The sequence below is a fragment of the Dasypus novemcinctus genome, chromosome 6 (assembly GCF_030445035.2).
Source record: "Dasypus novemcinctus isolate mDasNov1 chromosome 6, mDasNov1.1.hap2, whole genome shotgun sequence".
Classification (NCBI taxonomy): domain Eukaryota; kingdom Metazoa; phylum Chordata; class Mammalia; order Cingulata; family Dasypodidae; genus Dasypus; species Dasypus novemcinctus.
The window spans coordinates 54329521-54401609 of NC_080678.1; the positions used below are offsets into that span (position 1 = coordinate 54329521).

The window sequence follows — 72089 nt, forward strand, 5'->3', positions numbered from 1 at the left end:
AGCAATAACAAGCCCCTGCTGATTAGTGGGGCTAATGTGGGAACAGAGCTTAATATAACGGGAAAGAGACTCCGTGCTTTTGTGAGCACAGAGGGCCTCCTGGCAAGCAGTATTCGCATTTTCAAAAGCTAATTGTTTTAAAAAATCAGAGTCAGTAGCCTCTCTGAACAGGCGTTCAGCTGTGGTGCATAGGCACCCCACAAAGTCTGAGAATGACTCCTCAGGACCCTGACGAATGGAACTGATAGAGGTGAAGGATTGGCCTTTAGAAGGGAGATGCTTCCATGCCTTAAGAGCAGCTGTATGAATTTGATCAAAGAGAACAGCAGGGAATTCAATTTGTTCTTTGTTTTTTTCATAAGAACTGACGCCAAGAAGCACATCTTTAGTATCGTTAAGGCCGGTACGGCTATTAAGGTCGGCGGCCTCTTTGCAAAAGACTTCCTATTCGGCGCGCCAGAGGAGTGCATCGCCAGCTGAGAGGGCAGTGTGTGTGAGAGTAAACCAATCATTTGGTGTGAGCCAACCATCAGCAAGACTCTCCAGCACCGAGATTGTGTAAGGCGTGGTAGGGCCATAGGTGGCGGCAGCGGTTTTGAGCTCTTTCAGGGCTTTTAAATTGAAAGGGGTATGGCACCGCTCAGAGTTACAGAAAGGCACAGTTACAGAAAGGCACTCTCTCCGAGTGCCTCTCCGAGGCACTAGGGAAAGCATCATCATCCTCCAAGGGTGGTAAATCAATGCCTGCTGGAGATTTAGTAACAGGGAAAATGGAGGTGGTGGCACGTCTGGCTAAGGCAGAATGGATGTGGTTGAGTGCAGTACGAGAATGGTAAGGGGGGATATGAGTAATGGCCCGCGCGGGTGTAGCAGACAAAGGAGGGGGGTGCATGGCAAGCTGGTGGATAAGGGAGTTACGCTGCTCCAAAAGGCTGTTCTTTTCTAGTAACTGGGCAGTTAGGGTGGAAACCTCAGCGCGCAATTGAGCTTTCGCATCAGGAGGTTCAGAAACAGGAAAGGAAGCAGGAGGTGGTGGCTGAAACGTAGGAAGGAGTAAAGGGGGGGTGGGGAGGAGGATGCGGAGCCTGAGATGCAGGGAGAAAATTTCCGGGGGGAAAGGAGGGCGGAAGGGCGGGATAGAGAGGCGGAGGAACAGGCGTTTGAGATATGGGGAGGTTACCTTTAGGGGATGTGATACTAGGTTGTGGATGTGTGTCTGAGTCATTTTCATCAAGAGCCTGAGATACGGGGAGGTTACCTTTAGGGGATGTGATACTAGGTTGTGGATGTGTGTCTGAGTCATTTTCATGGTCAGAAGGGGAACTTTCACCCTCATTATGTATAGTGATGGAGACTGAACTCAGACGACTGGGAGGTCACACAACCTGAGGAACAGGAGGTGAGGGCTGAGGAGCCTTATTGCCTTACATAGGAGGGGGTGAGGGGGTAGGCAAAGAAAGAACTTTTTCGCCCTGTTTAACTACTTCAGCCGCTTGGGGGCAGAGATGGCACACAGCCAAAAGATCATTTATCACAGTTCAATAATTAAAAGCAGTAACAGGGACCCTACTGGGGCCGAAGGTTTTGTAAAAGTCCTGTAGGGTGTCACCTATGCGGCGCCACCATTTTTCATCGACAGTACCTTCTTGGGGAAACCAGGGACAAATTTCTCCAAGGAAAGCAAAAAATTTAGAAAGTTCTTTAACATGAACCTTTACTCCTCTCATCTTAAGTGCGGCCTGTAGGCCGGATAGGAAAAGGGAACGATCACTAGGGGAGCCCTGCCCCATCGTAGCCGATCACTTACCTAGACATCTTGCAGGGAATAGGCAGTCCCCTGAAGGTCTCCTCCACCCAAGCTGAAAGCTCAGGTCTTCCACCCAGGCCGATGGCCTGGGTTTTCTGCCCAAGCTGAAGGCTCAGGTCTTCTGCCTAAGAATTCTCAGGTCTTCCTTATTTACAAAAACCACCTGCGCAGGTTTTCCTTTGTGTTGGCTTGCTTCTTCCCTGGGTCCTGTCCACAACATAGGGTGCCACTTGCTCCGGTCTGGCGGGGGTGAGTCCAGGGACCTGTGGGAAGAAGCAGGGTGGGACAGGAGTCAAGAGAAGAATGGAGACAAGACAGGATTCTGATCAAGTCTTGTTTATTGGGGGTAAAACATGGGGATATATAGAGAGGAAAGGGAACGTGTACATAGGTGATAGGCTGGTCTTGTGGGTGGCAGACATCCAAGGAGGGGATTGGCCGACAGTTTGCACTGGGTCTGCGGAGTTTCACGCCTTGCACTTGTGTATTGCTGTGGTCACATGAGTAGAGGTGGGAGGGGGAGAACAAAGAAGCAGGGAGGAGAAGAATAAGGAAATGACAGGGCAGATATGTGAACTCCGCCATGTTGTGAGATCCGCCATGTTGTGAGATCAGCCATGTTGTGAGATCCGCCATGTTGTGGGAGGCTGTAAATAGGTCTCACAGCGGGTGGCTCCCTACAAATGAGCATCATTGTAAAAACCCAGACACGTGTTAATTGCCTTGGGTGGAAGTAAAAAGATAATACAGTGCATTTTAAATTGGAAGGATAAACAGAATGATTATAAGTATCTTTTCACAAAGACTTAAAGAAACAACGTTACAGTTGAGACATTGATTCCTTAATCAGCTGGTGATTTTAATTAAACAAAAATAGCTAGTGAGTTTCTAATCCTCTTTGGAGAAAATTGGGCATCTTCAAAATCTCACAATTTCCTTGGATATAAAAAGAAAAAAGACGTGGGAAAGAACTCTACATCTTTTAAGTCTGGCTTTCATATTTCCTCATGAGATGAATAATTTCATTATACAACCTCCAAGGGGCATCCAAGCCCCAGATAAAGTCGAGATGCTCCCATTCAGGAATAGTCTTGTGGTACACCAAGCGGGTGATCTGGGTCAGTAAGACATTGACATCATTGACGTCTGCAAGCACGTTATGTCCCCCATTCCAGACTGCAGTTGGCACCAGCATGTCTTTCACATTGTAAGTAGGAGGGTAACTCTCCAATTTAAAAAAAGAAACAGGGGGGCTTGTTTTTTTTTTAATTTTTAAAATCACAAAGAATATTCTTCATTAAACATGTAGTGACTTTGATGTGAGTAGAAGAGATTAACTTTTGAAAACCACTATCAGGTTACCTTTTCAATTATCATTACCAGAACAACCAAAAAACCAAACTCACAGTGAAGGATAAAGACTGCTAGTTATTGAGATCCACCATATGCCACATGGGGCACCATGATGGGGCCGGGTCCCCTGTGAGAGGTGCAGCTCTCCCACCTACCAGATGGCAGGTAGAGGAACCAAGGGCTTGGGAAGGTGCTTTGGAGTTATAGCCTCCCATGTTCTCCCTCAGAGATGGAAGGCAGGCTGTAAAAATTCTCTAAACATCAGTTTCCTCATCTGTACATCAGAGATAATCACACCTATTGCACAGGAGGCAGGGGAAATGCACCATACATTGAGCACTCAAAAATGGTAATTTTACCTGTGTGTGTGGAAAAGGAGGCCTAGGCAATATAATGTGGCCAAGGCCCCAGAGCCAGGAGGTCACAAACCTAGGATGGTCTGACTGCTAAGTCCATTTCTGTAGTATGATGAAATAACATGTCACAGTGGAGATTCATATTTACAGCCCATGACAGGGCAAGGAGGAGAGGCCCATCCCACAATACACACCAGAGGGCTTGTGTTGTTTTAGAGTCAAATAAGGAAACACAAATGCATTCCTGTCTAACTCCCAAATAATTCCCATAGTAATGATCCCCATCAGAATCCTAGTACCCCAGGATGGCTTCCTTGATGAGTTTTCAGGGTCTATTTTATTCTGAAGACTTTGAAGACTTTACCTGGTTGTAAAGGAAATAATTCTTGGCACTGCTTCCCCAGTCAAAGGCTTGAATCTTTTGGGATTTAATAGCCTGAAAAGAAGAGATTTTGGGGAAAAAGTTAACTGATACAGAAGTTTGAGATAACCTCATATGTTGCTGGAATTAGTCACAGCCTCAGAAATTATTTTATATAGACCACATTTACTCTTTATTTCCAAACGGTAATTTAAAATTAAATAACTTTTTTTTTCACTTTCCTTTACTACATGACTCAATTTTTCATAGTACAATTGGACAGTAGCTATAAGAGGGCACAGAAAAGCAGCTACAAACATATGCTTTGAATTATACTAGACCAATACTTGCTTCCATTGGATGACCTTTAGATGATGTTTTCTGCTTAAATTTGAATCAAACTTTTTCAGAGAACAACTCTTTTACTTGGGAAAGAAAATATTTATTGGTATGAAACTATCATGTGTTCTATATACCCATCCTACTTTTCTAGTAATGCTATTTCTTTATTTGTCAATAATGTAACACTTTTTCTTTTTTGCATACCAGAGCTGGTGTAATCACCAAATTGTACTGCAGGTCAGTACAACTTGTACCTAGTTGGGGAGATTAAAGTCATAGGTTGATATCTTATTTACAATTTTAACATAAGCATATTTACAAGAGTCCAATATAAAACTATTAACAGTCACTTTTTATTTTTTAATTTCTTTCTCTCCCCTTCCCCTGCCCCACCTCCAGTTGTCTGCTCTTTGTGTCCATTCACTGTGTGTTCTTCTGTGACCTCTTCTATCCTTAGCAGCAGCACTGGGAATCTGTGTTTCTTTTTGTTGCATCATCTTGTGTCAGCTTTCTGTGTGCACAGCGCCATTCCTGGGCAGGCTGCACTTTCTTTTGCACTGGGCAGCTTTCCTTATGGGCGCACTCCTTGCACGTGGGGCTCCCCTATGCGGGAGACAACCCTGCGTGGCACAGCACTCCTTGTGTGCATCAGCACTATTCATGGGCCAGCTCCACATGGGTCAAGGAGGCCCAGGGTTTGACTCGCAGACCTCCCATGTAGTAGGCGGACACCCTACCCATTGAGCCAAGGCTGCTTCCCAAAGTCACTTATTTTTAAAATTTGGAATAAAGCAAAGGCATACTTCTTCCAGACCCCCAAGTTAAAAATATGTCTAGAATTAAAGCCATAACTGGCATTCCTAATGAATTGGAAACTATGTGTAAGTTTTGACCACATGATGGCGCCACATTAACTGGTACAAAGAGACAGCCAACCATGCTTTTGATGTATGTGAAGTTTCAGTCCTTATCAATTGCATACAATTCTACTGTTTGATATAATAAAAGGCAGTGTCATTAGATACCACAGAGGATTGCTAAAGGAGAAATTTTAGCATCTGATTTTGTCATTTCAAATGACAGATATTAAATATATGTGGCACATTTAACAATCAGAACAAAATATGGATTTACAGCACCTCTTAGGACACCTGTTCCCTCTCCAGTTATCAGTGAAAATATCTCAATGCGAGCTGCTCTGCTGCTGTATTCAGATGTGAATTTTCCAGTTGGTCAAATCTGTATTATAGCATTTATATAAAGTTGAGTTTGAATATAAAGGAAAAACTTATCTATCACTCAGGCTAAATTTCTAAGCTTGAAATTTGTACTGAGAGTCACCTTAGTACTTCAAAAACTATTCACTTGAAAAAGCACCTCAGAAGGAGGGAAATATGGAAAAGTTTGTTTATAGTAACAAAAACATGAAAATATGCTAAAGTTCTTTAATAGATATTTGGTTAATTGCATTATGTTACAACAATATGCCCAAACAGCATGCTATGCCATAATAATAAATATAAGTATAAGACAGAAACAGAAAACTGTTTCTAAAGAATGTTTATAAATAATATTAAGTGGGAAATAGAAATTGAAACACAATAGGTACTATGGTTACACTTACGTAACTACATGTGGCTGAAGATCAGGTGAAAATAATTGTAATATTAGCTTACACAGATTTAAAGTGACATTTAGAAAGTTATTTTTAACTCTCAATTGCTAATAAAAATGTAAATAGTACTTCTTTATTATATAATATGTATTGAAGTCTTAAAAATAGTCCAACAGTCTGATCACTAAGTCTCCTACTTCAAGTGTATCCTAAGAAAAACAATCTGCCTGATGTATAAAGACATATCTATAGTACAATATAATAGAATATATTCCCAGGATAGTTTGATATTGCAAAGATACTATAATAAGGAGGAGATGGTGGGGGAGCAGTGAGGAACAGAAGGGGGTGAGGGAGAAGGAAGAAGAGGAAGAGGAGGAGAAAAACATTCATGCAATGGAAAACTTGCTCTGCATTAGGAATACTTTTGAAATTTAGTTTTGACCTGGACATTCTCACCCCCAGTGTCCATTCTTTCCTTCCTGCTTTCAGTGCTAGAACCACTCAGGCATTCACTGAACACATGGCCACCCAGGTAGAAAGCACACCCCCCCCCCACAACTACGCATGGCCATCTGGCACACTTCTGAGCCACCACCTAAACATCAAGTCCCTCTCCCTTCCTTGCTCCCCACTTCCTGTGGGCTGGAACAGACATGAAGATGACCCAGCTTCACCCAGGCAGAGGAGGACAGCACCATAGGATGGCAGAGCTACAGTGTGGAGTACACTGCTCCCTGCATGACTTTGCAGCACACACCCACACCCCTCCACCACCACCCCAGACTGCTGATCTCTGTATTACAAGAAAGAAAGAAATTGTTTCAGTGGCTGTATTTTTGGGTCTCTGATACAGCAACTCAGCCTGTATCTAACAAATACAATGCTATTTCATTAAATAAGAAGGAATGTTACAGGAAGGGCATGTCCTATGGTCCTACTTTAATAATGGGAATGATTATACCAAACAATTGTAAAATTATACCTAAATACTACTAGTGCCTACCCTTGGGTTGTATACACATAGATGGTTTTTCTTCTTTGCACTCACATACTTTCTAAAATATGTGCAAACTTTATATTAAATATCCTTTTTACAATGTTTTAAGGAATATCTTACCAAGGATTTTTTTTTTTTTAAGTTAGGTTGCAAACAATGGAGTACATTGTCATCTGGGGCACTTATTAAAAATGAAAATCCCAGGGATACACTCCCAAGGAATTCTGACTTTCAGCAGATCTTGAGGAGGGCCCAAGAATCCATATTTTTACTAGCACCCTAAGTATTTCTAGTACAATAAAGATGTACTAGAACGAACCTTCACACAGGATTGAGCACCTGGGCTTCAGGCAGGGCTTGCAAGAGGGCCAGAGAGAAAACAAGAGTCTCACCTCTGGGGCTCTTTGGAATTTGTCAGCCTCAAACAAGAATATCATTTGTAAGATAATTTAACAGACAAGTAAAGATCTAGGTTTTAGAAATGAATAACTGAATGTTAATTAATCAAGCAAAAAGCAAACTTCTGACTGTACTGTGAATAAAATGGCCTTTGAGGGCACCTCTCAACTCTCATACCACAGGAACCTCCAAAATCCACACCTGACTTGGGGCTCTCAGCCGCCAGTACCCAGGCCCTGCCCACCTTCAGCAGCCACTCCCAGCAGACACTGGGGCTGCCTCCTGGAGCAGCCTGACCAAGGGTCCTGAACAGGTGGGGTGGCAGCCTCTGGCCAAGAGCCCAGAGGAGGCAGGATCAAGGAAACAGTCCTGTGAAGTCACTCTGCCAAGCAGCTATTTTACTGACAAAGAGATGACACAGAAGGCACAAGGGCCAAGGGTAGGGCTGCCTTCTGCAGGGAGTCTGGGCTTTGGAAACAGTTATGAAAGAAATTCCAAAATAAGTAGAGCTTAAAGTCACAAGATCACAACTGGGCCAGAGAGCTGTGTTGGGGAACTCAGCCTGCAACCCTGACTCCAGTCAGCTGCTACATAAAAGGGGCCAGAACAAGAGCAGGGCTCTTGATAGGCTAGGGGGTGGTCATGGATACTTTGCCAAGGACCTGAGAATCAGGCACTTGCAAAGGCCACTGAACTAGAGCATAGCCCAGCCTGCGCCATCAGTCAGCTGTGTCACCCTACATGCATCCCTAGGAGTGCACTAACCACTGAGGTGACAGAATTTCACCCTTTCTGGCAAAATGTCCTCTAGTGGAGAGAGGAGGAGAGGCTCAGAAAAGGTAGAGGGATAAAGATAAGGGAAAAAAAGAAGAAAGAAAATATCTCAACTGAAAAAAAAATGGTGGTAGGTCTAGAAAGAAAAGTGACAAAAATTGTCTTAACAAAATAACTGTGTGTTTTCATTAAAAAAAATAGCTCTTGCCTAAATTAAAATAGTTTATTTCTCATCACAGAATAAAATGAAGGATGTAAAACTTAAATGAATATTAAAGAAAGTTAAAAGTTAGTGGGAATGCTAACTAAAATTTAATAAGTTTTTCAAAAAGGTGTGTTTTGTCCTAAAATAGGATCGCTAATTTTCATAAACTCTTGGGAATTAAATGCATGTAGCAAATTGTAGAAGGTATTGTGGTAATTTTAAGTAAGAGAATGTGTTCTGTGAAGGTAAAATTTGTCTTAAAATAATATAATTATAGTCTATATGGTTATAAATAATTATAAAAAGTTGAATGAAGCATTGTTTAAATTAAGGTATTTAAATGGCTAATTCCAGAAAGTCACTATTAAACAAAAACTGAATTGATAATAATAATAAAAGGTAATTTTATAACAGGAGGGCTTGTCGGCGGCTAGCCTCCCCTGCCAACTTGCTTCTGAGAGACTGTTTTTGTTATTGCATGCTACTAAGTTTAAAGTGAAGAAAAGTTTAATACTGATGGTTATTATATGTTATAAGAAGTTTGCCTGGTAACTTATGTATGTGGGATGTATGGAATATGTTTTATTGTTAAGGAAATGGGAGAGGATTTTGTCCTGAGATAAAATGATTGATTGTTGGGAACAGTAGAGTGTGGAGCAAAACCTGAATGAATACTGAAAGTGTAGAAGGCTCATGGAAAAGAAATTTTTATGATTAAAGTTAAATAAAATTTGACAGCTCTATCTATAAAGTTTTAAAAACTTTAGTATCAAGTAGTATGTATCAAAGTTAAAAATTTTGTTCTTTCTCAAAATCTCTCAAGTCATTAGTCTGTTTTGGTAAAAGTTTCCTGAATAATCAGTATACAGAGAAGGTCTGTTTTATCAAAATAACTTCTTGTGCTTTAACCTCATCATTTCCTCAGTGTTTGAAGAAGGTCTTATCTCTTTTAAAGGAACATAATGTTCAAACCTGCTTTCTCAAAATCAAATCCTGAAAAGTAGCTTTTTATTTCAAACTAATTGCAAGAGATTTGTTCTTTTACTTTGAAAGAAAAATTAAAGTAATATTTGAGTTCATTTAATATGATATAAGTCGAATGGAAGGTGTTTAAAAGTGTTATAAAATTAACAGGTTTTTTTCTTTAACCCTCTGTTAATTAAAGTTGTATGAGTAAAAGTTTCAAATGGATATTTAAGAGTGTATAAATTTACCAATATTTCAGCATAATATTAAACAGAAGTACAGTGTGGTTAATTATGGTTTCTTTTTTTTTATTGACTTTGTAATAATATTACATTAAAAATATATATGTGAGGTCCCATTCAACCCCACCCCCCCACCCCGCCTCTCCCCCCCCCAACAACACTCGTTCCCATCATCATGACACATCCATTGGATTTGGTAAGTACATCTTTGGGCACCTCTGCACCTCATAGACAATGGTTCACATCTTGGCCCATACTCTCCTCCATTCCATCCAGTGGGCCCTGTGAGGATTTACAATGTCTGGTGATTACCTCTGAAGCACCATCCAGGGCAGCTCCATGTCCCAAAGATGCCTCCACCTCTCATCTCTTCCTGCCTTTCCCCATACCCATCGTCCACCATGTCCACTTTTCCCAATACAATGCCACCTCTTCTATGTGGACACTGGATTGGTTGTGTCCATTGCACCTCTATGTCAAGAGGAGGCTCAGATTCCACATGGATGCTGGATGCAATCCTCCCATTTTCAGTTCTAATCACTCTAGGCTCCATGGTGTGGTGGTTATCCTTCTTCAACTCCATCTTAGCTGAGTGTGGTAAGTCCAATAGATCAGATTGTAGGTGCTGGAGTCTGTTGAGGCTCAGGACCTGGCTATCACATTGTCAGTCCAGAGATTCAAATCCCCTAAATATATCTTAAACCCCAACATTAACTTCACCTCCAGCACATTAGCATGAAAGTCTTATGAAGGGAGATCCCATCTGAGTCCAGATTCATCACACATAAACTCCATTTCCAAAGAGGGGCCATCTGCCCTGGTAGTTAACCCCATCGGCCATGACCATAACTCCCATGGGTCTCTTTAGCCCTCAAAGGAACCAATATCTGGGGGTTGTATCTGCTTTATCTGTCTCTCTGACTCTGCTCAGTTGTGCATGAGGGCAATCCTTCTGCCAGCCTCCAGACTCTTTTTTAGAAACTCGTAGCCATATAAACTCATTTCTCCTTTTCATTTCCCCCTTACTTTAGGTCAAACAGCATTTTAAAGTCATGGTATTTTATGTAGACGTGGATATTCTGCTGATCCGCATTGAACCTTCCGTATAAGGTCATTTTCCAGTTGCATCATCAGTTGGTAGTTGATACTGGTCCCTCGTTGCCAGTTAGGCTCATCCCCGGGTGTCATGTCCCACGCTGGGGGGAAGGCATTGCATTTACATGCTGAGTTTGGCTTCGAGACTGGCCACATTTGAGTAACATGAAGGCTGACAGGAGGAAATTCCCAGGCACAATGTTGCTCTAGGCCTTGTTCTTATTTTAGGTTTATCAGCTCACAAGCATAGTCATTAGCATCAGGGGCTCACTGTTGAACCCTCACTCCCTCCCGGTCCCTGCCACTGTACCTGGGAGACTGTTGCTGCTCCCCTAGGGACCACGACAGAGCACCACTGGCCAGGAACCCAGTACCCCCCCTGCTGTGGTTTTTAATTGTTGCCACTATGAGTATATCCAAACATTACCATGCACCCTGGACATATGTTCTGTACAGCTCCCTGTCAGCCATATATCACCTGTCATTGGTATCCCATACCAGTATCCCTCCATTGCCATTGTTGAAACACTCTGTGATCCAGAACTCCCCGAAATTTGAAGCCCAATATAATGTCATGGTCCCTTACTAGGGAATGGCACATAGCGATGGGTTTAAAGGATAGATAAAGAACTTGGATAAAGTTAGATAAAGAACTTAGATAAAGAATGTTGACTTGAAAAAATTCCACATCCTATCTTTCCCCCCCCCCCCCTAATTATTCAGCTTTTCTTCACAGGAGTCCTAGACCACAGCAATGTATATATATAATATACAGCACTCCCACACATCCACCAGAAAACCTTTTCCCTTCCACAGTGATACTCTTACGCCCTATTCATATCATATTTACTTAAAGTGATGTACAGAGTCTGAGACATTAGCTTTCTAACAAGGTGACATCTGTGCTTACATTATGGTGCATACTTTAGGATACACAGTTCTTTACATTTTTAGTTATCCTATGTTTTACGTTATGGTTTACATTATCAGTCTGTCATCTCCTATATGTTATGGTGTAATATTACATGTTTTATATCCATCCTTGTGTACTCTCAAGAAACTCCTCTCTTACCCCCCATTTACTCTGGTTCCACACATTTAACGTCCATTTTCCCTTCCACCTTGGTGCCCACAGTGACAGCCAACCTCCGTTTCCTGAGGAGCCACTTCCAGAGATAGATGGAATAGTGTTCAGGGCCTAACTTGCTCAACTGCCCCAATGCCCTGGGAGCCACCCTTTCTCTTGAGGGATACAGTTCCCTCTATTTGATGGCATTAGTCCTCCCCAGGATGTGGGTCCACCCCCACTCTCACTACTTGGGTTTCTACCCCATGGTGTCACCCACTCTGGCAGAATGAGCATTTAGACATTCCCCAGGAGCCCGTCCTGCATCAGACCCTCCCCTCCGAGCATTCTAAACAGGTAACCCTCTTTATTATATTTTGATATGATTTTCTCGGCATTTTACTCTCCACCAACACCTGACCCTCTCCTGTGTTCGTATGCTACCCCTCCCTCCCCCCACTTTTGGGCAACGTTACCCATCCATCCCTCCCCAGCCACCCTCAAACCCGCAAAGCCCCAACCAAAGGCAACCCCTTGCCCCCCTTTTATCTCTTCTTTTTGTTCATACTTACCACCATCTCGTCTTAAATTCCACCCTTGCAGACATCGGCTCATATCCTTCCTCCACCCTTCGATTTCCTGTAAGCCTATCGTTCAGTCTCTTGCTATCTAGGGCAGCTTGTTTATTTCATATCATTGAGGTCATGTAGTATTTGTCATTCAATGTCTGGGTTGCTTCACTCAACATAAGGTTCTCAAGATTCATCCATGTTATCACATGTGTTTGTAGTGTGTTTGTTCTTACAGCCAAGTAGGATTCCATTGTGTGTATATACCACATTTTATTGATCCACTCATCTGTTGATGGGCATTTGGGTTGATTCCAACTTTTGGCAATAGTGAACAATGCTGCTATGAACATTGGTGTACATATATCGGTTTGTGTCCTTGTTTTCAGTTCTGCTGGGTATATACCCAGCAGTGGTATTGCTGGGTCATATGGCAAATCTATGGCTAGTTTTCTGAGAAACCACCATACTGTCCTCCAGAATGGTTGGATCCTTCTGCATTCCCACCAGCAGTGGATGAGTGTTCCCCTTCCTTCACATCCTCTCCAGCACTTGTATTCTTCTGTTTTTTTCATAGCTGCCAATGTTATGGGTGTAAGATGGTATCTCATTGTAGTTTTGATTTGCATTTCTCTGATAGCTAGAGATTTGGAACATTTTTTCATGTGCTTTCTTGCCATTTGTATTTCTTCTTCGGAGAAGTGTCTGTTTAAGTCTTTTTCCCATTTTTTAAATGGGTTGTTTATCTTTTTATTTTCAAGATTTATGAGTTCTTTATATATGCAAGTTATAAGTTTCTTATCAGATATATGATTGCCAAATATTTTCTCCCACTGTGTGGGCTCCCTTTTTACTGTCTTGACAAACTCCTTTGAGGTGCAGAAGGCTTTAATTTTGAGGAAGTCCCATTTATCTATTAGTTCTTTTGCTGCTCGTGCTTTTGGTGAGATATTCATAAATCCATTTCCTATTACAAGGTCCTGTAGATGTTTCCCTACACTGCTTTCTAAGGTTTTTATGGTCTTGGCTCTTATATTTAGGTCTTTGATCCATCTTGAGTTGATCTTTGTATAAGGTGTGAGATGGTAATCCTCTTTCATTCTTCTACATATGGCTATCCAGTTCTCCAGACACCATTTGTTGAATAGGCCACTCTCTCCCAGTTGAGAGGGTTTGGTGGCTTTATCAAATATTATTTGGTTGTATATGTGAGGTTCTATATCAGAGTTTTCAATTCGATTCCATTGGTCTATGTGTCTCTCCTTATGCCAATACCATGCTGTTTTCACCACCGTAGCTTTATAGTATGTTTTGAAGTCAGGTAGTGTGATTCTTCCAATTTCGTTTTTCTTTTTCAGTATGTCTTTGGCTATTCAGGGTCTCTTTCCTTTCCAAATAAATTTCATAGTTAGTTTTTCTAGTTCCTTAAAGAAGGCTGCGTTGATTTTTATTGGGATTGCATTGAATGTGTAGATCAGTTTTGGTAGGATAGACATCTTAATAATGTTCAGTCTTCCTATCCATGAACAAGGAATAGTCTTCCATTTATTTAGGTCTTCTTTGATTTCCTTGAACAATCTTGTATAGTTCTCGGTGTATAAGTTCTTTACCTCTTTAGTTAAATTTATTCCTAAGCTATTTGATTTTTTAATTTACTATTGTGAATGGTATTTGTTTCTTGATTTCCTCCTGATCTTGCTCATTATTGGTGTACAGAAATGCTACTGATTTTTGCGCATTGATCTTATAACCTGCGACTTTACTAAACTCATTTATGAGTTCTAGAATCTTCGTTGTAGATCTCTCAGGGTTTTCTATGTATAGGATCATGTCATCTGCAAATAATGAAATTTTGACTTCTTCCTTTCCAATTTGAATGCCTTTTATTTCTGGTTCTTGCCTCAGTGCTCGAGCAAGTACTTCTAAGACAATGTTAAATAGGAGCGGAGACAGTAGGCATCCTTGTCTTGTTCCTGAGTTTAGAGGGAAGGAGTCTAGGATTTCTCCATTGTAAACAATATTGGCTTTAGGTTTTTCATATATACTCTTTATCATGTTCAAAAAATTCCCTTGTATTCCAATCTTTTGGAGTGTTTTTATCAAGAAAGGGTGCTGTATTTTGTCAAATGCTTTTTCTGCATCTATAGATATAATCATGTGATTTTTTTCCTTCAATCTGTTTATATTGTGTATTACGTTGATTGATTTTCTTATGTTGAACCATCCTTGCATACCTGGGATGAATCCCACTTGGTCATGGTGTATAGTACGTTTAATGTGTTGTTGAATACGATTAGCAAGTATTTTGTTAAGTATTTTTGCGTCTAGGTTCATTAGAGAAATTGGTCTGTAATTTTCCTTTCTTGTGATGTCTTTGTTTGGCTTTGGTACTAGGGTAATGTTGGCATCATAGAAGGAGTTGGGTAATGTTCTTTCTGTTTCGATGTTTTGGAATAGTTTCAGCAGGATTGGTGTCAGTTCTTTCCGGAATGTTTTGTAGAATTCACCTGTGAAGCCATCTGGCCCTGGGCTCTTCTTATTTGGGAGATTTTTAATAACTGATTCTATCTCTCTGCTTGTGATTGGTTTGTTAAGATCATCAATTTCTTCTTTTGTCAATATGGGCTGCTTATGTGTTTCTAGGAATTTGTCCATTTCCTCTAGATCGTCATTTTTGTTGGAATATAGTTTTTCAAAATATCCTCTTATGATAGTCTTTATTTCTGTGGGGTCAGTGGTGTTATCGCCTTTCTCATTTCTTATTTTGTGTATTTGCATCTTCTCTCTTTTTTTCTTTGTTAGTGTTGCTAAAGGTTTGTCAATTTTGTTAATCTTCTCAAAAAACCAGCTCTTGGTCTTGTTTATCTGTTCAAGTGCTTTCTTATTTTCTATTTCATTTAGTTCTGCTTTTATCTTTGTTATTTCCTTCCTTCTTCTTCCTGTTGGGTTACTTTGTTGTTGTTTTTCTAATTCCTTCAAATGTGCAGTTAGTTCTTCAATTTTTGCTCTTTCTTCTTTTTTGATATATGAATTTATGCCTATAAACGTCCCTCTCAGTACTGCTTTTGCTGCATCCCATAATATTTTGGTATGTTGTGTTATCATTATCATTTGTTTCAAGGTAGTCCTTGATTTCTTTTGAGATTTCCTCTTTGACCCACTGTTTTTCTAAGAGTGTGCTGTTTAATTTCCAAATCGTGGTGTGAAATCTGGGCTTCTGTCCCTTGCATCTCTCCAGCTTGACTCCACTGTGGTCAGAGATAATGTTTTGTATGATTTCAATCTTTCTGAATTCGTTCAGCCTTTCTTTGTGGCCTAGCATATGATCTATCTTGGAGAATGATCCATGTGCGCTTGAGAAAAATGTATATCCTGCTGTGTTTGGGTGTAGCGATCTATATGTCTATTAGGTCGAGCTCCTCTATTATACTATTCAGATGTTTTGTTTCTTTGGTGATTCTCTTTTGAGATGTTCTGCCCAGAGTTGATAGTGGTGTATTAAAATCCCCCACTAAAATTGTAGATGTATCTATTCTTTCACTTAGTTTTTCCAGCGTTTGCCTGACATATTTAGAGGCACCCTTGTTAGGGGCATAGATATTTATGATTGTTCGATCTTCTTGACAGATTTTCCCTTTCACTAAAATGTAGTATCCTTCTTTGTCTCTCACAATTGTTTCACATTTAAAGTCTATTTTGTCTGATATTAATATAGCTACTCCTGCCTTTTTTTGGTTATTGTTAGCTTGTATGATTGTTTTCCAGCCATTCACTTTCAATCTCCATGCGTCTCTGGGTCTAAGATGTGTCTCTTGTAGGCAGCATATGGATGGGTCATATTTCCTTATCCAATGTCCCAGTCTGAATCTTTTGATAGGTGAGTTTAATCCGTTGACATTCAGTGTTATTACTATCAAGGAATTATTTGTGTTAGCCATATTTTGATTGGATTTGTGTTTGTCATATTTTGTTTGTATATTTTTTTTGGTCTTTTTTGTTGTTGTTGTTGGTCTTATACTCTCCTCCAACTTTGCCTTTCCTGTTTTTTCCTTTCTTCCTGCAGAACTCCCTTTAGAATTTCTTGAAGGGGAGGTTTCTTGTTGGTATACTCTTTCAGTTTCTGTTTGTCTGCGAATATTTTGAACTCTCCATCATGTTTGAATGCTAGTTTAGCTGGATAGAGTATTCTTGGTTGGAAATTTTTTTCCTTTAGTACCTTGACTATATCATACCACTGTCTTCTTGCCTCCATGGTTTCAGAAGAGAAATCAGCACTTAATCTAATTGAGCTTCTCTTGTATGTGATGGTTTTCTTTTCTCTTGCTGCTTTTAGGATTTTCTCTTTGTCTTGAGCATTGGATAATTTGACAAGTATATGTCTTGGGGTGGGCCTGTTGGGGTTTATGACTTGTGGAGTGCGCTGTGCTTCTTGGATATGTACATCTGTCTCTTTCAGTAGATTTGGGAAGTTTTCAGCCATTATTTCCTGCAACACTCCTTCTGACCCCTTTCCCTTCTCTTCACCTTCTGGAATGCCTATAATACGTATGTTTGAGCGTTTTGCATTGTCATTCAGGTCCCTAAATCCTAATTGGATTTTTTCTATCTTCTTATTGACCCCTTCTACTATCTGTTTGATTTCTGATGTACTGTCTTCCACATCACTAATTCTCTGCTCTGTCTCTTCTAGTCTGCTGATATTTGCTGCAAGTGTATTTTTGATTTCTTGAACTGTGGTGTTCATTCCCATCATATCTGTTATGTTTTTGTGTATGTCTGCAATTTCCCCTCCAAGTGATGTCTTCATGTTGTTAACCTCTTTCATTACTGCATCAAATTTGTCGGTGATAAATGTTCTGAGATCTTTCATTGCTTATGCCAAGTTTTGCTCCCCTTCGTGATTATTGGTTTGTTGATTGGATTCAGCCATGTTTTCCTGATTATTGGTTTGGTTTGTAGATTTTTGTTGCTTTCTGGTCATCTCTTTATTTTGACGAATTTAATCAGTTCCTTAGCTTCTTTGTCTGCTCTTGGAGGTTAATTATTTGTTATTTTTGCATAGGTGTTATATCTTCTCTTTGTCACTTTTTTCTTCTTATTCTAGTTACTTGTTGTTGGTTAAGTTCGCTTTAGAGGAAAGTATTAGTGTTGGGGAAAGGCAATTGTGTAAGCAAGGGAAAAGTGTAAAGTAGTATTGGTGATGTATGTTAACAAAGCAAGAATATGAGATCTGGGAGGATGGAGGTTAGATTCATGTAGATTGTATAGAGTTATAGCTGTAGGTAGAGTACCTTTTATGAAGTAGATGACTGAATATGGGAGGAATATGGTATGAACTACAAAGCTATTGTTTTCATGAGAGAAGGAAAAAGAAAAGAAAGGTAGGAGTTTCACGAGTGGATAACAGACAGAAAACAGAACAAAGGTATTAGAAATTAAGAGTTAGACACTTCGTGGATCAAAGAACGGGAGGTGGGGGGTGGAATATAGGAGAGACAGTAGATGATAGTGGATATCAAGATGCAGGGGAAGGGGGATAGTGTAGGTAGCCTAAATCAGTTCACACAGAAATGAGGCAGTGGAGGATGGGAAAACCCAGCAAATGTGAGGTGTTCCCTGTAGCACCTATTGTATACTTGAATTAAAATAAAATGAGTGGAAGATGAGGGACAAGAGGGAAAGAGAAAACCGAAAAAAAAAAAACCTGATTATAATAAATAAAAAAAGAAAGACAAGAAGAAAGGAAGAAAGAAAAAGAGGATGGGCAAACGGTGGGGAACGGATAGGGGGAAGAGAGATACAGGTATACACGTGTCACAATTGCAACACTATCTAAAACAACAACTTCCCCCCGCTTTGCCCTAAAACCCCCCGTCTGTCTGCCCAAGTGGGTCTGCAAGCACCTCCCTTCCCACAAACCCCCAATAGGCCACCCAGGGCCCACAAACTCCCCAGTACTGCAGATGCTCCAAAAAAAAAAAAAAAAACACACAGAACAGAAACCCCTCCGCAGGCCCGGCTCCACCCGCCGCTGCCCGCCGCGGAGGCCTGGACCGGCTCTGCCCGGCTCCGTACGCCACCGCGGCCTGGCCTGGCTCTGCCCGGCTCCGCTCGCTAGAGCAGCCCAGCTGGCTCCCGCGTCCACCTCCCGCCACTGCGGCCTGGACCGGCCCCGCCCGGCTCCGTATGCCGCCGTGGCCCGACCCGGCTCCGCCCGGCTCCGCTCGCTACAGCGGCCCGGCCCAGCTCCGGCATCCACCTCTCGCCGCCGTGGCCTGCACCGGCCCCATCCGGCTCCGTACGCTGCCGCGGCCCGGCCCCAGCTACTCCCGGCTCCGCTCGCTACAGCGGCCCGGCCCGGCTCCAGCGTCCGCCTCTCGCCGCCGCGTCCTGGACCGGCCCCGCCCGGTTCCGTACGCCGCCGCGGCCCGGCCCGGCTACGCCCAGCTCTGCTCGCTACAGCGGCCCAGGCCCGGCTCTGGCGTCCGCCGCCCTCCGCCACGGCCTGAACCGGCCCCGCCTGGCTCCGCACGCCGCCGCAGCCCGGCTCGGCCCGGCTCGGCCCCGCCCGGCCCCGCTCGCCACCGGCGCAGCCCGACCCGGCTCCGGCGTCCGCCGCTGCAGCCCGGCCTGGCTCAGCCCCACCGAGCGGGGCTAGATGCCTCGTCTCCGCCTACCCAAGGAGGGAATCCTCTACAGGTAGCTGGGATCTCCGTGTATATTTCACAGATGGATCCTTTCTGTTACCTTCCCTCCAAATCGATGTCCAGACACCTCCAGACCAGCAAAAATCCCGAAACAATCCGGTCCCAAAGAGTCTCCAACGCCACCCAGCCGATTCCCTGCAGAAGACCCTAACAGGGAAGTTCACTCAGCCGCCATCTTGTCCCCTCTCCAATTATGGTTTCAATTATTATAAAAAAGTATGTGTCACAGAAACAACCTCTTATCATAAATTAAAATAACAACACTGTGGTATGCAGCAGTCCAAATATTGCTAGTTTGTTGCAAAAAGTTAATGTCCAGCTGTGTCACTATCACTTTGTTTTAAAACTTGCTAAGACTTTCTTTAGTGTCTTCTTAGAAAAGTCAAGCCAGCTGCATTCCTCTATGTGTGAAAAACCCAACAATGGAATTTTGCAGCACTTTTTAGGGCTATGTGCTAGCCCAACCATCTCTCCTGGCATGGTAATAATAATCTGGCTGTGTAGAAAAATTCTGTGGCTAAAACCCTACTGATAAAGTTACTAACCAGTAATCCTTTTTTCAAAATTAAAAAAAAAAAATCAGAGACAGTAGTATCTTATCTTAAGAGCCTGAACTAAGCAAAAAATTGGAACAGGCTGCAAAGTCCCTGCTGCTCCATAAAATTCTTAAGTGTTGTTTGGTTGGTTAAATAAAACTATACTTTCTGCTGTAATTGATAAAGTACAATGTTTTCTCATGTTAATAGAATTTGTAATATTATTAAAATACTAAAAATCTTTCATCCCTCATTTAGCTCAAATACTAAAACCATTGTACTTATTAATTGGGAAAAAAAAATCCTTCATGGAAGTACGAAAACCTCCAGCAAGCTGCTTTAAATAATAAAAGGGAAGTAAATTGTGGACATTAACTTAGCCTATGAATTAGATGTAGCAATCACCAATATTTGCTCTGGGTAGAGTTTGTTGCAAAGGCAAAATTCTAAACAAATACCCCTTGGGTTTTAATCACAATTCTGGAAAGAGGCCAAAAGTACAATATAAAAAAGCAATGTGTGCAGCATAGGAGGTCTTGCTAAAAGTGAAAGATTTTACCCAATAGTGTCTGGTCACTCTGAAGACTACCATCCCTATCCAGGGGTGGATTGCAAATACTAAAAGCAAGACAGAAATGATGGACTGTTGTAAATCACCTTGAGATCTATGAAAAAACATCCAGGATACCTGCTAGTAGCAACAGGTGACTGTCATGTGCCTGCCCACTCCACTAACATATCTTTTAGGACTGTTGACATAGATGCCTTTGTGAAGATCCAGGGCCCTACCACTAAAACCTGAGAAAAAGCAAAGTGACTCCACTGAAAAAACAAACATCATAAGTACCAAGTCTTGTGGTGCCTAGCCCAGCAGTTCTGGCTGTCTGTTACTTGCCAACAGCTCATAAACATCTCCCATAAATTCCTTCATGCTTACTCCAATGACTGTAACATCAGATACCTTCTGCTCTTAAGAGGAATGAGCCCCCAGATGCACAATTCAAATCCTCTGGGGAGTAATACAACAAAAAACACCCAAACTGTATTCATTACTTTACAAAAACAAAAAGGGGGTAAAGCGGAAATATGGTCAGAAGTTAAAATACTTCACTGAAACCTGTAGCAATTGCTGTCATGCATCACATTACTTTACAAATCCTGGAACTATGAACTTGCAGCTTGTGTCTAACTATGGACTTTGGACCTGGGTGCTCTCTATTTATGCTATTGTGGCAGAAATTGTTAACATCACAAAGGAAAATGGATACTAGCCCCTTGGGCTAATGTTACTCATAGTCATAACAGACAAAAGAATTTGGGGAAGACATTTCTTGGAATTGCCCCCACTTACAAATGGTTGGGAAATATAAATAAAACAAAACAGTATTTAACCCTTAATCAAACATATCATTTTAAAGCCTGGGTTTGAGATCCATTTGTTTTCATAACTGGTAAGGTAACTATTAAGAATTACTCATTGTTTTGTAAAAATGGTTCCTTGTATACATGTCTACCAGAAAGTGTGTTGCAGGATGGAGAAACAATAGCAATGGCCAGAAGAAGAAAAGGCATCTGGATACCTGTGAGAATGATGCGGATTTGGCAGTCGTCTCCTGAAAGTCAGTTATTGCTACATATGGTACAAGAATTCTTGAAGTGGACTAAATGCTTTATTGGACTGCTTATTATAAGCATTTTGAGACTAATTAGAATCATTACAGCTGCTGCTACTGCTATGGTAGCTTTATATGAAAGTATAAACAACAATACATTCATGATTGGCAAAAAAAATGCTAGTGATTTTGGCATAGCCAAGAGCACATTAATGAACAGTTAAATAATTGGGTTAATGATTTAGAAACAGCTGTTTTGCAATTGGAAATCAATTGTATAATTTAAACTTGTTAAGGGAATTGAAATGTGATTGGAATGAAAGCAAATTTTGTATTACTCCTCTTGCCTATAATTCATTCGATACAGAATAGAAAAAAATTAAGAGTCATTTGCTAGGCCATAAAAGTAATATCTCTCTGGAAATAATTGAATTACAAAGAAAAATATTAGAAATGTCTCAAAATCAAATTCATGTAGCCAATAATAAGAATATTTTCTCAGATATGATTTCATATATTACAAACTTTAACCCAGTCAATTGGTGGAAATCACAGCATTTCCTGTCAGCTTTAGGAATAGGGCTAATCATATTTGTTCTGTTGCTCATGATTTTCACCTGTGCTGGACAGTGTTTTCAAAGAAAATTGCAAAGCAAAACAGCCATGGGACATGCAAATAATCTGGTGCTAGCAAAAGCACTTCAATAACGTCCCCAAATCAAAGAGCTTGGCTGGTAGTCAATGACGGGAAAGACTCTCAGAGGAGGGCAACCTAAAACAGGCATGGTCACCTCGACTAAAACAAAAAGGGGGAGATTTTGGAAAGTGAGGCATAGTGGCCTGTACATTATTTCTCTGGAGAAACTGGGAAAGAGTATCTTGAAACATTGAGTATTGAGCACCACTGGTACAAGAGAGCCCAAATCCTAGTTCCCCTTCTTATTGGGCTGGGCATTGCTGGGTTAACCACAGTAAGATCAGCAGCTCATAAAAAGTCACTCTGATGTCAGCCAATTGTCAGCCCTAGTTACCCAGGACCTCAAGAACCTTGAATATCAAATTTCACATTTAGAAGAAGCACTTGATTCCTTAGCCAAGGTAGTCCTCCAGAACGAGTGGGGACTGGACTTATTCCTCAAACAAGGAGGCCTCTGTTTAGCTTTAAGAGAAACTTGTTTCTTTTATGCTAACCACTCTGTCATCATTTAAAAAAACTTAATCTTAGTCCAGAAATGTTCAGAAGAACGAGAAAAGGCTCAGTCAGCCACCAAAAATTGATTAAAAGTTAATTTAATTAGTCCCCATGGCCTACAACTCTTATAACTGCACTTTTGGGTCCCTTAATCCTCCTATTATTACTGTTAACCAGCAGCCCTCTCATAATCAATCATTGAGTTTGATTTATGTGAGAGAGAGGGCAAACTATTAAGCTCTTAATCCTGAACATCTCATACCAAAGCCTACTTATGCAGGACAATGGAGAGCACTCAAATTGAAGGGTTTGAATCTTCCCAAAAGAGAAGTAGGGAATATGGAGAAGTAAGAGCCTGTGACCACCCCCACCTGAGAGGAAAATTCCACAGCCCTCTAACTGCATATATCTCACTTCTGTAACAAGCTTGCTCCACTGTAAAACCTTATCTCAGAGCCTCCTCCTGTAGAAAATCTTTTCAGTCCCTGCCAAAAGATCAACCTGACCCAGACCCTTGTAAATAACAAAAACTCTCTAACTGCTTGTCGCCCGTGATAGAATCCCCAGATAGAATCTCCAGCACTTAATTAACTGCAAACATCTGTTTCTTTACATGCTTGCTTGCTGAGCTACTGCTGCCCCCCCAACCTGAAACCTAAATGCCTATATAAGCAAACATCCCCACGATGCAGGGCTGCTCTCTCCTCTGCATAAGATGAGGCAGTTGCCACATGGCTAATAAAGCTCTCAATTGGAACTTTATTCAGAGTCTGAGTCTAGTTGATATCACTGGTCTGTAATATAGGGAGTCTGGGCTTTGGAAATGGTTGTGAAAGAAATTCCAAAGTAAGTAGAGCTTAAAGTCACAAGGTCACAAGTGGGCCAGATAGCTGTGCTGGGGAACCTAGCCTGCATCCCTGACTCATCACCTGCCAAATAAAAGGGGCTAGAACAAGAACGGGGCTCCTGATAGGCTAGCAGGTGGTCATGGGTACATTGCCAAGGACCTGAGAATTGGGCGCTTGCAAGGGCCACTGAGCTAGAGCATAGCCCAGGCTGCACCTTCAGTCAGCTGAGCCACCCTCCACACATCCTTAGGAGTGCACTAACTGCTGAGGTGACAGACTTTCACTCTTTCTGGCAAAATGTCCTCTAGGGGAGAGAGGGGAAAAGGTTCAGAAAAGGTAGAGAAAAAAGATAAGGAAAAAGAAGAAGAAAGAAAATTCTCAACTACAAAAAAAAAAAAAAAAAAGGTAGGGGAATTTTGGTGGTAGGTCTAGAAAGAAAACAAGTGACTGTACACAGACATGTGCCTAGGAGAAAAGCAGGAGCCTGAATGAATGTGTGAATATGAGGATTTTCAAAGGGATCAAGACACCTTAAAAGGTGAAAGTGTGCTATGCAGCATGTACTGCACTACTTTCCATTGCAGGTGCCCCTGGGCTAAACCTCAGCAATCTGTCACTGAGTCACTGACATCTGAAGTGTGGCCGACCTTCATTACGAGGAGCTGAAGCCTCACATGGCCCTTTCTAAGTCCCAGGGAGACACTAAGAACAGGACTCCCAGGGGAGGATATTTCTGAGGCCACTGAGTTCACTAAAGTGCTATCACATGGCAAAGGTTCCCCAATCTGATGAAGCAGAAGAAGCTATTGAGCAGCTCTTAGTTCATTTTTAAAATACAGATTCTCACTGCTCAGCAAACAAAGGGAGGGACAACTGATAGGTTAATAATAATAGGCTTAAGTTGTCTATCTACTGATCTTCCAGGCATATTATGTTTATAGGTTAATACCAAATTAGAAGCTTTTCTCTCCAAAGCTGCTCTAAAATCATGTTTTATGAAGCAACATGGAAATAAAATAAATCTGAGTCTCAGTAAACAGCAGAACATCGAAAAGCAGGGAAGAGAAAAGAAATGAGTCAAAACAATTACTGTCTGGTGAACCCATGGCATGGTGTAGTATGCTCCAGAGAGGACAGCAAAAGCCAGACTAACTCAATGAGGGATCCAGGACTCTGGGGATGGAAATCAAATCATAATAGTAAGCAGATTGCCCTTCTACTTGGGAAACATTTGCAGAAAGGTACTGCATGGAATGTGCAGACCTTTCTAGCAACGATGCTACACAAACCCCAACTTTGCTCCTGGAATACCTACTTGACCCCAGTGTAACATGTTTTGCACAGAATTTCCAGCAGGACAGTGTGTTGTATATACATTCACTCTAGACTGCAAAATAAATACGCTGAAATATGAAGGAAAACAACATGAAGGTGACATCAATAATACACATAGAGTATCCTTCAAAACAAGAAAAACTAGAGTTGTAACCTCAAATATATGAGAGATTATGGGGGGGTGGAAATGTCTTATCTATAAATAAGTCCTATAAAATATGTACAACACTCACACACAGAGTATATAGGAAGGAACTGAAAGACAACTACATGTAATTGTACAGCCTGATCAGTTGTGATTATAGGTAGTTTTTTTTTCCTTCTTCATGCGTCTCTGAATTTCAAAATTTTGAATACAAATGTCCTCTTAAATTTATCAGCAGAAAAAATGAAAAAATGAATATTATTTTTAAACATCCCTGCCATCTTCACTCCAGAATTTTAAAACCTGTTTTCAAAAATACAACATTACAAAATACAAATATATTTAGGAACACCAGTATATTACTGGCCAAAGGATTACATATTATAAAACAAATACACATGCACATACACACATATGTGCATATATATGGAAACAGTCATTCAAATTTAAATACACAGTAATTTTTTAAAAGAAACAAATCACTAGACTATCAGAAATTGTGGCAAAACTTCTCATTCAATATTTCCATATAGATACAACATAGGAAGTTGATAACTGCCTGCCTGATGACCACAGCAAAGAGCAGTCTAGGCACCTACTGAAATTACTCTCCCATCTCTGAAATGAAAACTGCTTTGGAGCTCTAATGAGGTTGTTCCTGCCTCGCCTACACCATCTAATCCAAATACATTCACAGACAAAATAAAGATACTGAAAGCTTAGTCTTACTATAAACATACATACCATATTTAAATTTTTCTCATTAAATCCACACAGACGTAAAAGGAGATTTCCACAAAGCTCCTTCAGAATGACATGGGTACAAATATGAGTACTAAACCACTTCAAAAATGCATTCAGGGTAAGAAATTCTTTGACTCCAAATAAATCCTATAAAAGAGAAACAAACCCAAGAATATATTCATATCTCTTTCTGGTACAAAGATTTTCATGACCCACCTTAGAAGCAGAGACCAGAGGCAAGGATATCCGTGGATGAACTCAGGAGTAAAATGACAACCAGTGGAGATTCAAATAGGATACTGATGCCATAAGTTTACTAAGGCAAAATCTGATAATCTACCCCAATCTTACAGACATGTACCTAAATTCTAAAAATGAAGGAAAGGAGACAAAATCTACTCTTTTTACAGCTGCCTTGTATAGTGAGTGAGAAAGGGTCTTAATGCTCACTCATCCCAGAGCCAGCCCCAGACAGTTTTCACCTGACTGTGATGGACTGATCTTGACTTCTGAGAAAGACTTGAGGCTGTGATTGATTAGCAATTTCTAGTCCAATCAGGGGTCATGAGCCAAATTGGGCACCCTACCTGTTTTTGAAAACAAAGTTTAATTGGAACACAAACACACTTATTTATCTATATATTGGCCCTTGCTGATTTCACACTACAACAGTGGAATTGAGTCATGGTAACAACATACATATGGCCCATGAAGCTGAAAATATTTACTATATTTACTATCTGTCCTGTTACAAAAAAAAAAAAAATTGTCAACACCTGGTCTACCTCCTTCCTAACAAATTGTCACTGGACTTGTGCTTAAGTAGATCCAGGGTAATTATTATGCCCACAAGGTAAACCTTCCCACACTTGTACAACAGGAAACAAATCTTCCTTATATTGAACCCAAACCCATTTACAATTTACACTCTTCCTCATTCCTACCCTCTGGAGGGTCAAGCAGAAATGAAAAACTCAAATGCCTAAAAGGCAGCATGTAAATAGAAATTAGTAAAATTGTGAAAGGAAAATGCCACCTGCCTCAGGGTTTATGACTAGGGACTGTTCACAACTGCAGAGAACTGGAAAGCTTGTGCTCAGTCTACAGGGTACAACTGTAGCAGGCTCTGTCCTGCCTGGGGATAAGACTATGGGCCCAGTGGTGCACAGCTTCTTCCTCTCCCCCCAAAATAATCAGCAATCAGGATTTTAATGTTAAATACTCCACTTTTTAATTGGTGGAATTTAAATTTAAAACATGTTCCAACCATATTCAACCCTTCTTCAGGAAAATTTAACCCATGAACATAAAAGCTTGTGATTTCTATGAAATCTGTCTTCTACAAGACATCCCATCAAGATCTAAAGACCAACACCTTGTCTCCATTTTCCTTTTTTCCAGGCTTATGACTCTAGTGTTAGCTGGGGAGATCGAGGAAGCAAATTTGGCATGCAGAGGTCAAGTGACATGAAAAGGTGTTTTTATAAATTCTTACTTTTAGTCTACATAATGGTCACATGTGACAAAAGCATGTTTGTGAGGCTCTCTGTTAAAACAAATGGAAAGAAAGAAAAAAGAACAACAAGCATGGGAAGTAGATTTGGCCTAACAGATAGGGCTCCACCTACCACATGGGAGGTCCAGGGTTCAACCCTGGGCCTCCTTCACCAGTGTGGAGCTGGCCCACACACAGTGCTGATGCATGCAAGGAGTGCCATGCCTTGCAGGGGTGTACCCCACATAGGGGAGCCCCATGTGAAAGGACCGTGCCCCATAAGGAGAGCTGCCCAGTGTGAAAAAAGTGTAGCCTGCCCAGGAATGGTGCTGCACACACGGAGAGTTGACAAAGCAAAATGGTGCAACATAACAAAAGACAGATTCAGGGTGCTCCTGACAAGAATATAGCGCACACAGAAGGATACACAGCAAATGGACACGGAGAGCAGACTACTTGGGGGGGGGGTGCGGGAAGGGAGAGAAATTAATAATAATAATAATAAAAGAACATCAAGCAATCAAGTTAATAGGATGACCCATCAATGACCTGAATCACAATAACTCATTTTCCTTTGACTGACAGGGGATGTGAGGATGACTTTGTACTTCAGAACTGCTACCCAGCACTAATGTGACAAACTCCACAAAATTACCCTGAAGGACAGAATATACGGACAATGCAAAAGTCACCTTATGTATATACAGATCTACACATATCAACTTTGATTTCTTTATAATTTGTGTTTTGAGAAAGAATTAGAAGGAAAATTTAACATTCACAGAAGGAAATGCACTTGTCAGAGCAGATAATTCAAAGGTTTTATGAATATTTGACCACTGACTTTGTCAATTTTCTGCAATACTACAAAACATAATCATCTGGAAGAGATGATTCCAAATCTAGGGTCTTTGGCCTACATCGGAATCTAGAGGGTGATTTGTGAAGGACACACATCTCAAGGCCCGACTTCAGATATAAGAAAACCCTTTCTCCAATGCAGAGAGAGAAAGAAGGGGGGACAACAAGTCTGTATTTTTACACACTACTTATTCACAATCTCCAGGAACTGAGGTATATGGGGATTTTTATTGTTATGAAGACCCCCCAGAATGGGGAAATGAGTTGCTCATAACCTGCTGATAAGGCATGAAACTGGTAGAGCCACTCTGAAAGGCATATGTATTTAAGAAAAACCATTGTATTAGTCAGCCAAAGGGGTGGTGAAAAAAAAATACCAGAAATCTGCTGGCCTTGATAAAGAGTATTTATTTGGGGTAGGAGCTTACAGACACCAGGCCAGAAAGCATAAGTTACCTCCTTCATGAAAGTCTATGTTTACATGTTGGAGCAAGATGGTTGCTGAAGACTGCCAGGGTTTAGGCTCCCTGGGTCCTTTCTTCCTGGGTCTTGCTTCTCTCTGGGTTCAGGGTTCTTCTCTTCCTGGATCTTGCATCTCTTTTCTGTGTGCTTGCCTCCTGGGGCTCCAGCTTAAGACTTAAGCATCAACTCCAACATCAAAAAACTTCCAGCAACAAAAAGCTTCAACTCTGCCCTTTGTCATGCCCCTTTTATCTGTGAGTCCCCATCCACAAGGTGCAGGGAGCCAACACCCTACTGACTTCACCCAATCAGAGCCACAATCATAATTTAATCATTCCCAGGTATAAAACAGTTTACAAACATAATCCAATATTTTTTTGGGGGGGAATTCATAACTATATCAACCTGCTACACCATGAAGAGAAAAAAACCTTTCTGTTTTATTGAAAAACAAATTGAAGAGAAGGAAGGTCTACATTTCCCACCACTGGCCATTTCTTCAAATCTGAAAAGGAAATTTCTGGGCAGGGGGAGGGAATCAAGGTACCTTGAGGAGAAGATCTGGAAGTTTTACTAATATGACTAAAGGACTAGTGCTGAATTTGGCTAAAGTCACTGGAGCCAGGGCAAAAAGCATTTTAATCCTTTTGGCCAGCCAAGGGATCCATGAAAATGCTATAAAACCTATACAAAGAAAAGGAAGAAAATAGGAACTCCACGTTGAGAATTTTTTGTTAAAGGCAAGGGATGCCCTTTTGTGTCATGCTCTAGAGAAAGCCTGAGACCATGCCAGCAGTGCTGTGATCAGGGAGCAAAACACTTCAAATCCAGACTGCCTGAAGCAGAAGACATGCCCTGTTCCTTGAATAATTTGAACCTTGCCATGTAAAGACTAACCCCAAAAGCTCCACCTGACCATCTTCCTCCCCTACTTCCCCTTCTTTCCATCCCTAAGAACTAGCAGGCCCTTCAGTTATGTAATCACTTAAAAAGGTATTCATACAAACTTCGAATCTGTAGCTTTAAAATATTTTTTAGCTTCCTTTCAAGCCACTTCCAGCATTAAACTAGACCCTAGAACGTAACCTGTCAAAGAAGTAGGACAAAGGACATAAGTAGATAGGTCAACGAAGAGAGCTCACCCCATTCCTAAGATATGCAAATATATTCAAGTTGCTTTTTTGTTTTTAGCCTCCCAAATTAGCAAAGAGTGTTGGTGGCAGTGAGATTGAGGCAATTTAACTGTACATACCAAGACACTGAAAAGCATTTGTACTTGCAGTATAGTCATTCTTCTCAAACTTATTCTAAGGAGATCATGCAACATGACCACAAAGGTGTTACACACAGTAAATACTCCAAATATGCAACAGAATTAAACAAATTATGGGGCAGGTTCTTAACCTCTTAACAAAGTTAAAAATTTTGGGTTCTGATGCTTTCATATTAGAATTTGTTGATAATCATAGGAAATTTTTATTTTCTTTGAACATTGCTTTCTTTAAATCAACACATTATAATCACCACAAATAAAAATGCATATAAATTTTAAAAACTGGAAGCAGCTGTGGCTCCATCAGTTGGGCCCCATCTACTATATGGGAGGTCTGGGTTCACATCCCAGGGTCTCCTTGTGAAGGCAAGCTGGCCAGCACACAGTGGAGAGCTGACAGCCTGAGTACCATGGACAGCTGGCAAGGAGATACAGAAAAAACGTGCAGTGAATGGACACAGAGAAGAAACAGCAAAAAAAGGAACAAGCCATGGGGGGTTGATGGGGGGAAATAAATAAATAAATCTAAAAAAAAAAAGTCTAACTACCCTGAAAACATCATGCTAAAAAAAAATCAGTTGGAAAAAATTTTTTGTTTAACCATTTTTAAATAATATCAGTGTACCCTAGCAATCTTGCATCTAGTTTTGTTCCATTTAACTTTAAAAGTCAATGTATTATCTTGTATATATTTTTAAGTCTCTCAACTTATAAAACTTCTTGTTTTAACATTCCTATAAATTGCTTAACTAGTAAAATATATAATAAAATAGGCTCATCCAATTTCAAAGGAGTCATACACTATGTTTATCCATTTTTATTAAAATCCGAATTTCTAGAGAAAACCAAATATTACCAAAATTCCTTGCCCTATTTGTTATTTCTGCTTGGCATTAAATAATAATGATGATGATGATGATAATAATAATAATAATAATAAAACTTGCATGTGAACTAACATTATTTCTTTATAGTTCACTTTTTAAAAAATATATATTTCTCTTTTAAGAACAAATGCAGGAAAGCAGATGTGGCTCAACTAATAGACCATCTGCCTACCACATAGGAGGTACAGGGTTCAAACCCAGTGCCCCTGGCCCATGTGGTGAACTGGCCCATACACAGTGCTGCTGCACACAAGGAGCACCATGCCACCCATGGATGCGCCCACGTAGGGTTGTCTGACACACAAGTGTTCACCACAAGGAGAGCCACCCCACGTGGAAAAAGTGCAGCCTGCCCAGGAGTTGAACCATACACACAGAGAGCTGATGCAGCAAGATGACATGACAAAAAGAGAGTCACAGATTCCCAGTGCCACCAAGAATGCAATCGGACACAGAAGACACAGCAAATGGACACAAGAGAGCAAACAGTGGGTGGGTGGGGGAGTGGGGATGGCAGAGAAATAAATAAATCATTTTTTAAAAAAAGAACAAAAGCAAACTCTGCAAAAAAAAAAAAAAGACATTATATAAACTTTCTACCTTTATTACATACCTATCATGGTGCCTTGAGAATGAGCCACATAATACAATTGCTCTTGGCCAGTTTTATTCAGAACGTAGTTAACTGAAGCTGGTAAGTCATAATTTGCCATCTCATCATAACTGTAATTCAAAAAGGAATTGATTCATTGAAATATTACTTACAAAAAGAACAGTCTACAAAGAATACTGGCATATACTAAAGAATAATCACAAGCTGGGTAAACCAGCACTGAGCGGAGGAAACAGAACATTACCAGAAGCCCAGAAGTTCCCTTGGGCCCCCTTCCTGTCATGCTTCCCAATGGTAACTCCTATCCTAATTTTCACACCAAATATAGTTTTATCATTCTTGGAAATTTTATATGAATGGAATTATGCAGGAATTATTGTTCTGTACCTGACTTCAACCATGTCATATAGTTATGGGTTGTTAGTTCTCATTCCAGCATGAGATTATACCACATTTTATTTTTCCAGTCCATTGTTGATGGGCATTTGGGTAGTTTCCAGTTTTTCACTATTGTGAACAGTGCTACAAGAAACATATTCCTTTTGTGTCTTTAGGTAAAAGCTCTCATACTTGTATTTCAAGTCCTTGGCAAGCACAGTTTGGCAAATGGGAAGCAAGCCTGGAGGAGACCTTAGAGCTTCCTTCTCTAATGCCTGGTCCTGGGCACAGGACTCTGAAGCCCTGCATGTGAGTAGTGCACACTCGAGTGAGTGTCATCCACAAGGAAAAGCCGGCTCTTCATGAGCACTTATGTTGGGCCAGATGCTTCTCATGTACCTTCTTTAACCTCCCAGTTACCTTGTTGAGAAATAAAAAGCATAACCTTGCAGAAAAGATATCTAATTAGCCACTCTTGCCCCAGCTTCTGTAAATCAGCCCGTGAGAGCATGGCCTTGCAGGAGAATATCACACATCGACTCCTGCCCCCTGCCCCCCACTTCTGTAATCTAACAAACCACTCTAGGCCCCACTTCTGTAAATCAGTCGGTGACCTCGCACCTGCATTCTGCTTCTGTAACCCCACTTGCAAAATATCACCTAGCAACACGTTACCAATGAGCAATAGTCATGCTGATCCCACATAAAATCCTATATGAACCTATGAAAACTGAAAAATGGGGCTCAGATTTTGGAGATTGACTCTCCTCTGGGCACTCACATAATAAATCTGTTCCTCACATCTCTGCGTATCATTCTGGGTTTCTCTGTCATTCAGAACTCCTGGCTTTGCTCCAACAACCTTATGAGGTAGGCATTTATTATCCCCATTTTACACATAAGGAAAATGAAGCACATAAGACCTAGGTAACTTGTCCAATGTTATACTGCTATTAATTGCTAGAGCCAGAAGTAAGAGAAAGAAAAGAATTTCAGAGGTGAGAATTTCTGGAAAGAAGAAAAATGAATATTTCAAATACATGTCTATGGAGGAAGGGGAAGGAGAAGGGATAAAATTCAACCAGCAGCCTCCAAACCTTCAGGAATGACAAAAAGACTCAAGAATTCCTAATTCCTGAACAAGCCAAATGCTTATGATGTAATTATTTATCTATAATGTCCTCTACTGCTTTTTATTCAATTAAGGAGGTGTAAAACCTTTCACAAGACATCAGTTTCCCCTCTCCTATGACCTCAGAGTCACACTCTTTCTGCCTTCACTGCTGAAATCCCCACGCATCTGAACTAAGGGCACTAAGGAAAGAGGCCCGTGTTGTAACCAACTCAAATATACCTGAAAGCCCAAAATTCATCCTGAGGAACTGAAAGAGTCTTGTGTTTCCAGGACCAGGTGTTTCCTCGGCTGTTCCCCATCCACACGTCAAAACCAGCATCCGTGAGAATGAAGCCCAGGCTGCTGTTGGCAAGATTAGAGACCCAGACGCTGGATTCTTCAAGGAGGCCATGCTGCAGAAACACAACTGGCCTGGGACCTGAAAGACACTCACACTTAAGAGTTAGCAGTCCTGAATGATATTGCAAGGACAGATGCTAGAATTAGATAACCTGCCATAACCCAGTGAATGTCCTGGGGGAGAGTGTAAATTACAATGTAAACTATAATCCATGTGGAGCAGCAGTGCTCCAAAATGTATTCACTTAATGCAATGAATGTGCCACAATGATGAAAGAGGTTGTTGGTGTGGGAGGATTGGGGGGGGGTGGTGGAGCGTGAGGTATGTGGGAGCCTCATATTTTTTAATGTAAAATTTTTTGTGATCTATATATCTTCAAAAACATACAAAAAATGCTAAAAAAAAAAAGGTTAGCAGCACCAGTTTCAAAGCAAACATTATATATTGCTAAATGGATCTTCATAAAAGATTCCACAAATAACAAAATAGAAACAAATTAAAATGTTGAGATAGCAATGTACTTCTATATAACATGATTAAGAATGTTTTTAAACAGTCCTGGCAGGGTGGCAGTGAAACTAGAATATTTTTACATGCCTAGAAACAAGACACACCGGTTTTTTAATTTTTTAATATATTTTTAGGAACTTATAAATGATGTCTATAATTTGATCCAATAATTGGATTTCTCACAATGTATCCTAGCAGAATAAACCAAAAGAAAGCACAAGTTGATAAATATTAATTCACTTGAATATTCATATACATACATATATATATATATATATATATATATATATATATATATATATATATGTGAATTTCTTTTCTTCTCACCTGTCCATGGGACACTGTGACATAGTGGAAGTAACAGACATGGGAGCTGAGAAACCCTGTTTCATCTGGAACAAAAGGGCCCTTAGCATGAGGGAGATGCAGCAGATATAACCCACTGCACTTCTGAAGTGGTATTTCTATTAAGCATCACAGGTCATCCACAAAGAAAATATTAAATCCCCGGGGTAGAAAATTAGTGAAAACTGGGCACTAATTGCTTGATTGCGTGAAGGCAAGAAAGTGCTGAAGAGACAAGGGCATTGGAAACAGCCCTCCCTCCTGTCTGCCAGTTCTCTCACTACTCCCAGCAGGGACAAGAAGAAAGGTAAAATACAGCTCTTGCACATCCCAAAACCCATCAAGGATTTAAGGATTTGCTGGCAAAAGAAGTTTCTCTGTGGGTGGGTTAAGCCCACTGCATTCACAACCTCTAGTGATGGATTCTTAAATGTTTTGTTCCACAGACCCCTTTGCCAGTCAGGTGAAATGAACACTGCTGTAGTTTATTCACTGTATACATTCATAAGTGAAGGAAATGCTAAATTTCAGTTAGGGGTCAGAAAAATAAAGGCAATAAGTCGATTGATTATTTCAGTTCAAGTTCATGGACCCCTAGTTAAGAACCCCTGTTCTGGTGAGTTGTTTTAATTGAACATTTTCTCACCTTGCTAAGACAAGCTGATTGAAATGATAATTAGCTATTATTGAGTGCTTATGTGCTGTTGGTAATCAGGCTGAAAATGCTATGAGGTTGGTCCTATTCCCATTAACAGGATGGGGAATTGTGGCTAAGTGATGTCAAGCAACTTGCCTAAGGAAGAATTAGAGCTAGTAAGAGGGGAGTTGGGATTTGAACCCAAGTATGTCCCATGCCAAGGTCTGTGCTTTTAACGATTTTGCTATAGGAAAGAAGGTTTAACAAGAGATAAGTCATCCTAGAACATACAGAAGGACCCTAGGGAATGATGGGCCAACAGAGGAAAGCTATTTTAGAGGGATGTGCATCAAGGACTTGGAAGAAAATAATCTCTTGTAGGTGGAGGAGATAGAGAATGGAGGCAGGAACAGCAACCTTGACCCTGCCTGCCCGGCCTTGCCCACCCAGGCAGTTCCTCTGAGGACCAGCCTACTGCATACACCCCAGCTCGACAAGGCCTAGCTTTGTCTGAGAAACAAAACTGACAGAACAAAGGGTGGCCCCCTCAGATGTGCTCTAGGAAGACTGGGAACTGACAGCAAGGCCTAGAAGGATCGCTTCTTGGTCCGGAGATGGCAAGGGACTTTATCCAGGTCATGTAAGTCATTAGCAGAAAGCTGACAAAGAGAAGCATCATGATAGTGACTACCTGGCTAGGCCCAAATGTGGGTGGATATGAAGAGGGCATTACGCAGGCTCCAAAACTGAATCTGCTGTGGTCACAAGCCACAGGAGGAGGTTGATTGGGTGTGTGGGGAATTCCTCCTGCTTCCCAAGCTTCTGCCCTTCTCCACTGCAACACTTGTCTCAACAAGCCTCCACCATGCTCTGAAAAGGTTGCAAAAAGCACATTGTGCTCCAGGGAAGAACCAAAAGGAAAAGTAAGCAGTAGGTCAAGAGTAGGGGCAAAAAGATGGCTGTTGGCATGAGGCAGGCCTTGGCTTTTACTAGTTGTAAAACTTTGTAGGAGTTTTTCAACCTCTCTGAAATACAGGTGTTCTTTCCTAAAGAGGGATGATAGAGTTCCAGATACCTATCAAAGATTTAAAACAAAAATAGTCACTGATGATCATAATATATATATTAAAATAGTATGAACAGTATAAAGAAAGGTAAAATGAAGTGACATTCTTCAGCTCAGAAAGTAACAGTATGGTCTTATTCACAGTAACAGTAAGACCATACCACGTGTTGACGATGTGTTAGGCTCCCTGTAAGGGCTTTCATGCATTATCTCAATAAGCCACATGACAAGTTTCTGAGGTGGCACGGTATGCTGAATCCTGGACCACCAAAGATGTCCACTTCCAAATCCCAGGAATCAGTTACATGGTAAATGGACTTTGTGGTTATCATTGACTTAACGATCCTGGCAAGAGAGCATCCTGGGATGTCCAGAAGGACTCACTGTAATCACAAGTGTCCTTATGAGATAGAGGCAAGAGGATCAAAGTCAGAAAAATGAGCTGTGACAATGGAATCAGGGCTTGGAATGATGGTCTACAAGCCAGGGAATGTGTGCAGTCTCTACAAGCAGGAAAAGACCAGGGAACTAGGTTTCCTCTAGAGCCTCCAAAAGGAACACAGCCCTGCTGTCACCTTGATTTAGGACTTCTGACCTCCAAATGTTAGATGATAAATCTGTGTTTAAAGTCACTGAGTTTGCAGTATTTTTCCCAGCAATGCTAGGGAAACTAATACAACTGGAGACCAGTTTTTACCCCTATTATGCAGATAAGGACTCTGCAGAACAGAGGGGATAAATAAGCTGTCCACAGCCAAGAAGCCAGCAACGGTGGAACCTAGATTCCGATGCAGGCGGCATGACTCTTTGACCTGGCTTTAACTACGCACTGCAAGGCCTCCCCAAAGAAGAGAGAGGCTGGGGAGTGTCTTCAAGGGGGTGTCAGATCCCCACAAGTCCCTCTCAGCCTCCTTGCCTCGATCTACCCTCAGGGTTCTTAAATCCTGACATCCCCTGTGTGGGCATGAGGGGACAAAGCCCTTTATGAAACTGTGTGCTATATCTTGGGTGTACAAGCATTTTTTTCAGAGTCTACCCAGTAGCTCCTATCCTGGCTGCTCACCAGACCCACCTGGGCAGCTTGTTAAGTACTCAGCTTCCTGAGCCCATGTCCAGAGGCTCACAGATGAGGTCCAAGAGTCTGCATTTTCAAAATAGTTCCCCAGGGGATTCTGATGCAGCCAAGGTCTTTACCTTGCCTAGAATCCCAGCTCCTGGCCCAGCCTGACAGCCCAGGTTCAAGTGCTCTCAGATAGCACCGGAAAAGTCCTGTGTCTTGCTAATTTAGGAGGAGCCTTATAACCCACACCTTCTAGAATAGCTTGGAAGATATGCTGTAAATTGCTTAAGGGGCCCTTAACCCCTGCAATGGCAGGATCTAAACAAAATGACAACAAGGATATTGCTTATGTTTCACACACATTCCTATTATTTTGTATTGAGAAATGCAATGATTTGTCCCACAGCACACCTCTCTGCAATGGTGTGTGAGTCTGAACAGTTCAGAAAGACTTTATATCTATCAAAGCAGACACTCACCTCTGCCTTGTACCCGAGGTTCAAGGACTGGTTCAACTATTCCTAAGACAGGCTAAAAAGGAGGCTACTGAATTCATTTTTACAGGCTAATTCTAATTTTGAAGTGCTGGCCCCCAAAACCAGCTAAAAACACTAAACAAGTAACTGTGGTGAGAAGCCTCAGACATGAGCTCTGGGACCTAAGCGGATTCCTCAACCTGCCCCACCTACTCAAGAAGAAATTCTGATAACTGGTGAATTGTCCTTATTACTGGTATTTACCCTAAACATCACCAGTTTTGTGCAGGCACTGTATTTTATATGGATTATGTTACAAGGAAGATGGTATAATCAACTGGCTTTCAGGATGAGGCTACTCAGGCCTGGAGACAGTAAGTAACCTGCCCTGGAGCCCTGTGCTAGGAGTGAGCCAGAGATGAAATGCCAGCCTCCTCTTTTCAAACCCCTTGCTTTAACCACTGGAGTAAATGAGAAGGAAAAGCTTATCTCTAAATCTCTCTCTTTTTTTTAAGATGTATTTTCATTTATTTCTCTCCCCTTCCTCCCTCCCTCCCCCCCACCCTGTGGTCTGCTCTCTGTGCCCATTTGCTGTGTGTTCTTCTGTGTCTGCTTCTGTTCTTGTCAGAAGCCCCAGGAATCTGTGTCTCTTTTTGTTGCGTCATCTTGCTAAATCAACTCCCTGTGTGTGCCTAAGCAATCCTGGGCAGGCTGAAATTTCTTTTGCACTGGGCAGCTCTCCTTACAGGCACATTCCTTGTGGGTGGGGCTCCCCTATGTGGGGACACCCCTCCATGTCAGGGCAATACTCGCACATCAGCACTGCGCATGGGCCAGCTCACCACACGGGTCAGGAGGTCCTGGGTTTGAACCATGGACCTCCCATGTGGTAGGCGGATGCTCTAGTCTTTGACCCAAGTCCACTTCCCATCTAGAAACTTAAGCAATAGAAGCCTGTCCACTAGGCTACTGTATGGCACTACCAGGGCAAAGAGCAAGAAAATTTGAGAGGCTAGGAACTTAGTCCATAGCCCATGTGAATTTTGTCTTCAGTACCAATCAAGTTAGACAAGTTATTTAGCCCCTGGAAAGCTTGGTTTTCCCATCTATAAAATAAGGATAGTAAGATAATTATGTTGAGCTGTCTAAGAACAGATTTAACATCCACTGACACCAGAGTCCAGCACTTTGCACTTATAAAGCAGCTTTCAGGAGTCTCCACCCTCTGCTGCTTCTTGCAGGCTCATCTTACACAGTCGTCCAGCTGCAAAGGGATGACCCTCTGCAGGAGTGAACACAATGGCACCTGCACCACAGAGCAGGGAAGGAAACCATCCCTCTTTGGAATGCTTTTCTCTCCACCCCCAGCCAGAGTCAACATGATCATTAAGCTCCATGGAGGCAGTGATTTGGTCTGTCTTCTTTCCTGCTGTGCCCATAGCATTTAACTCAGAGTATGGCATATGGTGTGAAAGAAGAAAGGAATAAATGATGACAGAAGAAAAATTATATTACTTAATGTCCACTGCCTTCTTTAGGTTTCTGAAGAATGCCCTGATTTGACTCATGGTTAGAGTTGCCATGTTGCTAGGAAGGCTACAAAAATCTCCCAGTCTCCCTTCAAAAATTGCTGTAGGGAGAAGTTTTTGGGAGGAAGAAGTACACAAACAAGACAACCCTGAAGCAGAAAAACAGAAGCATCTCAAGAGGCATTCATTTGATCAGAGGAAGGGGTTTCCTCTTCACTTGAGCAATCAGGGAGAGCTGGAACTCAAGTGGAGTCTGGAAGGACGGAAAGAATTATTATTTTTAAAAAGACAGTCTTTCTGCCACCTTTCTAATCCACTACAATGGTGGACATGTACATCCTGGGTGATGTGAGAGAGAACTGCCAGATTATTATCATGCTGTCCTTCCAAAGCATCAGCTGGTTTCTAACTGTGATGATGAAGCATGGCTACACTGGCAAATTTGAAATCATTTATGATCAGAAGACTGGGAAAATTGTTGTGAAACTGACAGGCAGGTTAAACAAGTGCAGAGGGATTAGCCCCAGGTTTGATGTGCAACTCAAAGATCTGAAAAAAAATGGCAGAATAATCTGTTCCCATCTGTCAGTTTTGTTTCTTTGTACTGACGGCATCAATTGATATCATGGACCAAAAAGGAAGCAAGGTGAAAACACACAAGAAAGAAAATCCGGGGATTTTTTTCTTTCTGGGATGTAATTCATACACACAAATAAAATGTCTCAGCTGGGGGAAAAATGATAGGACTGAGGATAGTAGGCATCGTTCCAGTGGTGTGTGACCAGCTGCAGTCCAGGGGGGAGTTTAGCAAAGAAGAAATAATTCATTTGGATTTGAGAGTTCCAGGGAGTCATTTTTTTTCCATTTATTAATATAACAGACCCAACTACAATTATACCATTTATAATTTTGCTCTGGCACCAATTAAAATCTATACAACTAATAAATAATGTTTCTTAGCTAATGAGTAAACATGGTTGACAATCAATGGTTTTCAAGCACTCCTCAAAAAACCTTGAGAGGGAAACAGACTTGGCCCAGTGGTTACGGCATCCATCTACCACATGGGAGGTCTGCGGTTCAAACCCCGGGCCTCCTTGACCCGTGTGGAGCTGGCCTATGCACATTGCTGATGTGCGCAAGGAGTGCCCTGCCAGGCAAGGGTGTCCCCCCATAGGGGAGCCCCATGTGCAAGGAGTGCACCCTGTAAGGAGAGCTGCCCAGCACGAAAGAAAGTGCAGCCTGCCTTAGAACGGCACCGCCTACACGGAGAGCTGACACAACAAGATGACACAACAAAAAGAAACACAGATTCCTGTGTCGCTGACAACAACAGAAGCGGACAAAGAAGAAGATGCAGCAAATCAACATAGAGAACAGACAACTTGGGTTGGAGGGGGAGAAGGGGAGAGAGATAAATAAAAAAAATAAATCTTAAAAAAAAAAATCCTTGTGAGAGAGAGATTCTTACCCCTACAGAGTAGGTCACCATAGACATTACAGCCTATCATGGTAATCACTGTCATCATGAACATGGTGAACTTCAAAGTTCTACTACTACACAGAAAGGATGCGTGATATAGACAACAGCTAGAGGGAAAGAATATATGTAAAGTTGGATATCTTCATTCATTAGGGCCCTGAAGATTGTTGAATGGTCGAATCACATAATTATAGTTGGGCTTTGAGAAGCTTAACAGGCACAAAGAAAACAAAGAAAAAACAGAGAGTCTGTCAGAGAGGAGAGCAGAGCTGCTAAGAGGACACAGAGCTGGGCCACGGACCAGCCCTCTGCTCATGGAAGTCTTTAATGATCTCCAAGTGAGGTTACAGATAATCAGAGAGGCCCACTGAGGCAGGACTGAAAGACCATTACTACAGCTGTCAAATCAAGTTCCATCCTGAATAAGGTACAGGTAAATAAATAACATGTTAGTACAAATTCTAATTCTCTTGTAAATTGCACAGATATATAGCATTATACTTGTTTGTGTTAAAAGCATTGTTTTTCTTAATTATAAGCAGACTGAATTTCTATATTCCTATTTGGAAATTTGTTTATATTTCTTAATGTATGGGGAGCCTCACAAATGGAAATGGTTCAAGTCTCTTGGTTTCTGAACTTCTTTCTGGTGCCCTTGAACAAAAGCCTAACTTGGGTGCTGGGCAGGGAAAGCAAAGAGTAGGGTGAATTGAAGCATATAACACGGGCAGTCTAGAGAGGAACCTGCCAGCTACTTAAAGATGGGAGTCAAGAAATATTCTGTAGTTTTCAGTTCAGGTCATTAGAGGGACAGCAGTGCTATTAATAGCCGGGCAAGTCAGGAGTGGCCTGGATGAGGAGATGAGTCCCGTGAGTCCCACGAGTTTCAGATGCCACTCTAGGACTGAAGGACCTTTGGGATTCTTTTTGTCTCTTTGGTCTTAAAAGAGCCAAAGTAACACCACCACTCCCAAACAGGAGTGAAGGACAATTCAAATGGGAGCTGAAGGACAATTCAAACCCTCAATCTCATGTACTGTCTGGAGTCAGGGAATTGCAAACCCTCAGAGAAGCACCTATACAGGTCTAAGGAAAATCACTCATTCCCTTGGATAACTCACCCATTTCTCACAGATTCCCTCTTGAGTTGAGCTCACAGCAGGAGATATATTCATGTCACTGATGACCCAACTAGAGAGGCCTCTTCAGAACAGAGTAGGCATTTGGGGACACTAATATATGAGCAGATTTAGCTCAGGCTACTCTTGGTTTATGCTCCCCATTCTGGAGACCATTGATTCAACCTCCCTCCCCCCAAAACACACACACTTACACACCCAGAAAGAAAGAGAAAGGGGCAGGCGGAGGAAGGAAGGGAGGGAGGAAGGAAGGAAGAAGAGGGGAGAAAACCCATGAGACCTCAGAGTGAAGATGACTAAAGGGGAACTTTGAGATTATCCTGGCCAAGTAACTGTTTTTACAGTTGAAGAATCTGAGGTTCACAGAGGTGAAAGCATATAAGCAGTTGGCTGCAGACCAATATCTAGAACTGAGGTCTCCTAACTTTTCTTCCCACCATCTGGGAGCAAATCAAGAATTTTCTTTCTTAGTATTCCATGGCAAAGCACCTGCACATGTGGCAGGAGCAATAAACACATCTGTAGGGCAGGTAGCACCATTTGCTTTAATTACTGTATGGAGAGAAAAGTCTGGAGGAGGATAGGAAAAGAGAAGCCACATTCCCCTAGCATGTTTTACTGAGTTCCTAGCCTCTCTTAACAATAACTCACATTACTGATTATAATCATCAATAAATAACCATAATAAAATATCATTAAACTTATCAATATATATTTTTCTATATGTGGGATTGGAAATCAGTATACACCAAGTACTCAGGTTAAAAAAAAAAAAAAGAAGAAAGGAAACAAAGATAATATGCTCACACTGGCATAAAATATACACTTGTATGTGGCAATTAGTTCCACCACCTCAATAAGGGCAATGTTAAATGATTTATTAAAGCTCATCTTTTTCCGTTTCAGAGCAAATATAGCTCTGTCCTTGCTTATCACTGCACAAGCTTTCTCTTTGCGCTTGAAGTTTGAAATCGGTCACCTCTTGCCCTTTCTGCCACTAGATAGGATGTGAGTCTAGAGCCAACATTTCGTGTTCCAAGACAAACCATCCTTGGGAAATTTAACTTTAACCACAGTCCTTGGCAGAATAAAAAAATACATGATATACAAGCAAGAGAAATAAACCAGATGGAGACCTCCTTGCACATGAGTTTTGGCGTGTGAGTCTTTCATTCCCACAGCAACTGGTGCCCAGTGTGGGGCAGCTGATTTTCCCCCAGCTGAGGGGAATTTTTTGGAACAGCCCCTGGGAATAGCCCAGGAGAACTACAGTCCTGACATTCATTGCTGCCAGTGATCACAGCCACCCTTGAGGTAAGCTGCTCCCTGGGTTCAGTCACAAGAATATTATCTGCATAGTGACACTGGTCCAAACCATGCTTCCTGCCCAGACTGGACATCAGCTGCCCTGAGAGAGGTAAGCTGACAGCAGACACTAGTATAACATGGGAAATACATTATCAAAACAACCAGGAGATCTATCTCCACACTTCACAACAAATATTGAAAGCAGCTAATTGTAGAGTGAAAGAACAACAAATTACTACATTGCATCAAACAGTACAGAACTTGTGTTCATACTTTCCCAACAAGAGAACCTTAGGTTTTGAATTATGGGAACTCTAGAACTAGAATTATGAGTCAAATTGTAAACTTAATGTTTCTGTTAGTGTGTTATCATTGCTTTTGTATTTGTCTCTTTGCTCAATGTCAGACTATATTTTAATACCTCTGGATGGGAATACAAATAAATAAAAAATCCTAAAAGAGCTCTATTCAAATGGCCTAAAAATAAATAAAAGCTTATATTAATAGATAAGTATAAATGCTAATAAGAGCTCTACAATGATAAAAATTGTAAGTCCTGATTAATGGAATTACCACAAGTTTCTTCATAAGAAATAGTTCTTGCCTCAATTGAAATGAATATTTTTCTTCACAGGATAAAGTGAAGCATGTAAAACCTAAATGAATATTAAAAAAGGGAAAAACTTTGTGGGAATGCTAACTGAAATTTGATGTTTATTCAAAAAGGTGTGTTTTGTCCTAAAATACAAAGGCTAGTTTTCATACAATCAAAATGGAAATACGCGGGACAAAACATGAATGCATATGGCAAGCTCTAAAAAGTATTGTGGTAGCATTCAGTGAAAAAAATGTGTTCTGTGAAGGTAAAATTTGTCTTAAGATAAAGTAATTACAGTCCATGTGATTATGAATAATTATAAGAAGTTTGTGGAAGCATTGTTTGAATTAAAGTGTTTAAATAGCTAATTCCAAAAATCCATTATTAAACAGAAACTGAATTGATAATAATAACAAAAAGTAACTTCATAACAAGAAAACTTATCGGCAGCCAACCTCCCCTGCCAACTTGCCTCTAAAAAACTATTTCTAATATTGCATGCTACTAGGTATTTGAAATTTGTATTTGCATATAACCAAATTGAATCATTATTTTAACATTTCTACAGTATTGATGGTAATTGTATGTTGTAAGAAGTTTGCTTAGATACAGTTTCCAAAATCATTTTGGTAACTTACGTATATAGGGTGTATAGGACATGTTTTCATTATTAAGGAAACAGAAAAGAATTTTGCCCTAAGATAAAATGAGTAGTTATTAAAAAAGAGTAAAATTTAGGACAAAACCTGAATGAATACAAGAAGTACAGAAGGTGTGCAGAAAAGGAATTTTTGTAGATGAAGTTAAGATTTGATGGGTCTATCAAGTTTTAAAAGCTTTCATATCAAATAGTCTACTAATACAAAGTTAAATTTTGTTCTTTCTCAAAGTTTCTTAAAACATTAATCTGTTTTAGCAAAAGTTTACAAAGAGTTTTTCTCTTGATTAATCAGTGCACAAAAGTCTCTTTTATCAAAATAGCTCCTTGTACTTTAACCATATCATGTCTTTGGCTGTTTTAAAAAAAACAAGTCTTATCATGTTTAACGGAACATAATGTTCAAACATGCTTTCTCAAAGTCAGATCCTGAAAAATAGCTTTTATTTCACGCTTTTGCAGAGGATTTGTTCTTTTACCTTAAAAAAAAGTAATAAAATAGTTAAGTTCATTTAATATAAGTTACATCAACAATATTTAAAAGTATTGTAAAATTAAGAGGATTCTTTAACCCTCTGTTAAAGTTGTATGAGTAAAAAGTTCATATGAGTACTTAAAGAGTATATAAAATTCCTGAAAATTTAATAATGTTCCAACATAATATTAAAAATATATAATGCTGTTAATCATAATTTAATTATTAAAAACTATATATATCATAAAAACGTCTCTACTTAAAAATCAGTATGCCAACACTTTAACTCATACTCATCTGATTTACACTAAAAGCTGCCATAAGGCAGATACTTTAACTCACACTTGTCCAATTCACATTAAAAACTGCCACAGGGTGATATATAACAGTAAGCTATCATAAATTTTATTAACACCACTGCTGTGTGCAGCAACCCTAAATATTCTTAATTTATTACAAAAATTAATAGCCAATTATGTCACTATCACTTTTCTTTAAACTTTCCTGAAGCTTTCTCTGATATCTCCTTAGGGAAGTCCAGCCAGCCTGCACTCATTTGTGACCAAGCCAACAGAAAATTTAAAAGCACTTTCCCAAAGCTGTGTGCATAACCCAATCATCTATCCTAGCCTAATAACAAAAACCTAACTGTATAAAAAAACCTGTAGTTTTAACCCTATTTCATTATGTTAATAATATTATGTTAACAAATAATTTTTTTACAAAATCATCTCAATTCACTTTAAAATTATGCTTACAAAACAAAATGGGGGAATAAGGTGTTAGGTTTAACCAGCCCAAAGGATGTCATACAAATAGCCTTATACAGTTTAAATTTTTAAAATTGCAGTGAGGATCGATATACAGCAGCAGAATGACATTTTCAAATACCAATTGTAAAAATGTAACCTAAAGTGCTATACAAACCTCTGGATGAACAAGTAATGGTAATTGGCATGCTCCACTAAATTTATCCAACATGGGAAGGACGTTATGCATGTGTTCTCTCCCTAGGAGGATCTCTTCAGCTTCCAGCAAAGCACGTAAAACCATACCATGGCCTGATGGAATCTGCAGCACAACTCAATACCAAGCCTGGAAGCGCTCAACCTGCAATTGACCAACATCGTCCCGAGGACTACCCAAGGGACTGAACTGGTTACATGGGCAATCTTAAATAATTGGGCAACCAAGCACAAGCTCTTATGGCATGAGTTGGGTGCCCTAAGATGCCTAAAAATAGTTTTGTAGCTTATTTCACAGTAGTCACTACTGCTTCTGCTAAGGTGGGAACATGGAAAATGTACATATTGCTCATCCTTATGTCTTTTAACCCCTGCAGTGCTAGTGACAACTTTTGGGCCCATATAACAGATCCACCGGTATTTGCCCTCACCTCCTGGTGGGATGTTGAGCCCCCGTTATCCCTAAAGGATTCAACATGTATAGGAGGATACTGGGTTCCTCCAGGAGGACCACTAATAAATAAAATTGACTGGAGGCATTCTAACATTTGTGTCACTCCTTTAAAATGGAATGGCACTCAACATAATTGGAATCAAATAAAAAAAACAACTTCAAAGTGCCTTCTCCATTCATATATCAGATCAAATGGAAACTTTCCATCTCCAATTAAGTCGGCAATTATGAAACTTAAAATATCAAACTCAACAAATCACACTAAAAATCTTAGCTGAACAGTTACAGTGGAAGAACCATTTAACATGGTTTTCCAATCTAAATTTTAAATGGTGGGCAACAGTAGGAAGATTAATTTGTCTCTGTCTTGTTATAGTTATAGGATACCAATGCTTCTTCCAACTATGGGAACATACCACACAACGATATGAATACCTGGCCACTGTATATACAACTATTCAAGTAGAACAACCTGCTCAAAAAGAAAGGGGGGAGATGTGGGCATTAGTTCCAACACCCTGGCAAGGGCATGTTTAAATGATTTATGAAAGCTCATCTGTTCTCGCTTCAAAGAAAAATAGTTCTGTCCTTGCTTATCTCTGCACAAGCTCTTTGCGCTTGAAGTTTGAAAATGACTTCCACTTGCCCTTTCTGCCGCTAGATAGGATGTGAGTCTAGAGACAAGGTTTCTTGTTCCAAGACAGAACGTCTTTGGGAAATTTAAATTTTAAACACAGCCCTTGGCCAAATCCAAAAACACATGATACATAAGCAAGAGAAATAAATGAGACAGGGCCCTCCCTGCATATGAATTTTGGTGTGCAAGTCTTTCGTTCCCACAGCACTTGTGTGTTTTAGTGAGAAGAAAAACTACAAGTCCTCAGTGCAATTCACCACTCATTTGGTAACAAAATTAAATTTCAAGAAGAGCATTGGTTGTTTTGTGAACTTAAGAATTATCAAAGCCCTATTACAGCTAGGATTTATTGGTGGGGGCGGGGTGGAGAGGAAACAGGTAAATCAGATTAAGAAAAAAAAATAGAGAATGATACAAAACTCACACTAACACAAAGGCTTTTTAATTTGCTTTGAATAATAATTTGGGAAGGAATTGAGGCAAAAGAAGGCCCTTAGATGGCCCTTCTGATCATATCAAATTTTAAATGAAGAGATACTTACCTTACTCTCAACCTTAATTCCCCTGGGAAAGTTTGTAGAACCAGAAAGTGTTAAAGAATAAGCTACTTCTGGGAAGATGAATGAATAAGGATCAGATCCCAACGGTTTCAAGTAAACTGACTGGAAATTCCTGAATCTGCATTGGAAATGGCAGTTTTGCTTGAGTTATAAAATGAGAAACACACACACATGCACACAAGAACTTTCATACATTACTAGTGAGAATAAATACCAGTACAACTTCATATGGAAACAATTTAACAATAACAATCAAAACCACTAAAGTTTACCTCCTCTATCCCCAAAAAATGTCTCTTTCTGGAAATGCATATTAGAATCTTGCACACGTACAAGGTTATTTACTTCAGCAATTTTGGGAGCAGAAAACTGGAAAGGGCCAAAATGTCCATTAATTGGACACTTGCTAAATAAACCTTGATATGGGTGCCCACAAAATACTATGTATCTGTAGAAATGAATGATGAAGCACTCTACATAGTGTACAGAAAGATCACTGATATATCAAGGAAAAAATCAGTGTGTGTTACCTGACATCTTTCATATAAAGGAAGGTAGGGAAAATGAGAATCTATGTTTGTATTCATTTTTACATACAAGAAGAGATTTTGAAAGAATACACAAGAAATGGGGGAGATGGGAAATGAGATGGGAAGGAGTTCTTTTACCTTATTCTCCTTGATTTTTGAACTCGGCAAATGTATTACCTAAGCTATTTAATGCCAAAGGATTTCACTCAAGAAGATACTTCCTGCTTCCCTATAACAAAGAAGGAGTTTCTGGTCAAGACTCAAACGAATTTGCTTGGAAGCCTCAAGCAAATTATGAAACCGGATGACTCTTGTCCTTACTTCTTTAAAAGACCAAGTATTTTGTATGCCTTGCATGAATGTAACAAAAATATAACACTCTCAGTATATTAGTCTAAAAATAATCTCATTTCAAGTTAGTTACTGCCATTAAAGCCAGCCAAATTCCAGCAGCACAACTACTTTTAAGAGCTTTTCTTTCTCTCCCAGGTAAGCTCCTTACCTCTGTCAGAGGGGTTCTGCCTCCCATGAGGGATTCGGTGAAGGCAAAGAATATATCCATCTTCTTTCTCAACTAGATGTTCCTCACTAGGGAATCCCCAGTAAGAGATCATTTCACTATTTGGAGAAAAAGAACAATGGCAATGCTATGGACAGAATCTGATAAGGTCTCCCATAACAAAAGGCAAAGGAGAAGACAAAAGCCAATGATATTCTCCAGATTTTATTTTTAAAAATCAATTGTTTTTGAATTTTTATTGTGCTGAAACTGTAGCCAACACCCTATCCCAGTGAGCAACCCCCTTAATGTCCTCCAACTACTTTCCCACTAGCTCCCTCAGCCCTTAAAAACCCTGCTGTCCTTCCGATGACATTAGGTTCTAGGATCCTGTTTCTACAGTCATCTTTGAATAAAGTCGTCCTTGTCTGCTCAACAATATCAGGCACAATTTTTTCTTTTACAATAATCAGGATCTCGGTGGAATAGGGACAACTCAATAATGCAAAAAACTTCATGTAAACAAATAAGTGACCATAATCAATTGAAAGACTTTAATTTTATCATTCTTACAAGGAGGAATAATAAAAGGGAGGTAGGGTGGAATGATTTATGAAATATTTGGACGCAAAAAGACTTAACTTTAAGATCCTGATGTCCAGTCAAACTCTCTTCACTCCGTATGAATTGCTCTCAAAGTCGCTAATCATGTTTTTAAGTTGTTTTCTTTAATAACAGTATTTTCCCATATTTTACACCAAAATGAGGCATGCCTAGACTTATTGTTTACTTAAAATTACTAACTTTGAGATGTTTTAAGTAATCGTGGCGTTATTTTTGCATATTTGTTCTAATAAAATTTTTTTCAGATACCTAAGATTTTGAAACTGAACTGTGTTCCCTGGACATTCTTTTTTTTTTTTTTTTTTTAAAGATTTATTTATTCATTTAATTCCCCCCTCCCCCGGTTGTCTGTTCTCGGTGTCTATTTGCTCCGTCTTGTTTCTTTGTCTGCTTCTGTTGTCTTCAGCCACATGGGAAGTGTGGGCGGCGCCATTCCTGGGCAGGCTGCACTTTCTTTTCACACTGGGCGGCTCTCCTCACGGGAGCACTCCTTGTGCGTGGGGCTCCCCTACGCGGGGGACACCCCTGCGTGGCAGGGAACTCCTTGCGTGCATCGGCACTGTGCATGGCCAGCTCCACACGGGTCAAGGAGGCCGGCGGTTTGAACCACGGACCTCCCATGTGGTAGACGACGCCCTAACCACTGGGCCAAGTCCGTTTCCCGCCCTGGACATTCTTAATCACAACCTTGTTCAATGTATTCTAAAACTAGCATTCAAGAGTAACATTCTTGCAAACCTTTGATACTTTTCAGTTGTTTTTTAAAACCAGTATAGTGTAACTTGAAAAGGAAATGAATTAATGAAAATGATTTTTCCTTATGAAGAAGTATCTAGTCTGAACAATTAAATGAAGTTTGTGAATACATATTACCTCGTTAAAATAAAAATTTAGCAAACTGAATCTAAGATTCAGAGGTATTAAAATGCATATGAGATAGATGGAGATTAGAGTTGGTGGCAAAACTTAGGTCACACAATTGGATTTAAGGAAATATCACTTGTCACAAAGGCATTTTAAAAGCAGGTGACTTTGAACACTTACCACATTCATATAAGCTTCAGGATGCACAGTTGTCAGCTTCCCTCTGGGCTGCTGGCATTGCACAGTCCCGAGGATCAATGAGACCACCCACCCAAAGAACCACATTTTCATTCTGTATAAAACAGTCTGTTATTAATTGCCAAAACTTTACCACACGATATTACATGGGCAGATTTGTGCTCCCGTAACAAGTTCTGAAAAGGCACACACAGGTACCCAAGGCAAATATGAAACAGATTCCTATGGCCATATAGTGAAGCCAAAAATACATATACATTGTACTAGGAACAATTCCACCTCTACCTCCACGATCCCCCCCCTACCCCCTTGCACCCATCAATATGTTATTTTTTCAGGAATGAGTTTGATATTGCTCATTCCTGAAAAAATAACAGAAAGGAGGGCTCAGAAGTAGACAGTGAGAAAAGGGGAGATCTGCAAATTTCCAGGCTATTAACCTCCCACCTCTTCCCTTCCACTTAAGTTGGGACAATACTAGCTCTTGCCTCCCACTATCTTGCCAGAGTGATGGGGCAGGATTCAAATGTGTCAACTCCGGAAGAAAGTGAAATGAAAGGAGAGAGACCCCACAAGAGAAGCAGAGGGGAAGGACAGGCCTGTCTCCTCCTGAGTCCCTCCGACCACCAACAAAAACATCTAGTCTCTGGCTATGACTCAAAACCACAGTGTAGCAAAGACCTTGGGGGTGTTAAAGGCGAAGTAAAGACTCTCCCAAGCATGCTCAGGGGGTTGGTGGCAAAACTGGGACTACAGTCCAGTCCTTTTTTTTCTTAATAAATTTACTCACTTAAAAAGATGCATGAATGTCCAAGGACTTGTATAAAAATGTTCATAGCAGCCTTTTTATGTTATAGCCAAAAACTGGTAAAATTCAAATGCCCTTCAATAGTGAAAGGACACACAAATGTGGTATATCAATATATTGGAATACTATATATGGATAAAAAAAGACATGGATGAATATCAATATAATTATGGTGAGTGATATAAGTGAGGCAAAAAAGAAAACATACTGTATAATCTCACTTTGACAGGAAGTATGTCAATGGTCACCTCATGAGAGGAGGGTTAGCAGGGGAGGAAAACCAACGAACATGAGAAATATGAGGGGGTGAGGGATAGATGTTCATCATCTTGATTGTACTGCTGATTTCACACTTCGTGTGTATGTCAAAATTTATAAAATTGTACACTTCCATTATGCATTATGTTCTGCTATTATATATCAATTATGATTCAGTAGAGCTATTCAAAATTAATATGGCTCTCATTTAAATCCTGCTATGCAGAGCCACCACCGCAGGCAGCGCTCCCAACGCATTATGTCAATTATTCCACCAACTCTATGCAGTACCGTTAAATCTATTTTTCAGCAAATTGAGGTTTATCCACTTAAGAGCCGGGAGTAAAGTGCCACCTGATGAAACAGCAGTGTCGCCAGGATTGTAACCAGGACTGAGGCTAAAGTCTGCTCTGAATCACGCCTTGGCTAACAAGTGGAGAGGTCAGCAGTGTATCTGCGGGACCTAATAGCAAGCAGGAAGGAGGAGAAGGAAGAGGAGCTGGAACTCAGAGATCCTGGCGCACCCCATTCTGGGGGCTCAGCTGCACAGGGAAACCAAGACCGCGCGAAGAAAGGCGGGCAACTGCAGAGCCTCGCCTTCTGGGTGCTCCGGACGCCAGGAAGGACGCTCGGGGTCCTACAGCGGAGGGTCCCGCGGCCAGCGGAGGCTCAGGTGCGCGGAGGGTGAGCACCCTGGGACCACGCGCGGCCCCCAGCAGGTCCCCCGGCGGCGGGGCGCGGCCTCCCACGCCGCCTCCGCGCCTGCAGGCGAGGCCGGGGCGCACTCACCTCGGAGCCGTCCTACCCGGCCGCTGTCCAAAGCTGCAGTGACCGCAGCGGGCCCGAGAGCGGGGACAGCCTTGGAGGGGATGACGAGCCCCCACGCATTTAGGGCAGAGCCTGGACCCGCCCAGGCTACTGCAGCCGCCAATCAGAGCAGCTGGACGGCGGCGAAGTGTCAAGAGACCCGCCCCTGTGGAGCGGGACAGTTTCAAAGACTCTGCTCAGTTGTGCTTAAGGGCAATCCTTCTGACAGCCTCCAGACTCTTTTTTAGAGACTCGTAGCCATATAAACTCATTTCTCCTTTCCATTTCCCCCTTACATTAGGTCAAACCGCATTTTAAAGTCATGTTATTATATGTAGACAGGGATATTCTGCTGATCCGCATTGACCCTTCAATTCAAGGTCATTTTCCAGTTGCATCATCAGTTGGTACTTGGTAGTGATCCCTCCGTGCCAGGGAGGCTCATCCCCGGGTGTCATGTCCCATGCTGGGGGGAAGGCATTGCATTTACATACTGAGTTTGGTTTCGAGACTGGCCACATATGAGTAACATGAAGGCTGTCAGGAGGAAATTCACAGGCACAGTGCTGCTCTAGGCCTTGTTCTTATTTCAGGCATATAGGCTCACAAGCATAGTTATTAGTATCATGCTCTCACTGTTGGACCCTCATTCCTTCCTGGTCCTTACCGTTGCACCTGGGGGACTGCCGCTGCTCCCCTAGGGGCCATGACAGAGCACCCCCAGCCAGGAACCCAGTACCCCCCCAGCATTAGTTTTTAACTGTTGCCACTATGAGTATATCCAAACATTACCATGCACCCTGGACATATGCCCTGTATAGCTCCCTGTCAGCCCTATATCACCTGTCAATAGTGTCCTATACCAGTATTCCTCCGCTGCCACTGACGAACCACTCTGTGATCCAAAACCTCCCGAAAATTGAAGCCCAATATAATGTCAGGATCCCTTACTAGCAAAATGGGATAAGGCGATGGGTTTAAAGGTCAGATACAGAATACATGTTGACTTGGAAAAATTCTACATCCTATCTATTTCTTTTTCTTTTTCTTTTTTCCCTAATTATTGAATTTCTCTTCACAAGAGCCCTAGACCACAGCAATTCATATATACAATATACTGTACTCCCACACATCCACCATAGAAACTTTTCCTTTCCACAGTGATATTCTTATAACTTATTCATATCATATTTACTTAAAGTGATGTACAGACTCTGAGACAATAGCTTTCAAACAAGGCAACATCCGTGCTTACATTGTGGTCCATACTTTAGGATATACAGTTTTCTAAATTTTTAGTTATCCTATGTTTTACATTATGGATTACATTATTAGTCTGTTGTCCCCTATATGTTTATGGTGTAATATTACATGTTTTATATCCATCCCTGTGCACTCTCGCAAAACTCCTCTCTTACCCCACATTTACTTTGCTTCCACACATTTAACATCCATTTTCCCATCCTCTTGGTGCCCACAATGACAGCCAACCTCCGTTTCTTGAGGAGCCACATCCAGAGACACTTGCAACAGTGTTCAGGGCCCAACTTGCTCAACTGCCCCAATGCCCTGGGAGCCACCCTTTCTTTCGAGAGATACGGTTCCCTCTATTTGATGGCATTAGTCCTCCCCAGGATGTGGGTCCACCCCCACTCTCACTTCTTGGGTCTCTACCCAATGGTACCACCCACTCTGGCAAAATGAGCATTCACACATTTCCCAGGAGCCCGTCCCGCATCAGACCATCCCCTCCAAGCATCCTAAACAAGTAACCTTCTTAATTATATTTTGATATGATTTTCTCAGCATTTTACTCTCAACCAACACCTGACACTCTCCTATGTTTGTATGCTACCCCTCCCTCCCCCCACTTTTTGGGCAAAATTACCCATCCGCCCATCTCCAGCCCCCCTCAAACCCGCAAAGCCCCACCCAAAGGCAACCCCTTGCCCCCATTTTAACTCTTCTTTGTGTTCATACTTACCGTCAGCTCCTCATAAATTCCACCCCTGCAGACGTCGGCTCACATCCTTCCTCCACCCCCCAATTTCCTGTAAGACTATTGTTCAGTCTCTAGCTCTCTGAGGCAGCTTGCTTATTTCATATCATTGAGGTCATGTAGTATTTGTCCTTCAATGCCTGGGTTGCTTCACTCAACATAAGATTCTCAAGATTCATCCATGTTATCACGTGTGTTTGTAGTGTATTTGTTCTTACAGCTGAGTAGTATTCCATTGTGTGTATATACCACATTTTATTGATCCATTCATCTGTTGATGGGCATTTGGGTTGATTCCAACTCTTGGCGATAGTGAACAATGCTGCTATGAACATTGGTGTACATATATCGGTTTGTGTCCTTGTTTACAGTTCTGCTGGGTATATACCCAGCAGTGGTATTGCTGGGTCATATGGCAAATCTATGGTTAGTTTTTTGAGAAATCTCTGAACTGTCCTCCAGAATGGTTGAATCCTTCTGCATTCCCACCAGCAGTGGATGAGTGTTCCCCTTTCTTCACATCCTCTCCAGCATTTGTATTCTTCTGTTTTTTTCATAGCTGCCAATCTTATGGGAGTAAGATGGTATCTCATTGTAGTTTTGATTTGCATTTCCCTGATAGCTAGAGATTTGGAGCATTTTTTCATGTGCTTTTTAGCCATTTGTATTTCTTCTTTGGAGAAGTGTCTGTTTAAATCTTTTTCCCATTTTTTAAATGGGTTATCTTTTTATTTTCAAGATTTATGAGTTCTTTATATATGCAAGTTATAAGTTTCTTATCAGATATATGGTTGCCAAATATTTTCTCCCACTGTGTGGGCTCCCTTTTTACTTTCTTGACAAACTCCTTTGAGATGCAGAAGGCTTTAATTTTGAGGAAGTCCCATTTATCTATTAGTTCTTTTGCTGCTCGTGCTTTTGGTGTGATATTCATGAATCCATTTCCTATTACAAGGTCCTGTAGATGTTTCCCTACACTGCTTTCCAAGGTTTTTATGGTCTTGGCTCTTATATTTAGGTCTTTGATCCATCTTGAGTTGATCTTTGTATAAGGTGTGAGATGGTAATCCTCTTTCATTCTTCTACGTATGGCTATCCAGTTCTCCAGGCACCACTTGTTGAATAGGCCACTCTCTCCCAGTTGAGAGGGTTTGGTGGCTTTATCGAATATTATATGGCTATATATGTGAGGTTCTATATCAGAGCTTTCAATTCGATTCCATTGGTCTGTGTGTCTCTCCTTATGCTAATACCATGCTGTTTTCACTACTGTAGCTTTGTAGTATGTTTTGAAGTCAGGTAGCATGATTCCTCCAATTTTGTTTTTCTTTTTCAATATGTCTTTGGCCATTTGGGGCCTCTTTCCTTTCCAAATAAATTTCATAGTTAGTTTTTCTAGTTCCTTAAAGAAGGCTGTGTTGATTTTTATTGGGATTGCATTGAATGTGTAGATCAGTTTTGGTAGGATAGACATCTTAATAATATTCAGTCTTCCTATCCATGAACAAGGAATATTCTTCCATTTATTTAGGTCTTCTTTGATTTCCTTGAACAGTCTTGTATAGTTCTCGGTGTATATATTTTTTACATCTTTAGTTAAATTTATTCCTAAGTATTTGATTTTTTTATTTACTATTGTGAATGGTATTTGTTTCTTGATTTCCTCCTGGTCTTGCTCATTATTGGTGTACAGAAATGCTACTTATGTTTCTGCATTGATCTTATAACCTGCAACTTTACTAAACTCATTTATGAGTTCTAGAAGCTTTGTTGTAGATCTCTCAGGGTTTTCTATGTATAGGATCATGTCATCTGCAAATAATGAAACTTTGACTTCTTCCTTTCCAATTTGAATGCCTTTTATTTCTGGTTCTTGCCTCAATGCTCGAGCAAGTACTTCTAAGACAATGTTAAATAGGAGCAGAGACAATGGGCATCCTTGTCTTGCTCCTGAGTTTAGAGGGAAGGATTTTAGGATTTCTCCATTGTAAACAATGTTGGATGTAGGTTTTTCATATATACTCTTTATCATGTTCAAAAAATTTCTGTATATTCCAATCTTTTGGAGTGTTTTTATCAAGAAAGGGTGCTGTATATTTTCAAATGCTTTTTCTGCATCTATAGATATAGTCATGTGATTTTTTTCCTTCAATCTGTTTATATGGTGTATTATGTTGATTGATTTTCTTATGTTGAACCATCCTTGCATACCTGGAATAAATCCCACTTGGTCATGGTGTATAATTCGTTTAATGTGTTGTTGAATACGATTAGCAAGTATTTTGTTAAGTATTTTTGCGTCTAGGTTCATTAGAGAAATTGGTCTGTAATTTTCCTTTCTTGTGGTGTCTTTGTTTGGCTTTGGTACTAGGGTAATGTTGGCATCATAGAAGGAGTTCAGCAATGTTCCTTCTGATTTGATTTTTTGGAATAGTTTCAGCAGGATTGGTGTTAGTTCTTTCTGGAATGTTTTGTAGAATTCACCTGTGAAGCCGTCTGGCCCTGGGCTCATCTTAGTTGGGAGATTTTTAATGACTGATTCTATCTCTTTGCTTGTGATTGGTTTGTTAAGATCATCAATTTCTTCTTTCGTCAATATCGGTTGCTTATGTGTTTCTAGGAATTTGTCCATTTCCTCTAAATTGTCATTTTTGTTCGAATATAGTTTTTCAAAGTATCCTCTTATGATAGTCTTTATTTCTGTGGAGTCAGTGGTGATATCTCCTTTCTCATTTCTTATTTTGTGTATTTGCATCTTCTCTCTTTTTTTCTTTGTTAGTCTCACTAAAGGTTTGTCAATTTTGTTGATCTTCTCGGAGAACCAGCTCTTGGTCTTGTTTATCTTTTCAAGTGCTTTCTTATTTTTTATTTTATTTAGTTCTGCTCTTTTTTTTGTTATTTCCTTCCTTCTTCTTCCTGTTTGGTTACTTTGTTGTTGTTTTTCTAATTCCTTCAAATGTGCAGTTAGCTCTTCAATTCTTGCTCTTTCTTCTTTTTTGATATATGAATTTATGGCTATAAATTTCCCTCTCAGTACTGCTTTTGCTGCATCCCATAAATTATGGTATGTTTTGTTATCATTATCATTTGTTTCAAGGTAGTCATTGATTTCTTTTGAGATTTCCTCTTTGACCCACTGTTTTTCTAAGAGTGTGCTGTTTAATCCATCCAAATCATGGTGTGAAATCTGGGCCTCTGTCCCTTGCAAATTTCCAGCTTGACTCCACTGTGGTCAGAGATATTGTTTTGTATGATTTCAATCTTTCTGAATTCATTCAGCCTTTCTTTGTGGCCTAGCATATGGTCTATCTTGGAGAATGTTCCATGTGTGCTTGAGAAAAATGTATATCCTGCTGTGTTTGGGTGTAATGATCTATATATGTCTATTAGATCCAGCTCCTCTAATATACTGTTCAAATGTTTTGTTTCTTTAGTGATTCTCTTTTGAGATGTTCTGTCCAGAGTTGATAGAGGTGCATTAAAATCCCCCACTATAATTGTAGATGAATCTATTGTTTCACTTAGTTTTTCCAGCATTTGCCTCATGATATTAGGGGCACCCTTGTTAGGAGCATAAATATTTATGATTGTTCGATCTTCTTGACAGATTTTCCCTTTCACTAAAATGTAGTATCCTTCTTTGTCTCTCACAATTGTTTCACATTTAAAGTCTATTTTGTCTGATATTAATATAGCTACTCCTGCCCTTTTTGGTTATTGTTTGCTTGTATGATTGTTTTCCAGCCATTCACTTTCAATCTCCATGCGTCTCTGAGTCTAAGATGTGTCTCTTGTAGACAACATATGGATGGGTCATATTTCCTTATCCAGTGTCCCAGTCTGAATCTTTTGATAGGTGAGTTTAATCCGTTGACATTCAGTGTTATTACTTTCAAGGAATTATTTGTGTTAGCCATATTTTGATTGGATTTGTGTTTGTCATATTTTGTTTGTATTTTTTTCCCTTCTATTTTTGTCTTTTTTTGTTGTTGTTCTTATACTCTCCTCCAACTCTGCCTGTCCTGTTTTTTCCTTTCTTCCTGCAGAACTCCCTTTAGAATTTCTTGAAGGGGAGGTTTCTTGTTGGTATACTCTTTCAGTTTCTGTTTGTCTGCGAATATTTTGAACTCTCCATCATGTTTGAAGCTAGTTTAGCTGGATAGAGTATTCTTGGTTGGAAATTTTTTTCCTTTAGTACCTTGACTATATCATACCACTGCCTTCTTGCCTCCATGGTTTCAGATGAGAAATCACCTTTAATCTTATGGAGCTTCCCTTGTATGTGATGGTTTTCTTTCCTCTTGCTGCTTTTAGAATTTTCTCTTTGTCTTGAGCATTGGATAATTTGACAAGTATATGTCTTGGGGTGGGCCTGTTGGAGTTTATGATGATTGGGGTGCACTGTGCTTCTTGGATATGTACATCTGTCTCTTTCAGTAGATTTGGGAAGTTTTCAGCCATTATTTCCTGCAACACTCCTTCTGACCCCTTTCCCTTCTCTTCTCCTTCTGGATTGCCTATAAAATGTATGTTTGAGCATTTTCCATTGTCATTCAGGTCCCTAAGTCCTAGCTGGATTTTTTCTATATTTTTATCGACCCCTTCTACTATCTGTTTGATTTCTGATGTACTGTCTTCCACATCACTAATTCTCTGCTCTGCCTCTTCTAGTCTGCTGATATTTGCTGCAAGTGTATTTTTGATTTCTTGAACTGTGGTGTTCATTCCCATCATATCTGTTATGTTTTTGCATATGTCTGCAATTTCCCCTCCAAGTGTTGTCTTCATGTTGTTAACCTCTTTCATTACTTCATCAAATTTGTCGGTGATAAATGTTCTGAGATCTTTCATTGCTTATACGAAGTTCTGCTCCCCTTCCTGAATTTTAGTTTGTTGATTGGATTCAGCTACATTTTCCTGATTACTGGTTTGGTTTGTAGATTTTTGTTGCTGTCTTGTCATCATTTTATCTTGACAGGTTTAATCAGTTCCTTAGCTTCTTTGTCTAGTTTTGGAGGTTAATTAGCTGTTGTTTTTTCATAAGTGTTATATCTTCTCTTTGTCCCTTTGTTCTTCTTATTCTAATTTCTTGTTGCTGGTTAAGTTCACTTTAAAGGAAAGTATTAGTGCTGGGGAAAGGCAATTGTGTAAGCAAGGGAAAAGTGTAAAGTAGTATTGGTGATATATGTTAACAAAGCGAGAATATGAGATATGGGAGGATGGAGGTTAAATTCATGTAAATTGTGTAGCGTTATAGCAGTAGGTAGAGGACCTGTTATGAGGTAGATGAGTGAATATGGGAGGAATATGGTATGAGCTAGAAAGCTATTGTTTTCGTGAGAGAGGGAAAGAGAAAAGAAAGGTAATAGTTTCAAGAGTGGATAACAGACAGAAGACAAAACAAAGGTCTTAGAAATTAAGAGTTAGACACTTTGTGGATCAAAGAAAGGGAGGTGGGAGGTGGAATATACGAGAGACAGTAGATGATGGCGGATATCAAGATGTAGGGGAAAGGGGAGAGTGTGGTAGTCTAATTTGGTTCACACAGAAATAAGGGAGTGGACGATGAGAAAACCCAGCAACTGTGAGGTGTTCCCTGTAGCACTTATTATATAATTGAGTTAAAATAAAATAAGTAGAAAATGAGGGACAAGAGGGAGAGAGAAAACAGAAAAAGAGAAAGAAAAGAAAGAAGAGAAGAAAGGAAGAAAGAAAAAGGGGGTGGGCAAAGGATCGGGAACAAGTAGGGGAAAGGCAAAAATAGATATACACGAACCCCAATTACAACAGGAGCTACATCAACAAAAAAACCCTAAATAACTGAATAAAAAAAAGGACTTTGGGGGATACACTAGGAGAAAAGACTAGGGGATAATGCAATATTAGCAATCAGGACATTAAAAAAAGTAAAAAATAAGATTAAATGAAAATAAGAACAAAATAAAATGAAACAATAAGGAAAAAACGCAAATATTTAAGGCTAGGGCATTCAAGGACCTCAGATGGACCTCAGGGCATGATGGATTCAGGGGTGGAAAGTCTGAGATATTGAAGACTCAAGAGGTGTGAGTCTCTGGGGTGTGGGCCACCAGAGTTTAGGGGATTCAGACCTGGCCACCTCAAATCTGGTCAACAGGAAGCCTAGGAGCCCCGCAGTGTAACACAGCCCTCAGGGATCCCTGCAGCTGGGTGTCAGCTCTATGGGGGAAGTCAGATCCGCAAATTCTATATTATGTCTGAACCCTGCAATTCACTTACTCAGTTTATTATATTAGGATATATCATCAATTCAGCTTTTGGACAGCTCCCACCCTGTGATTCTACACAACGGCCGCCTGAGGGCGCCTCTACACCGCCGCCAATTTAATGGAGCAGATCAGAAGTCTGGGCCGGTGGGTGGGGCTCCAGTTGGAAACTCCGACAAAACCGGTGTCCCCAAGCTTCACAAAATATTCCCCAATCAGCTACCAGATGTGTCCCCCTCCTTCCCCGCACCCTATAACAATCTCCCAATTACGTCCCTTTATTGTCAACAGTCTAATTCCGTTGCTGATTGGCAGCTGGGCTTGTGGGGGTGGGGCTCCAGGCGGAAGCGCTATTACTTGTGTCCGCAATCAAAAATTCCCCCGCTTCAACACAAAACACCATCTGTCTCCCCAAATCTATCCGCAAAGACGTCCCGTCCCATCAGCCCAACAGCCCACCCAGGACTCGCCAATTCCCCAGCACTGCAGAGCCACCAAAAAATGCAGTGGCAGCGGTGATACCGTGGCTCCACCCACGCCCAAGGAGGGGGCAACCCGTGCGCAGGTCTCACCTCCGGGCAATAGAACCCAAATTATATCTTATATACCAATCCTCTCTGTTACCTTCCCTCCAAATCGATGTCCAGACACTTCCTGCCCTGCAAAAATCCAAAAAAAGCCTGTTCTCGGAGAACCTCCAGTGGCGCCCAGCTGCCTCTTCCCAGGAGAGACTGAAAGGCAAGCTCAGTCAGCCACCATCTTACTTCCCCTCTCTCTCCATACACATTATCTTAAACCATACTTAGTCTCTAAGTAAAAACAATAACAGATGTGCATATATATTTTCACTTAACAATGCTCAACTCTCTTGCATACAACCAGAAACACATTAATTCCATACAGAATATAGTGTAAGTTCTTGGGTAATAGTCACTCTCAAACTTGACATCCTCAAATATTAGGACAAGAAACAGATACAACTTGTTATATGATAAGGGAAAAGTTTGGGGAAGAAGACAAAGAAATTAGTTTCGTGTACATATACAATCATCATCATAATGAAACGAGGAAGAAAGATTCATGACCATTATAGTCCTCATTTCTGTACCTGGTCACATGACTGAAGTTCATATTTATCACTTCTTTCTTCCACTGCCCATTCCATGTTTCCATTACCCTCAGCAAGCATTTCAGATGGCCGTGGTTCTTTGCATGGTAGGGTGACCCAAACTTTCATTCCTGAAAGTTCTGGGCCATCATTAGTCCTGCTTGAATTGGGTTGTTGCAATTTTCCATTGACTTTAATCACAGGACATGGCAGTACTAGGAAATGCCCTAGAGGATCTCCCGTATTCCAGGCAAACACTTCCTTACCCCCATTATGTAGATGCAGTACTATTTCCCCTTGATAGTCAGGATCAATCATCCCACCAGTACAGTGATTCCCTTCTTTGTTGATTCAGAGATAAGAGGAGCCCAAGTGGCCAGGTGACAGTTTTAACTTCCAGTTCAATGGACTCATTGTTGTGTTCCCTGCTGACAGCACTCCTCCTTTTGGGGATAAAAACCTATAGACCAGCAGAGTTTGAAGTTGCAGAGACAGGAAGCAAAATTTTTCCTAGTGGGTCACTAGGGCTAATAGTAAGTGGTGCCAGTCCCATTTCCATCCCTTGATTCCTGGACCCATGGATACTGGTTATGGGAGAAACAGCACCATAGAGTGGATGCTGATGTATAGCATACACAGCCTCCTGGAGAACATTGCCCCAGCCTGATAAGGTATTATCTCCTAGTAGGCACGATAATTCAGTCTTCAAAAGGCCATTCCACCATTTTATCAATCCAGCTGCTTCAGGATGATGGGGAACATAGTAAGACCAGTGAATTCCATGGGCATGTGCCCATTCCTGCACACCATTTGCTGTGAAGTGGGTTCCTTGATTGGAAGCAATGCTGTGGGGAATGCCATAGCCATAGATAAGACATTCAGTAAGTCCACGGATGGTAGTTCTGGAAGAAGCATTCCATGCAGGAAATGCGAACCCATATCCAGAGTATGTGTCTATTCCAGTTAAAACAAATCACTGCCCCTTCTAGGGTGGAAGTGGTCCAATGACCACCAGGTAGCAGGCTGGCCACCTCAAGGAATGCTGCCTTATTGGGAGCTGAATGGTGGTCTCTGCTGCTGGCAGATTGGGCATTCAGCAGTGGTTGTAGCCAAGTCAGCCTTGGTAAGGGGAAGTCCATGTTGCTGAGCCCATGCATAACCTCCATTCCTACATCCATGACCACTTTGTTCATGTATCCCCCCGGGGAATGACAGGAGTGGCTGGGGAAAGAGACTGAGCATTAGCCAAAGAGCAGGTCATTTTATCCACTTGATTATTAAAATCTTCCTCTGCTGCATTTACCCTCTGGTGAGCATTCACATGGGACACAAAAATTTTCATATTTTTGCCCACTTGACAACATCATCCCACATACCTCTTCTCCAGACCTCTGTCACCAATTTTCCAATCATGTTCCTTCCAAGTCCCTGACCATCCAGCCAAACCATTGGAAACAGCCCATGAATCAGTGTACAAATTCACCTCTGGCCATTTCTTCTGCCAAGCAAATTGAATAACTAGGTGCACTGCTCGAAGCCCTCCCCACTGGGAGGATTTGCCCTCACCACTGTACTTCAGGGATGTCCCAGAAAGGGACTGCAGTGCTGCAGCTGTCCACTTTTGAGTGGTCCCTGCATATCATGCAGAACCATCTGTAAATCAGGCCCGAGTTTTCTCTTCCTCAGTCAACTGATTATAAGGGACTCCCCAAGATGTCAAAGCTGTGGGCTGGGAAAGAGAAGGTAACATGGCAGGGTGGTGACCACGGGCATTTGGGCTACTTCCTCATGTAACTTACTCATGCCTTCCAGACCCACTTCAGCCTGATCTCATATATACCACTTCCACTTTATTATGGAGTGCTGCTGTACACGCACAACTTTATCGTGACACACCACTGGGGTGATACCTACCATCCTCAGTCCTATCATTTTTCCCACAGCTGAGGCATTTTATTTGTATATCTGTATTACATTCCAGGGAAAAAATATCCCAGGATTTTCTTTCCTGTGCATTTTCATCTTGGTTCTTTTTTGGTCCATGATACCAGTCGATGTCATCAGTACAATGAAACCAAACTGAAAGACAGGAGCAGATTATTCTGTCATTTTTCTAGATCGTTGAGTTGCACATCAAATCTGGGGCTAATCACTCAGCACTTGCTTAACCTGCCTGTCAGGTTAACAACAATTTTCCCAGCCTTCTGATCATAAATGATTTCAAATTTGCCAGTACAGTCTTACTTCAACATCACAGTTAGAAGCCAACTGATGATTTGGAAGCACAGCATGATAATAATCTGGCAGTTTTCTCACACATCACCCAGGATGTTCCTGTGCACCATTGTGGTGGATTGGAAAGGTGGCAGAAAGACTCTGTCTTTTTAAAAATAATAATTCTTTCCATCCTTCCAGGCTCAACTTGAATTCCAGCTCTCCCTGATTGCTCAAGGGAAGCAGAAACCCCTTCCTCTGATCAAATGAATCGCTCTTGATATGCTTCTGTTTATCTGCTTCAGGGTTGACTTGTTAGTGTATTTCTCCCTCCCTAAAACTTCTCCCTACAGCAATTTTGAAGGCAGAGACTGGGAGATTTTTGTAGCCCTCCTAGCAACTATTTGCCATTGTGCATGGCAAGCCTATCCACAAGTCATATCAGGACACTCTTCAGAAACTATGGGTTTCTTAACCTAATGAAGGTAATGGACAATAAATAATGTAATTTTTTTTCTGTCATCATTTATTCCTTCCTTCTTTCATGCCAGGTGCCATACTCTGAGTTAAATGCTATGGGTGCAGCAGGAAAGAAGACAGACCAAATCACTGCCTCCATGGAGCTTAATGATCATGCTGTCTCTGGCTGGTGGTGGGGAGAAAAGCATTCTGAAGAGGGATGGTTCCTTCCCTGCTCTGTGGTACAGATGCCATTGTATTCACTCCTGCAGAGGGTCATCCCTTTGCAGCTGGACGACTGTGTAAGATGAGGCTGCAAGAAGCAGCAGAGGGTGCAGACTCCTGAAACTGCATTGTACATGCAAAGTGCTGGGGTCAGTGGAGATTGTTAAATGAGTTCTCAGACAACTCAACATAATTATCTTACTATCCTTTTTTTATAGATGAGAAAACCAAGCTTTCCAGGGGCTAAATAACTTGTCTAACTTGGTTGGTAGTGAGGACGGGATTCATAGGGGTGCTGGACTAAGTTCCCAGCCTCCAGAACTTGTCTTTGTCTTTGCCCTGGTAGAGACACCCCATAACCTGGTGGACAGGCTTCTATTAACTTTCTAGACAGAAGAGATTTAGAGATAAACTTTTCCTTCTCACTTACTCCAGTGGTAAAAAGACCAGTATTTAAAGCAAGGACCTGAAAAGAGGAGGCTCAAGTTTCAACTCTGGCTCATTCCTAGCACAGGGCTCCAGGGCAGGTTACTTTCTGTCTCCAGGCCTGAGTAGCCTCATCCTCAAAGCCAGTTGCTTATACCATCTTCCTTCTAAAGTAAACCATACAGTGCCTGCACATGCTTGGCAAGTTAGGCTAAACACTAGTAATGAGGACAATTCACCAGTTGTCAGAATTTCATCTAAGAGGAATCCCCTTAGATCCCAGAGCTCATGTCAGAGGCTTCTCAGCACAGTTACTCATTTATAGTGTTTTCAGCTGGTTTTTGGGGCCACCTCTTCAAAATTAGAATTAGGCTGTAAAAGTGAGTTCACTAGCCTCCTTCTTAGCCTGTCTTAGGAATGGTTGAACCAGCCCTTGAACTTTGGGTTTGTACAGAGCTGAGTGTCTACTTTGATAGATATGAAGCCTTCCAGAACTGTTCATATTCACAGACCATTGCAGAAAGGTGTGTCCTGGGGCAAATCACTGAATTTCTCAACACAAAGTGATAAGAATGTGTGTGAATCATAAGCAACGTCCTTGTTGTCATTTTGTGTATATCCTGCCATTGCAGGGGTTAAGGGGCCCCTTAAGCAACTTACAGCGTATCTTCCAAGCTATTCTAGAAGGCTCTGGTTTATAAGGCTCCTCCTAAATTAGCAAGATGCCAGCCTTTTCCTCTGCTATCTGAGAGCATGAGAACCTTGGCTGTCAGGCTGGCCAGGGAGCTGTGGTTCCAGGCAAGATAAAGACCTCAGCTGCATCAGCATCCCCTGGGGAACTATTTTGAAAATGCAGACTCTTGGACCTCATCTGTGAGCCTCTGGACATGGGCTCAGGAAGCTGAGTACTTAATAAGCTGCCCAGGTGGGTCTGGTGAGCAGCCAGGATAGGAGCTACTGGGTAGACTCTGAAAAAATGCTTGTACACCCAAGATATAGCACACAGTTTCATAAAGGGCTTTGTCCCCTCATGCCCACACAGGGGATGTCAGGATTTAAGAACCCTGAGGGTAGATTGAGGCAAGGAGGCTGAGAGGGACTTGGGGGATCTGACACCCCCTTGAAGATACTCCCCAGCCTCTCTCTTCTTTGGGGAGGCCATGCAGTGCATAGTTAAAGCCAGGTCCAAGAGTCATGCCACCTGCATCAGAATCTAGGTTCCACCATTGCTGGCTTCTTGACCATGGGCACTTATTTATCCCCACTGTTTCTCAGAGTCCTTATCTGCAAAATAGGGGTAAAAACTGGTCTCCAGTTGTATTAGTTTCCCTAGCACTGCTGGGAAAAATACCGCAAACTCAGTGACTTTAAACACAGATTTATCATCTAACATTTGGAGGTCAGAAGTCCTAAATCAAGGTGACAGCAGGGCTGTGTTCTTTTGGGAGGCTCTAGAGGATACCCAGTTCCCTGGTCTTTTCCTGCTTGTAGAGACTGCACACCTTCCCTGGCTTGTAGACCGTCATTCCAAGGCCTGGTTCCATTGTTGCAGCTCATTTTTCTGACTTTGATCCTCTTGCCTCTATCTCATAAGGACCCTTGTGATTATAATGAGTTCTTCTGAACATCCCAGGATACTCTCTTGTCAGGATCCTTAGTCAACGATATCCAGAAAGTCCCTTTTACCATGTAACTAATTCCTGGGATTTGGAAGTGGACATCTTTGGGGGTCCAGGATTCAGTGTACTGTGCCACATCAGAAGCTTGTCATGTGGCTTTTTTGAGATAATGCATGAAAGTCCTTACAGGGAGCCTAACACATAGTCAACATTTGGTATGGTCTTACGGTTACTCTGATTTTCTGAGTTAAAGAATGGTACTTCATTTTATCTTTCTTTATAGTGCTAATACTATTTTATTATATATTATATATTTATTATGATCATCAGCAACTATTTTTGTTTTAAATCATTGATAGGTATCAGGCACTCTATCATCCCCCTTTAGGAAAGAACACCTGTATTTCAGAGACGTCGAATAACTCCTACAAAGTTTCACAACTAGTAAAAGCCAAGGCCTGGCTCATGCCAACAGCCATCTTTTTTGCCCCTACTCTTGACTTACTGCTTACTTATCCTTTTGGTTCTTCCCTGGAGCACAGTGTAGTTTTTGCAAACTTTTCAGAGCATCATGGAGGCTTGTTGAGACAAGCATTGCAGTCGAGAAGGGCAGGAGCTTGGGAGGCAGGAGAAACTTCCCCACTCACCCAATCAACTTCCTCCTGTGGCTTGTGGGCCACAGCAGAATGAGTTTTGGAGCCTGTGTAATGCCTGCTTCACATCCACCCACATTGGGCCAAGCCAGGTTGTCACCATTGTGCTGCTTCCCTTTGCCAGCTCTGTGTTAATGACTTATATAATCTGGATAAGGTCCCTTGCCATCTCTGGATCAAGAAGTGATCTGATCCTTCTAGGCCTTGCTGTCAGTTCCCAGTCTTCCTAGAGCACATCTGAGGGGGGCAGCCCTTGTCTTGTCATTTTGTTGCTCAGACAAAGCTAGGCCTTGTGGAGCTGGGGTGCATGCAGTAGGCTGGTCCTCAGAGGAACTGCATGAGTGGGCATGGTCAGGCAGGCAGGGTCAAGGTTGGTGCCCCTGCCCCCATTCTCTATCTCCTCCACCTACAAGGATTATTTTCTTCCAAGCACTTGATGCACATCCCTTTAAAATAGCTTTCCTCTGTTGGCCAATCCTTCCCTGTGCTTCTTCTGTATGTTCTAGGATGACTTCTCTCTTGTTAAACCTTCTTTCCTATAACAAAGTGGTTAAAAGCACAGACCCTGGCATAGGACATACTTAGGTTCAAATCCCCAGCTCACCTCTTACTAGCTCTAATTCTACCTTAGGCAAGTTGCTTGACATCTCTTAGCCACAATTCCCCATTCCGTTAATTGGGAATAGAACCAAATTCACAGCATTTTCAGTCAACTACCTACAGCACATAAGCACCCAATAGTAACTGATTATCATTTCACTCTTGTCTCAGCAAGGTGAGTAAACATTCAATTAAAACAATTCACCAGAATATGGGTTCTCAACCAGCATTCCAAGACTTGAATTGAAAAAGTAAATCAGGAGGTGGACTTGGCCCAGTTGTTAGGGCATCCATCTACCACATGGGAGGTCCATGGTTCAAAGCCCGGACCTCCTTGACCAGTGTGGAGCTGGCCCATGCGCAGTGTCTATGTGCACAAGGAGTGCCCTGCCACTCCAGGTGACCCCATGTAGGGGGGCCCCACACACAAGGATTGCACCCCATAAAAAAGAGTCACCAAGTGTGAAAGAAAGTGCACCCTGCCCAGGAATGGTGCCACACACATGGAGAGCTCACACAACAAGATGGTGCAACAAAAAGAAACACAGATTCCCATGCTGCTGACAACAACAGAAGCGGACAAAGAAGATGCAGCAAATAGACACAGAGAACAGACAACCAGGGTGGGGGGTGGGGGGGATAGAAATAAATAAATAAAAAGAAAAAGAAAAAAAAAGAAAAGGTAAATCAACTTCTTTATTTTTCTGGCCTCTAACTGAAATCTAGCATTACCTACACTTATGAATGTATGCAGTGAATGAATTACAGCAGTGACTGGCCAAGGGGTCTGTTGAACAAGCACTCAATAATAGGTAATTATCATTTCAGTCAGCTTGTCTTAGCAAGGTGAGAAAATATTCAATTAAAACAATTCACCGTTACATGGGTTCTTAACCTGGGTTCCATGAATTTGAATTGAAAAGTAAATCAACTTCTTCACTTTATTTTTCTGGCTCTAACTGAAACCTAGCATTTCCTTCACTTACAATGTGTGCAGTGAATAAATTACAGCAGTGTCCATTTCACCTGACTGGCAAAGGCATCCATTGAACAAAAAATCTTAAGAACCCAGGACTAGAAAATGTGAATGCAGAGGCCATAACCCGCCCACAGAGATCTTCTTTTGCCAGCAAATCCTTTAATCCTTGATGGGTTTTGGGATGTGCAAGAGCTATATTTTGCCTTCCTTCAGTGCCTGCTGGGAGCAGTGAGAGAATTGGCAGACAGGAGAGAGGCCTGTTTCCCATGTCCTCGTCTCTTCAGCACATTCTTGCCTTCATGCAATCAAACAACTTAGTGTCCAGTTTTCACTGATTTTCTACCCTGGGATTTAATGTTTTCTTTGTGGATGACACATGATGCTTAATAGAATTAGCACTTCTAAAGTGCAGTGGGTTATATCCACTGCATCTCCCTCATGCCGAGGGCTGTTTTGTTCCAGATGAAACAGGGTTTCTTGGCTCCCAAATCTGTGTTACTTCCACTATGTCACAGTTCCCCAGGGACAGGTGAGAAGAAAATTAATTCATATATACATGTATGTATATGAATATTCAAGTGAATTAATACTTATGAAGTGCTTTCTTTCTTTTGATTTATTCTGCTAGAATACATTTTCAGAAATCTAATTACTAGATCACATTATAGACATGATTTATAAGTTCTTAAAAATATATTTAAAAATTAACAAACCAGTGTGTCTTGTTTCTAGGCATGTAAAAATAGTCTAGTTTCACTGCCAACCTGCCAGCACTGTTTAAAAACATTCTTACTAATGTTATGTAGAAGTACATTGCTATCTCAACAGTTTAATTTGTTTCTCTTTCATTATTTATTGGAATCTTTTACAAATGATCCATTTAGAGGTATATCACATTTGCTTTGAAGCTTGGTGCTGCTAACTGTTAGGTGTGAGTGTCTTTCAGGTCCCAAGCCAGTTGTGTTTCTGCAGCATGGCCTCCTTGCAAATTCCAGCAGCTGGGTCTCTAACCTCACCAACAGCAGCTTGGGCTTCATTCTCACAGATGCTGGTTTTGACGTGTGGATGGGGAACAGCCGGGGAAACACCTGGTCTCAGAAACACAGGACTCTTTCATCTTCTCAGGATGAATTTTGGGCTTTCAGGTATATTTGAGTTGGTTACAACATGGGCCTCTTTCCTTAGTGCCCTTAGTTCAGATGTGTGGGGATTTCAGAAGTGAAGGCAGAGAGAGTGTGACTCTGAGGTCATAGGAGAGGGGAAACTGATGTCTTGTGAAAGGTTTTACACCTCCTTAAATGAATAAAAAGCAGTAGAGGACCTTATAGATAAGCAATTACATCATAGGTGTACAACTTGTTCAGGAGTTAAGAATTCTTGAGTCATTTTGTCATTCCTGCTGGTTTGGAGGCTGCTGGGTGAATTTTATCCCTTCTTCTTCCCCTTACTCCATATACATGAATTCCAAATGTTATTTTTTTTCCTTCCAATAATTCTCACCTCTGAAATTCTCTTCTTTCTCTTACCTCTGGCTCTAGCAATTAATAGCTGTATGACATTGGACACATTCCCTAGGTCCTCTGTGCTTCAGTTTCCTTATCTGATGATGGGGATTATAAACACCTACCTTATAAGGTAATTGGGAGGTTAAAGAAGATCCAGGAGAAGTATCTGGCCCAGTGTCTGGACCATCATAAGTCCTCATGAACAGCTTTTTCCATCATGGGTGACACTCAGTCATGTGTGCACTACTCACTTGCAGGGCTTCAGAATCCTGTGCCCAGGACCAGGCATTAGAGACCCAAGCTCTATGGTCTCCTCCAGGCTTGCTTCCCATCTGTCAAATTGTGCTTGCTGAGGACTTGAAATGCAAGCATGAGAGTTTTTACCTAAAGACACAACAGGCATATGTTTCTTGTAGCTCTGTTCACAATGGTGAAAAACTGGAAACTACCCAAATGCCCATCAGCAGTGGACTGGAAAATTAAAATGTGGTATATTCTCACACTGGAACAAGAACTAACAACCCATAACTTTATGACATGGTTGAAGTCAGATCAGATAATACATCCTGTTTAGTTCCATTCATATAAAATTTCCAAGAATGATAAAACTATATTTGGTGTGAAAAACTAGGATAGGAGTTACCTTTGGGAAGCATGACAGGAAGGGGGCTCAAGGGAACTTCTGGGCTTCTGGGAATGTTCTGCTTCCTTGGCTCAGCGCTGGTTTATCCAGATGTGGTCAGTTTGTGATTATTCTTTATGTATATGCTGGTATTGTTTGTAGGCTGCTCTATTTGTATGTAATATTTCAGTGAATCTGTACCTTTTTGGATTGTAGTTCCGATGAGATGGCCAATTATGACCTACCAACTTCAGTTAACTATGTTTTGAATAAAACTGGTCAAGAACAATTGTATTACATGGCTCATTCTCAAGGCACCAAAATAGGTATGTAATGAAGGTGGAAAGTTTATCTAATGTCTTATTTTTATTGCAGAGCTTGCATTTGTTCTTTTTTTAAAATTTATTTTTATTTATTTCTCTCCCCTTCCCCACCCCCCCCCCCGACCCCCCGCTGTCTGCTCTCTTGTGTCCAGTCGCTGTGTGTTCTGTGTCCACTTGCCTTCTCAGTGGCATGAGGAAGCTATGTCTCCCTCTTTGTTGTGTCATCTTGCTGCATCAGCTCCCTATGTGTGCAGCTCAATTCCTGGGCAGACTGCACTATTTTCATGCTGGGCACCTCTACTTGCGGGGTGAACCTATTGCACATGGGACACCCCTATTCAGGGGCATCCATGCATGGCATGGCACTTCTTACACATGATAGCACTGCACATGGGCCAGCTAACTACATGGGCCTTGAGGCCTGGTTTCGAACCCTGGACCCCCTACATAGTAGGTGAACACTCTATCATTTGAACCACATCTGCTTCCCTGCATTTGTCCTTAAAAGTAAAATGTAAAGAAATGTTAGTTCACATACAAGTTTGTTTGTTGTTGTTGTTGTTGTTTTATGCCAAGCAGAAATAACTAATAGGGCAAGGAATTTTGGTAATATTTGGTTTTCTCTACAAATTCAGATTATAATAAAAATGGATAAACATTGTATATGGCTCTGTTGAAATTGGATGAGCCTATTATATATTATATATTTTATTACTTAAACAATATATAGGAATGTTGAAAGGTAAAAAACAAGAAGTTTTATAAGTTTACAGATTTTAAAAAATATATACAAGATAATACATTGACCTTTAAAATTAATGGAACCAAACCAGCTGCAAGATTGCCAGGTTATACTGCCATTATTAAAAAATGGTTTTTAAAATTTAGGTGCATTTTTTATTTATGGTGATTATAAATTAAGGTGTTCATTTAAAGAAAACAAAGTTTAAAGAAAATAGAAAATATCTATGATTCTGTCAACAAATTCTAATATGAGAGCATCAGAACCCAAAACTCTTAGCTTTGTTAAGAGCTTGGAGACCTGCACCATAATTTGTTTAATTCTCCATTTTCTGTTGCATGTTTAGACTGTTTACTGTATGTAACAGCTTTGTGGTCATGTTGCATGATCTCCTTAGAATAAGTTCTAGAGGAATTACGATACTGCAAGTACAAATGCTTTTCAATATCTTGGTATGTACAGTCAAATTGCCTCACTCTCACCACCACCAAACACTCTTTGCTAATTTGGAAGAATAAAACCAAAAAGGAACTTGAATATATTTGCATATCTTAGGAATGGGGTTAGGCTCTCTTCTTTGTCAGGTGACATTCTAGGGTCTAGTTTAAGGCTGGAAGTGGCCTGAAAGGAAGCTAAGAAATATTTTAAAGCTACAGGTTCTAAATGTGCATGAGTTCCTTTTTAAGTGGTTATGTAACTGAAGGGCCTGCTAGTCCTTAGGGATGGAAGGAAGGAGGAGTGGGGGAGGAAGATGGTCAGGTGGAGCTGTTGGGGATAGTCTTTACATGGCAAGGTTCAAATTGTTCAAGGAACAGGGAATGTCTTCTGCTTCAGGCAATATGGATTTCTGTCAGTGCATATCTAGGTTGAGATTTGGAATAAGCTCTTTAAATATTTGTTTTACGTTTTTAATCTTAGTGTTTTTCCTCATAGAAATTCAAATGGGCCCCATTTCAAGTGTTTTGCTCCCTGATTGCAGCATTGCTGACGTGTTTCTCAAGCTTTCTCTAGACTTTGACACAAAAGGGCAGCCCTTGCCTTTTCCAACAGATTCTCAACATGGAATTCATATTTTCTTTCTTTTGTTTGCATAGGTTTTATAGCATTTTCATGGATCCCTTGGCTGGACAAAAGAATTAAAATGATTTTTGCCCTGGCTCCTGTAGCT

The 72089-nt window shown here is 41.0% G+C and overlaps 1 protein-coding gene and 1 pseudogene across 1 annotated transcript; one reads left to right on the forward strand and one right to left on the reverse strand.

Annotated features, from left to right (window-relative positions):
* Positions 1–2741: 2741 nt before the first annotated feature.
* LOC101424920 (lysosomal acid lipase/cholesteryl ester hydrolase-like) lies at positions 2742–32673 on the reverse strand. The gene is made up of 7 exons (XM_058299503.2): positions 32594–32673; positions 30862–30971; positions 28636–28772; positions 25271–25417; positions 24362–24433; positions 3881–3952; positions 2742–3032 (listed from the first exon to the last, which is right to left on the reverse strand). Exons 1-7 carry the CDS (start codon positions 32671–32673, stop codon positions 2790–2792), a joined length of 861 nt encoding a protein of 286 aa, XP_058155486.2. The 3' UTR covers positions 2742–2789.
* Positions 32674–68686: 36013 nt separating this feature from the next.
* LOC101425362 (lysosomal acid lipase/cholesteryl ester hydrolase-like) overlaps positions 68687–72089 on the forward strand; it is a 13735-nt pseudogene continuing 10332 nt past the window's right edge.

Excerpts from the sequence above, each read along its gene's own strand:
- LOC101424920 (XM_058299503.2), bottom strand. The coding sequence starts at position 32,673 with ATGGGGAACAGCCGAGGAAACACCTGGTCCTGGAAACACAAGACTCTT. Across the intron at positions 24,434-25,270 it reads ATGAGAAAAATTTAAATATG|TCTAGAGTGAATGTATATAC; the intron begins GTATGTATGTTT and ends TTTATTTTGCAG. Across the intron at positions 3,033-3,880 it reads ATTATTTCCTTTACAACCAG|AGTTACCCTCCTACTTACAA; the intron begins GTAAAGTCTTCA and ends TTTAAATTGGAG.